A 70,834-nucleotide genomic window follows, 5' to 3' on the forward strand; every position below is an offset into this window, starting at 1 on the left:
GCAGCTTAATTATTAGGTCAAAGGAGAAAGGAGCAGTAGCTGCGAGAGAGGGAAGGGCCTCACCCTCTGTGGCGTTTGTTATGGCTCTCAACGTGTCATTACCTCCACCAAGGAGGAGGTTGTATTTTTGCCAACGGTTTTTCCGTCTGTTAGTGAGCAGCAGAGCTCAACAAGTAAAGGGACGTTTTTTAATGACATCGTCTGAGAATGTAGGTTAAGGCTTCAAAGAAGAATGATTTGATTTTAGTGGTGAGCTGGACATGGAAGAAAAACAGTTTCTTAGTGGTTCTTCTAGTTATCTGTGCATTTGTTTCCAGGTTTCAATGCAATTGCACATAGATTGTGTACTTTTATAGGACACAACTATCCCCAAGATGTTTCAGGATAAACACGAGTGGAATTCTTTACACCTTTTACCTTGTGAAACTAAAGACATTTATTTAATATATTATTTATAGAGTTCATAGGAATAGTTATGCATATTTATATATGTAGATTCAAACAGTTTTTAAACTGATGCAGATACTAACATGATTATATTTAACACAGCTTCAAATTAATAACCTGCCCGCCTACCTACTGTAGCTATGGATGCATCGTTTGTTTTAATTAAAACAAATAAAATAGCAAGTCAAGTTCCTATACAGTAATTTGGTCTTTAAAAGAGATTCATTATTTACATGTACTCTTATTAAATTTCTGACACAAATGATTTAATTCTACCCTTATATAGTGTCCTTTAACAATCTTGTCTCATTTATTTACGGACTTATTTTAACTACTGCTTCACTTATGCAGTTCATTACAGTTTATCTGTAAGTACTTGTGTTTTTAAATTCTCCTTTACCTCCCGTTTAGATCACCATTTGTACTTTAGTCTCCAGTGATTTCCCTGGAGTTCCATGACTGTCTGCTCTCTTCTTTTCACTTCCTTCTTATTTGCTCACTTCGTCATGGCTGTTTTTTTTTTTGGATGGTTTTAATACATAATATAAGCCATTTGCTGGTGTGTGTGTGTGTGTCTTTCTTTGATTATGTTTTTATCCTGTGAAGCACTTTGAGCTGCATTGCTTTGTATGAAAAGTGTCCCATCAATAAAGTTTGAGTGACTATTCTATGTTGAAAAGTAAAAAGAAAAATAAAGTATTATGTTTTAACTAACTTTTTCTTTTCAATAGAAGGGCAGACAAAGTTCAAATATCTCACCTTACACCGAGTCAAATTGGTTTACATTAATAATAGTTAAATGAAAAGGAAAAGTCATAAAGTAAAAACAGTGCTTTAACTTTGAAATAAAACAAAACATGCACATAAAACTGTAAAATACAATACAGAGAACAAAATAGGAAAAGGCTCGAGTCAAGAGGTTAAAATCCCTGTTTTAACTTTAAAATCAACTAAAAATGCAACTAAAACCCAGCACAGGGTGGAATAAAAAGCAGCTAGTTGAAGGCGAGACTAAAATATCGAGTGAGCCGACATGTCTGATATCTAAGGGTAGTGTGTTCCAAAGTTAAGGGGCGCAAGTAACAAAGGTTACAGCTTCATTTGTTGTGCCTTTTCACTGCGTGTGCAAAAACAATTCACTGACTCTTTCAACAGAGTCAAATATATTATATGTCATCATGTATAACCACACTGGCCCTTAAGTCTGTTGTTATCTTTACATTTAAAGCTTGATTTGGAACATACAAGCTGAAATCCTGCCAGCTACGATATGGTATTTCTGTTGACATAATACTTCACCGTGACCTTTTTAAAATAAGCCTTTGGCAATGACACATTTTTTAGGCAGGAAGTAGATTTTCCGAATGCATCTCGGCAAACAGTAATAGCTTCAGGCTCGTATGTGAGTAACATCACATACGGCAGCACATTCAATAATAAGTGCTAAATCAAGGGAAATGCGAATAGAAAAAAGTTCAGACGCTCTCTAACAAGGACCTTTATCGTTATTTGATTAGTTTTTGCTGCACGTAGAATGTTTCACTATGAATCAGGTTTGTCTGCAGGAATATTTAAAAAGAACAGACATCATGTGAATTTGTATGCCGTTTTATGAAGTATTGGTCAGTTGTGCCTCAGAGTGTATGCATTTCTGTATATAAAAGACTTAAAATCTTTTTACTCCAGCCTTCAACTTGCTCCTTTGATTCCACCCTGTGTTTATTTTAAAGTTAAAACAGGTTTTTAAAATCCTTGACTCCAGCTTTTCCTTTTCATTCCGCCCTGTGTCGTGTTGCGTTCTGTTGTTGTATTTGCATCCCTTTTCTTTTTAAGATTGATTTTCCTTTTATTGGGAAGCACTTTGAGCTGCAGTCCTTGTATGAAAGGTGCTATACAAATACAAAGTATTACTATTATTATTCCCATCTTTTTACTACGCTCCAGTCTGTGCAGCAAAGAGTTTAGTGGTTACAAGTTCTCAGATGCACCCAGCACCAGTGGGAAAATCAAACCAGTTTATGTTTTACAGAGTGGGCTCTACATTTCAAACCGACGCCCTGTTTTTCCTGCACTAAAACACAAAAATATGCATGTATTCCTCCTGTGTAATTTTTGATAGAGGCCTCAAGCCACATTATCTTTCCGTCTCTCTTTTTATTTGCTTATTACTCTTCCCGTTTCCCACCCACCCTCCCTTCAGTTTACCCAATTCCCTCTCGGTTCAGTGGCGGGGCACTGGGTCATGACACTGGCTTGATTTTCACACTGTTCCCTTTACTGCACGCCACATCAAGTTAATCGGGGTTAACAATTGCGGCAGTGCCTTGCTGAGCGGAGCTCCCATCAGCTTAGCGTGGCCTGGCTGGGGCGATACAGATGGGCTAGTAATCTGTGCGGGGAGCAGAGGAGACAGATGAGGGCGGAGGTGCGTTGTGGTTAGTTGGGTGGGTGGGTGAGTCGTGGTCAGAGCACGATTAAAACAGTGACACCAGACTGAGGAGAGTTCCTGAGGAAAATTTGTAGAGGGAAGTTTAACATTTCCTGGAGGCTCAGCAGGGAAAGTCCTTGTTTTTACAGAAAAACTGTGTAAAAATGTTGTAAACAATGACACATTTGACATATTCTCGCTGTTAATGTTCCATTCAACTGTACATATATGCATCCAGATATAAGTACACTTTTAATGATACTTATTGAAAACTCATAGACGAATAAGAGTGCAGAACTCTGTAATGACAGGCAGAAATATGCATTTCCGGATTTAGAAAACTGTATTGTGCCCGTCTGAAAAGGTCCAATCCAATCGACTTATAAAGCACATTTGAAAAACAACAGCAGTTGCACTACGAAGGAGGATTAGGGCCAAACAGAAAAATGAATGTCTTATCTTTCGAGAATAATATAGTCGTAATATTACGAGATGTATCAGCCATTTCCTCCTTTACAAAAGAGACCATTTCCTCCAAGTCTGTGTGATTCCTTATTCGAAACAAACTCAAGTTTCCTGATGCTAATGCTGATGATAATGTGGTGCTGAAGTATTTCCTTATTTACAAAATGCTTCGTGTTTCTCATCTTGTCGCAGGTTGCAGCTGATCGTCTTTGCTTGATTATTAATGATTTTATTCTGGTAATATTACGAGTTTATTCTCGCTATATTACAACTTTCTTAATTTACGACTTTATTCTTGTAATATTGTGACAACTTTATTTTCGTAATATTAGGACGACTTTACTCAATAATAAATTTGTCGTGATATTATACCTTTATTCTCATAATGCTACAACTTTATTCTCATAAAATTACGACTTTATTCTCTCGGAATTTGCGACTTTATTATGATAATATTAAGACTTTATTCTGATAATATTATGACTTTGTTCTCTCGTAACGATTTTATTTATTCTCGTAATTTACAACTTGTTTATTACGAGTTTATTCTCGAACGATTAAATATCTTTTCCTTTTCAGTTTGGCCCTAACACTCCATTGTACTGTACAGTATATTAGAAAAATGAAAATAAATAATAAACAGATGACGAGACGAGTAGACACGACATCTTGCTCGGAAAGCGCAGAGCAGCAGACTCTGAAAAAAAGAATAAAAAGTGCTACAATCGCCCTGCTTTATAATTACGACTGTGCTGTTGAAGGTCATAACAAGCATCCAGACTCAGTGTGTGATATTTTAAGATCAAAGGAGGAGGAAGATTCTAAAAGGAAACCTTTAGTGCTGAAGATGGCTGAAGCGTGACCCATCTGCCAAAACACGACTCCGTGCAATAGCAGCTGGCTCGCATGCACATCACAGCCCGGGGTGCTGTAGCTATGGGGGAACGCAGACTTAATTATTTAGTCAGTCAGAAGAAGCATTACACAGCAAAAACACTGTGCTTTCCTCACCAATGAAGTAGAAAAATAATTCCTATGCATATCACACAATCAGTAAGTTGCAGCAACCGAATAAAATGCAGCTTTTCGGCTGAACTTTTTAAACTATAAACTGTCCAATGTTTTTTTTTTTACCCAGTACTTTTTCCAGCACTCTGCACCTGCTATTATGTCCTTGCTTTCGAGATGTGACACCTCTTTGGAGTGACACATGTATTATTAACACGGGGTTCAAGTGCAATCCATGCAGGGACACTCGCAGACTTTCACAGGTTCCTGTCAGTGCCACCATTTTGATATGAGCGGGGTTGTTTTTTTCTTTTGCACAAACATTAAGAAATTCGTGACACCGGTGCACGACTGAATATTTCATCGACGAGGCAATAGTTCTAAGTCCTGAGAGCACTTCTTTTCCATTTATTACCCATCTCAAGTCACTTCATGAAAGTCTTACAATGACCGCCGAATGTGTCATTCTCTAACGTCTCATGTAAAGTGCACGAGAAAGGCCAAGAAAAAGATAAAGTGGCGTCTGCACCCATGTGTAAAATCTATTGGTTGGGCTAAGCCGCAGTGTCCCATAAGCCTGTGTCACATCATCCCGGCTCAATCCCAGCGTTAGAGCCCGGGGAATGAAATGGAGGGAAAAACAAACAAACAAAAAAAAAAAAGGTCCCACTGAACTCCACCTGCCCTCTTTGCCCCAAGTTCACCAAAAGTTCAACTCTAATGGGCGATATTTGCGATATATGCCTCATATAATTTAGCCCTGTAATTGGCGAAAAGACGACGGAGAGGAGGAGGAGGAGGAGGAGGGGGGAGCTTTTCAAACTTATCCCAACAACTACTGTTGATATGACACAAGGCGTCCTCTACATATCTGACCGCGTTACGCAGGGGGGTCACTGTTCGGTCAGACTGCCGCTGCAGGCCGACTGTGTTTGGGTTGTGTTTATGTCGGGTGAAGGGTTCAGCGAGAGAAAAAAAGAAAGAGAAGGAAAGCAAAAAAGCCCAAAAATATCTCTGTTACTGGCCCTGTGTCGTAACATTTCTGAGTTTGCCCCAACCAATGCCAAAACGGGTTCAACTAGAGTTCACGGCGAAGGCTCCGCCCCCCCCGACACCAGGCCAGCAGGGATACAGCGACGATGTGTTGTCATAAGATGTTGTGTTGTTAGGTTTGATCATTGAGGTCATGGCGGCCCACAGTAAAGACTCATACGGCGTGTTTGTTGTAAACTGTAGCTTCAGAAATGTCCCGCGTTGTATTTCTAATTAAGTTATTGTTTATTTGAACTGAATTTCTTGTATTTAATATATAAAATTATGAATTTGGTCATGAAAATTCACACTCAAGCACACCACTAAAATTGTGATCATTAATCGTGGAGTAAAATCTACTGTATCGTGTAATTTTAAACCACAAATATTCATTTTTTCGTTATTGTTATTTATCATTCATTTAAATTATTAAATGATTTATGAAAACACTAATTATCTTTTTAAACTGTTATTATTCATTAAATTTAATACATTTTATTAGCGTAGTTAACATAGTTTTATGTATTTTATAAAATATATTTCTTATAAAATCTATTCAACCGCAAAACAAATGTGATGGATTGTTGAATAGTTTATTTAATAATAATGTTAATGTTTTGCATTCATTTTATTAAAATTAATAAAATAAAAAACTGTAAAAATCATGCTAAAATATGAGTGTAGTGTATAATAGTTATCGTTGATAATCTTCACAATTTTGTACATAAAAGTTAAATTATCAAATAATTACAGGTCAGCAATGTAAATTAAATATTAAGTACATATAATAAACTTCATGACAAATATTTACTGTTTTACTGAATGTTTCTTTTCAACTAAATGTATTATTGTATTGTAAATTAGGATTTAAATCATTTCAGCAATTTTAACAATTTAAATAAAATTGATGATCAAATATTTTAAAAATGGAAGAGAGATGGAGGTTTGATAGTAGCCTACCAAAAAAACTACATGGAAACATTAATCATACTGTAATTGTACACACCTATATTATTATAATGTATTTTTGTCCTGCTCTTATATTTAGTGTACACAAACAGAAAACACAAGCCAGATAAATATGGTGTCATTTTTTTTCGTGTGTAAAATGTAAGTTAATGTACAAAGTTAGGTGCCCAAAACAATACAAAATAATAAATACAGTAAATACAAAGAAAATACATAAAGCAATACTCACATTTTTTGGGTTTCTGTGAATATAAAACATCTAAACATCTAACGCCTTTAGGGGGAAACAATTCTTAGACTAATGGATTTATCTTACAAAAAACTACTTTACATAACATAGTTAAAAATATGTTTCCCCTCTTTTTAGCCTAACCAGTTTTTTTTTTTTAATAACAGTGCATAGTTTTCTTGGTATAGTGGATCCACATCAGTCTCATCAATAATGGGAAACACGTTCTTTCAAGCACAGACTAAGAGCACCTACCAGTGGTGCAAACAGGTACTACATCACCAACATGAAAAAAACCCATTGAACGAAATCATTTAAATACCCACTTTCACATGTATAAATTTAGATAAATAAATGTAGTCTTCTTTTTCTTTTGGCTGCTCCCAAATGTAGTATGTTTCTGAATTGATTTACCAATATTGATGAATCGATACTGACACAATCTGTGTTTATGGACAACGTGAATTAAAACAGCATTTTCCTTACAATGTCAGAGCATGCAGGGAAAAACGCACATTAAATAAATCTACTGTATTAGTGTTAGTAATTAGATTGATAAAGGCTTATTACTGCTTCAATTAAAGAGGTCACTCTATAATTACGTTATATGAATAAATAAGAAAATCAAACTGTGTTTTTTGTGAAAAGGCATCTGTGGTCAAGGAGACAGCTCTAAAACATGACACGGGTGTGAAGGAAGTGGATTGAAATGACATTTCGTCAAAGTTTAATGTTGAATTACTGCGTTACTTCGAAGAAATGACATTATTGCATAAGATGAGGTGATAATTATCAAGTCACGATTTAGTAATCAAGTCACCCGGACCACAAGGTCAGCGACATCAACCATTTAGGGGCATTTGAATGAATTTAACCTAGCAGCTGGCTTGTTCAGCACAACATTAATTAAAGGAAAGAACTCTCTGCTGGAACGTGCACATGTGGTGCCATTGTCATTCTATATTTCCATGGGAAATATATAAATATAAATATATACACATATATGTATATATATATATACACACACACACCATCAACAGTACTTTCATCTATCTGCCTCTGCACCCAAAGGTTCGACACGTCCATGATTTACAGTAGAAATCCAAAGGTGGTGAGATGTGCTGACGGGTGTGTGTGCAGAGAAAGAAGAAAATGCTGAATGAGATGCAGAACGACAACATATTATAATGGTTTTCACTTTTGTGGCGCACATTATTTTATACTATATGCTGTGTTTTACATTTATAAAATGTGTAATTATGTAAAAAAAAAAAACACACATCCATTCTAAAATGATTTGTGCTGTTTGCAAATAGCTACCTTTCGTATCAGCTTTTCCGACGAGATTAAGCAGAGCTGTGACGGCTGTCGGCTTGCTCCTTAGCAGCGGGTTCAACCAGACGCTCGTACGAGATTACCAGCATTACCTGCATTCAAATTATAAGATCAGTGTTAATACAAACTGTGATAAAAATTACTTAAAAGGGCTTTTCTTGCTTTTCGGATTTCCTACTGTTGTCTTTACTCAATTCCTAATATACATTTTCTGCTAATTAAATCATCGACTGTATTTTTTCTTCAGATGAAACATTTCAATTCATTTAGTAAGTCAAATAATTCTTTAATTACTATTCAGCCAGTCTTAGCCCGTTTGTATATGTAATGCAATCAGGCTTGGGGAGTAATGGAATACATGGAACAGCGTTATATAATTAGGAACTGAAAAAAACATAATCAGATATCACATTTCGTAAAAAATGGGATTATTAGTAGGACTACAATTAAAATACCTAATAATGTATGTATGTAACAATGTAACAATGTAATACATAACAATGTAAACTTGTCATGCAAGGAAGCAGATTTTATTTTTGCTTTGTAAAGTGTGCTAGGGTGTTAAAGTCATGCGTAAGCACATTTTTCATTGGACGGGACGTCTTTAGGCTACTGTCTGAACTTGTTTAAAAGGATAAGCACATTTGACTTAAACAGAGGGCCCATTTTTGTTTCCACCACTTCATTTTCTAAGGTCACATTGTTCCGTTGTACACGCTGAGGTAAAAGTGATCTTATTGATATTGCTTTTCTCTTGTCTTTATTTGCATTTGTATTGGGGTAATCCAAAAGTAATGGAAAGTAATCAAGTTACATTACTTTAAAATTGTGGCACTCGCATTAGGTTACCAACTACATTTTTGAACAGGTTACTAGTAACTGTATCAGAATACATATTTAAATAAAGTAACCCTCCCAACCCTGAATTCAATGCATCACAAAAGAGATAGAAAGTCAGAAAAAATAGGCCAAAGAATATTTATATCATCCGTTCCTAAGCAAATCTTAAAACCCTATGAAACAAAAAAATCAAAGAATATTAGAACTCAAAGTGGTTGCTGCTGTTAACCCTAAACCCAATCAAGCAATGTACTGTTAAAAAAGGACAGGAAATGGAATAATGGAACATACAAAATACACATTTTGAATAAAATAAGGATGAAGAACAGCAGTTTAATCCAGGACGGTGATGGGAATGGTTGTGTTTAAAGCCAGATGTATTCTTGTGTTATACTGAGAACATTAAGAACTTTGTATAAAATACTGTTAATATGTAAATATCTGGTGATGGGATAAGGAAGTGTATATATTGAGTTGTGTGTAATAGGAATATGGTAGGTACATATAAGTTTATAATTTTGCCTACTCCTTTTCCAACATGTGATGAGATGTAAATGTAAATGTGTTGTCATGAAATAAGCTGTCTAGCTAGATAGATAGATAGATAGCTTATTTAGCTAGCGGGTTAGGGTTAGCTATCGAGAATATACCAAACACAAACAAAGACAGAGTTCCTGGTGGACCCCATTAGGTGGAAGGGAAAGAACAGGAATATGGATATTTAAATATTTTGTGAACGTCTCAATAATTTCCACCTACTGTTATCAGTGCCAGCAGTGCCATCATCACCCCCAACATGATGTACATGTGCTCGGTGAGGCCACCAGCCCACAGTGGGCCCAGGATGGTAGCGAGACCTCCCACTGAGCGACGCACTCCTTGACTGAAACCTGCAAAAAAAAAAAAAAGATGCAATACCCACCAGAGCTCAAACTAAAAGTGTACAGACAGTTACTGGGTACAGAGCGTTTCATAGTTACACGCTGAAATGCGCATCAAATTGTCAAAGATATTTCTACTAAATGTCGCTCATTCTCACCTTGTGTTTTCTCAGAGGTGACTTTGGAGAAAAGAGAAACCTGAGCCACAGCTACAAATGGCAATCCCAAAACCTGAAGAAACACTCCGATGATGAACTCAGTCAGCTGCCATGGAAAATCACCTACAGGAAACACAATGAAAAAGAAGACACCCAAGTATGAGTATTAGTATGATAAATGTGTGCACAGCCATTAACATGACTGTGAAATACTTCAGAGTACATGTATCCAGATTTGCAGGTATTGACTATTGAATAGTGCTTTATTCATCATTCACCAGAAAATCTGTTATCATTTACTGCAAGTACAGATATGGATGTGCAAGAAATACATGATGAGGTGCAAGATAAGCGCTGACTGACCTAGAGGCTTCGCCAGGAAGATGAGGCACCAGACACCAGAGATGTTGCAGATGGTCCAACCAATGACCAGGACTACCCGTTCTGGGACACGTCGACTCAGCCAACGGACAAAGAAAAAGCCAGCAATCACCTCGACGCCACAGAGACAGTACATGACACTGTTCTCCAGCTCGCCATAGCCAAAGTACTTCTGGGTTAATGGAGTCACCATGGTCTGGAGGAGGGAATGATGAATGTGCAGTTGACACATATGAATGTATTAAAAGTTGTGGTGTGTGTGTGTGTGTGTGTGTATGTGTGTGTCTTAAATATACCTCCAGTGCTGTCTGATTGAAGAGGGTGATGAACTGAGCGGCCAGCAGCACAACCACCTCTTCTTTTAGGAATTCTACAAAGGTAACGAGACAAAGGAAAAGACTGAAAAAAGAAGCAGAGACCCACAGCCAGAGAGAGATAACAGGGAGCTGAGAGACACTGATTCTCATCTGTTAATTACTCAATTAAAACATTAGCACTGATGTCATCTGAGCAGTCCTTAAACTAGAACGTTAAGCTTCTGAAAGACGGAGGCAAGAAGATGAATATTAAGTGAAAACAAAACCGGGCCTTAAATTGCAAGCTTAAGGCATACCGCATTCAGTGGGAGTAGATAACAAATAAATGGTCCTTATATGCATGAAAGGAATTGTTCATAATATTAAAATTTTATATCAAAAGGTACTGTTTTTGAGACTGGGAAAAAAATCGATGCTTCTTAAGTTCCCTAAAGTGGCCAAACAACAATCTTGCACAGATATTGTTCACTGTAACTTACCTCGGGATAGACTGCAACTCTCTGTGGGGTTGGAGGACTCCTGGGTCCCTGACAACACTGGAGAGAGAGGTGGGGAGATGTGATCCAGTGTGGAATTGGACGCCGTAGCGATGCAGTTTGTCTGGTGTTTGGAAGTCCCCACTGAGCCGTAGGACCCACCCAGCTCCTGGGACCTCATTAACGGCTCGTCCTCATCGTTCTCATCTTCCTCATCTTGCAAAGGCCCATGCTCTTTCTCTTCTACCTCACACGTCCTTGCTGGACTTGCCTGCCCCATCCCTCTCTCCAGAGGTGGTAGGTCCCAGTACATGAAGACCACCACCAGCTGAAGGAGAGTCCACAGCAGGCACATGAACAACTGCAGAGGGCGATAAAGGGCCGTTAGCCTTTATGTGGGGGAGCAAATAAGACTGCCAAAAAGGTCTTATTGGGAATTAATATTTTGTACTTACACCAGGCGCAGTAAATTTATTGACAACAAATGGACCCAGATTGAAATCACACAACCTCAAGAAGATGTTAAATGCTGGACCTGTGAAAATTACAAAGTAATGCTGTAATACCTCCTACACAATACTTGTCGGGTGTAAATAAATCTCAAATCAATTATCCATACTGTTCGATTTATCATTCGATTAGGTGTCTCATGTGTAATGGCCCATGGTCTTTAATTTAACATTTGTGCCACAAGTATTAACCAAGATAACTAGCGATCTCGGTCCACTCCAATCTGGAAAACAGCAGAGACCTTGTGATACGAATCATTGTAAAATCAAATGACGAGCAGAGGAGCACTGACCAATCAGAAGGCCAGCTTGTCGACACGCCATAACAGCTGCAAATACTGTAGCACGGTCTTGTGGAGCAGTACTTCTAGTCAGGAAGCCAAAGATAGATGAGCCAGCACCTGTGCCAATGCCTGAGGGGGATTCATATATTTCAATATTAAATAAGTGCTCTGATGACACATTCAGTTAGAAACACCGAAGACTGTGATATAATCCAAGTGGGCCCTTATCTGCATAAAAGTGAAAGTGACTTCCAACTTAAACACACAAAATCTGATGTTCATGTACAACTACAGTGTGGGTTTTTTTTTATGAACATGTTGTAATTCAGCATTTATCAGTTATTGTTTCAAAACACAAGATTCATACTTTTTTTGACCTTTTAAATAGACCATTTTGTCTTTTCAGTGATTTCAGTGGCATCCAGTCTGCACTCACCTGCTACTAATCTGCTTGACAGTAAGAGCCACTTGGAGTAGCCCATGAAGTACATGAAATTACCTACAGAGTAAAAGGTGGAAACATTCGGTTATTGGTCAAACGGACAACATTCAAATATGCTAATTGAAGGTTTTTATAAACTGGAAATTAAAAGTGTGTGCTTTCCTCTGAACTCTAAAAAGCACTTGGATGGTTAAAATTGAGACTCACCGACTATCTCAAAAATGTTGGAAAACAAGATGATCTTCTTTGTAGTTTGTGTCCTGTCAGACCAGTGGCCAAACAGAGGCCCAGACAGGAGGCCACTCAAGCTGAACGCTGACAGCGCCAATCCCAGGAAGTAAGGCGCAGCATCTAAAGTTTGCAGGTACTTCCATATTGTGGGCAATATTACAGCTGGAGAGAAAGAACAGAACCAACATACCAACATGAAAGATGACACAAAGATGAACCATTGTGTGTTGGGACATAAATGAAATTCAGACCACATGTCAAGGTTAATGTGATAAACAAATGATATTCAACACAGAAAAACTAACTTCATGATTCAGCTCTGTTGGCCTTTCTTTGGTGGAAGTCAATAACATATAATAATATGAAGAACATTTGGAAAGCCTGTTCCAACATGATGGCAAATATTGCCACCAATGTGCTGCACCTTGAGACTGTTTCACTTTCATCTCATCCCAAAGCATTTTGATAAAAGTAAAGGTTTAGACACTGCAGCTATTCCACCATTTAAAACCTCCTAATTATTTTTCCTCTAATACTTTGCACCTCTGTCCAATCAAGCTGCTTTGTTTGTTAGTGGCCTTGTTCTCATTGTCTAGAGGGTATTGTCCTTATTATTATTATTATTAATCACAGGGTTTAGTAACAGCTTGTTTTTGTTTGAGTGTTTTTAAGTGATGAGTATAGGGTAACCTGCAGGCATGATTGACATTCAATGTTGTGGTTTCATTTTGCTGTAGTTACTGATACATACATAAAAGCCTTCTCACATCTTGGCGAGCAAGGCTTTTATATTTTCATTTCATTGTGCACCATCCATTCATCGTCTACTGCTTCATGTGGGTCGCAGGAGTGCTGGTGCAAATCCCAACTGGACCTGGACGGGTCGCCAGGCAATCACAGGGCCAACATACAGAGTCAAACAACCATTCACTCACACATTCACACCTACGGGCAATTTAGAGTGTCCAATTAATCTCTGCATGTTGGAGGAAATTGGAGAACCTGGAGAAAGCAACAGTGCTAGCCAGATCTACTCATTTCAGGGTTATTCACTGGAAAGTTCAATTAAAGTTCAATAAAAAGTGTAAATATTGAAGTGTTCTACTGACTGTGGTGTATATTCAACATTTTGCCTTGAACTTTACATGAAGGTTGTCTTTCTAAGATAACTTTTTAGTGTCTTCCTTCGAATAGATTGTTCTTGGTCAACTTTGTATAGTCGTGATATCGGTATAATAATGGACCTTGAAAGAAAACCTAAAGGTTAGGTGACAACATTAGATAGTTTAACTTTGACTAGAGTGGTAGTGTTCTTCAGTGCTTCCAGTCTTATCCTCGTGTGGACAATGGATAGTGCTGAACCATTATATTCTGAAATTCAATTTCAGGGTCAGAAGACACACAAAATAGCATGCCAGGGAGGAAATAATGCAAGTTCTTGTCATCTGAGGGAATGTCATCGCTTCATTACCATGACAGAGACATCTGTATGTGGAAGGAACAAAACCACTTGTCATGGTAAACCCTGTACAACTGGAAATAATCTTGTAAAACAGTAAAATGCCATATTATTCTGTGTGTGTACATATTGTTTATCCAATCTTTGTCATGTTGCCATTGAAGAAAATGATATTGCAATATACCATATATAGTTGTATGTTGTCATAAAGGACAGTATGAAGGGTTGTTGTCCCAACAAAACAAGGATTGTCTTAATCTATAGGAAGCATACAAAGGTATTTATTTAAATATTGATATATTGCAAGTCATCATAGATAAAGTGTAAAATATTTAGGCATAAAGTTAGCAAACCCCACACAGGAACTGTTAAGAATTAACTGTATGGTTCAGGTGAGACCACTACAGACATATCAATGTGACTGTTTGGGAATGTAGTATGGTCATTTTACTTTTGAACTTACAGTCACACTAATGATATAGCCTGACTGTAAAATGTCACTCATTTGAAATTATGTTTTAATAATGCAATGGAGAGGGAGGGAAACAAAAGTAACAAACAAAACAGGCAAAAATTAGTATTTATGAGGGTATGATGCTCAGTTGTGGTGAAGGATAACTACTTTGTTGGACACCAAATCTGAAGTCTTATTTCTTTTACTCAGCTATTTCTTTCTAACTATTCATTTTGTTATTTGTCAGAAATATAAACACAGGTATAATTTAATGGGATTTTTGTATTCAAACTCTCAAAAGCCAAAGAGCTAGAATGAAAAATGCAAATTGCGATTAGTTTTAGTTTAACTTTTGGGCAAATCTTCTCAACAATAAAACTAAGCCCTTCTTATAAAAGGTAAATTGAGGAAAATAGTGCATATCAATGACAGCAAAGTCTGATCATGCAGTAGAGATGTTAATCGATATCGATCAGATACCGGTCAAAATCCCTGTATCGGATATCAGACAGAAAAAAAATGTAGAATCCAATTTAAAAAGCCTATATATTACATGATTCACTATGCACAGACTGTAAAAATGTCTGGGCTGTTTATTTCTTCTTTTTGGGAGAACAATCTGTTACACAGTTGGAGAATTATGTCTTTGAAACGACTCCGCACAAATGTGTTGTTCACTGCTTCATAGTTCATAAATGGTCCAAAATGACTGTATCGGAATAATATCGGTATCGCTTTTTTGATATCAGTATGGGACACAAAAAAGCGGTCGTTTTTTCTTCCATAATCAACTTGCCACCTAAAGTTAGTCCTCATGTTCACGCTACTTGACATGTATCACTGCTCTATTATTAAAAATACACATTACACGTATGGTGAAATAAGACAAAACGTTAAGGGGTACAAGTAACAATATAACAGATGCAGGTTCACACGTCTTACCATATTCCACGCCACTAAGAAGAAACATGAGCCCAATGGTGGCGTAAGTCAGCCTCTTTTTCCGTCGATAGTCCATTATTCGGCCGTTTGTTTAATGTTGGTTTGAATTCACTCACAACCTTCAACATCGTCTCTCCACACTCTCAAACACCGCAGCTGACCTAATGCCGAGTGCGGCGCTTCCAATTAAAGAGGCGGCACAGCGAGGACACATCAGCAGCTCTGCCAGCATATGGCAGCGAAAAGAAAAAAACCTGTTTAACAGGGATTCATGTTATTCTACATGTTCTGATAATGACAGTACACAGCGCAGAAGTCTTTCAGCCCGTGAAGCAGAGAACACTCCTCTCTCTGAGAGCGTGAACAACATAAACACACCTACAGACACACCGGATCCGTTTATTCGCCCCGGGAGGATCCGACCTGTGCACGCACTCTGATTACATCACTTCCGCTGGGATTCCACTCCCAACCGTGGATATAAACATTTGACTACTGTAAGTGTAGCCATAAAGGCACCAACTCGGCGAGTATGATTGGTCGCTTTACTAATTTGACTTTCACAGCTGAATTAATGGAAAACAAATGTTTTAAATAGAAGTGATAGTAGTAATAATATTAATAATAAACCCCATGGCATGCCTGTTTTTATTTATCTTTTGCATTAAGAGTATTATCTGTATAGCTGCACTTTAATACTTATGAAGGACGATAAATGACATAATAATAATTAAAAGAAAGAAAGAAAGAATACGTGAATAAATAAATACATGAATGAATGAATAAAGAAATAAAAGAATAAATGAATGAATGAATGAATGAATGAATAAAATAATAAATAATATTTTGTAATATTGTCATATTGTGACATAAAATATCATATAGTGGTGTCTATATATTCTATTGTGGTGCTTTTGTATTTCATCTATAACAGTTTTCTCTATTGAATATTTTAATAGTTTGTTGTCGAGTGCCTAATATCATGCTGCTGCTACAAAAAATGCCGATAAAGTAGGCTGTTGCTGTCAGCCAGTTGATTCTCAGTGAAATTCAACAATTTGGTCATGTCAGTACAAACTAATACAGAAATCTAGACCAACATACCTAACATACAGGGCCTTCTGTATTACCTCGGTTGTACCTTGTTTTCATATAAACTACCATTTTTCGTACTGCTTTTCTATCACATTAAACCAATTTGGCCATTCTCATCTGACTTCTGGCATCAACAAGGCTTTTTTAGCCCAGGTTGCTGTTGCTCACTCCATTCCATTCTCTGTTATGGTTGTCTGTGAAAATCCAAGTAGATCTCTAACCCTTTCTAAAATAGTCAGTAAACCTTGGTCATGTCTACATGACTAAATACATTACACTGACGTTGTGTGAATAATATACCTAATAAAGCGGTCAGTTGTATAAATTAATATCCATTTTCCCTCCAAACTACTAGCTGATTTGACAAAATGTCCTCATTAGAATATATTTAGGCCTTTCAGGTACACACTATTATAAGAAGCTAGTGTGAGTCATTAACAAAACTGCTTACTAATCCTGTGACATCCATTACCATGGACACTGAGGACACTGTGTTGTACACACAAGCTGACTTCTCCCATAATTCAATTTTCTTACTGTTGGGTCAACACTTTGGTTTCTCTGACACTCAACCAAATATCCATGACAATTGTGGAAAATAAAGTGCTAAATGTGAGTGGGAAGGGGAGTAATTAAATAATGAATATAATAAAATACTTGCCACTGCTTCAAGTCCTGATTTCAAAATTCATTTAGTATAAAACTATTCAGATTAAAAAAATAAAGCCAAACAAAGTATAATCTAGATTATTAATTATTCTTGTAACTTTAAGATGTTCAGGTATTAAGATGATGGAGAACAGTCCTATTACATTATTGATAAGATTTAATGTTTTTTTATTTTTATTTTACTGCTGTATGTATTGCTGTAGTATTTTTTACAAATGATTACAGTATTACATATTTCCATACAGATGTTATAATCCTATGAGCACTGGTCCAGATGGCTGTCATGCCACAGTAATTTAAAATAACACATCTTACTATGATGACAGCTGAATAAAAAAATATGAGCCAATTTGACAGATCACCAAAATCTGTTAAATTTTGTATTAAAAGAAATCTTTATTTACATTTTGCGAGCAGATGGAGGTTGCAGTCCTTTTTCAGTGTCCCAACCTGTGGTCCATTTCCTTTGAGGAAACATTGTATAACTATAAGAAAAAAAGAACACCAACTTTGTTTTCTATAGTCTTCATGTGTTTTGTCAGTGAGCTGCCACTGGTGATGTGCTCCAGACTTATCATGTCCGCAGCCCAGTATGAAGGTCAACTATGGCAGTGGAAGAGTGAGTATAAGTGGAAAAGCAGAGTTGGGTTTTAGAAGGCCAGTTTCTTCATGAGCAGGTAAACCCTAGCGTCCACCTCAAAGCCATGAAGGTTGTTGGCATCTCCCTGTAGCCTCATGAGAAGGCCACCATAAGATACATATGCAGAGCTGAAAAACAGCATGTTCATAGATTAAAGCCAGTAAGAGACACATACACACATACACATACTGTTTTTCAAATATAATCCCAAACTGATTATATGTGTACACACACACACATACTGTATATATATATATATATATATATATATATATATATACACACACACACACACATATATATATATATATATATATATACATACATACATATATATACACATACATACATACATACACATATACATATATATATATACATACATAGTATAATAAAACAATAGTGATAATGGCAGGTAAAACAGCATATAGGGATGCACCGACTGCCATTTTTTGGGCCGATTCCGATTTCTGGTTATTCATGGAGTTTGACCTGCGACCTATTTTAGCAGATTCCGATTTCATTTTCCAAACCACTTTAAAGCACACAGAGAGATTTATTTTCTATCTTTCCTTTAATATAAAATTCAAACATAGAAATACAACCAACTTTTCAGTCATGTAATGTCTGTTAAAAGAAATGGAACAGGTTAACAGATAAATTCTTCAAGACTAACAGTCAGAGCCTAGATGTGTTGCTACTGTAATACTGAATAGCGCCACAAGGTGGTGGCGCCTCCTGCTCCGTGGACATCCCCAAGAAGGAACTCTCAGAAACGAGTTGGTGCTGGTTGTACGGTCTACGTCTTACTGCTCATGTATGATTAGTGAACGTAGAGCCGCGCATACCTGGCTTTGTATGGTCGATGTGAATACTGTAGTATAAAGCTGCCGTGTGGAATTCCCACCTCTCTGCCTCTCGGCTCTCTGAGCTAACTTGCTATCCGGAGCCTCTGCTAACTGCTAACCCGTTAGCCTCTCCACTTGCACCAGCTCACGTTACAACGTGTGCTGCTGTTGCTGCGCGCTGTTGATCATGCAAGTGCTTTTGACCGGGATAAAATCGGCGTATCTCTGTGTGACCCGCCGGTCACCGGCCGATCAATCGGTGCATCCCTAAAAGCATACCATATACAATTATGCTAATGATTATTGTCATCATACTAATAGTATTGTTGGTCACTCACAGTCGTGTTGCTGCTTCTGTTGAGGTCTCATCACCTTCAATCTTGTACACCTTCCCGTACATCACATAATCAAACTGGTCTGCTCTGGAAATTTAAACATATATATAAAAAAGAGAGTTGAAACTCCAATGCACTGTTACACGTGTGATGCACACACAGACACACATAATTTATTCGTTGTTTACTACTTTATCTTCCACATGAGGGTCATGTGGGGAGCTGGAGCCAATCCCAGCTAACATAGAGCAAAAGGCGGACAGGTTGCCAGTCCAATGCAGGGCAAACATGTTCAACCATGGTCAGTTTAGAGTATCCAGTTGACCTCTGCATATTAGTGGACTGCGGGAAGAAACCGGAGTACCCAGAGAAAACCAACAGGCACATGGGGAGAACATGCAAAACCTCAGTCGAACCTGGATTCCAACCAGTGATCTTCTTGCTGTGAAGAAGCAGTGGCTGGCCACTACTACTTCAACGTGTGGACACACACACAAATAATAAATATACATATATATATGTTGTATATATAAATTACAAATGACTCACCTAGACGGCCGGTCATCCTGAGGATTATACTCTCCATCATCTGGAGTTCCATCTTCATATAATGTACTGGCAATGACCAGTCTGAACTTATCACCTTAATGGAATATATACATAAGGCCATACTATGTTTAATCTATGATTGTGAACTTGAAAACATCGAGTTTTTGGTCCATTAAACAAAAAAAAAGAACAAATGAAGTTAATTTTCTTACCAAGCTCAACAGGATAGATCTGAGTGTTCACATCCAAGATGAGGTCCATCTTGAAAGATTCACTTTCACAGTGTAGACGAGACACTAAAACAAACAGTCAACTTTTTTCAATGATTAAGGTGCATGAAGTTTGAGTATCTTCAGAAAAAAAAAAAAAACATGTATACACACCTCTGTCAAACTTCTTTCCATCTGGATCGATGTCTTTAACATCAAAGATGTCCTCAAATAGAATTCCAGCCATCGCTGTTGTGGTCTAAGAACCTAGACAAGAAAAAAGAAAAATGAGTCAATCAGTAGAGAAGCATGGTACTGGACTTTATGCTAATATCCAATATGCCGACATATTGGGAGTGCTTAGGCTGATAACCAATATCATGTATGCAGAGGTAATTTAGTCTGTTCTGTAGAGACCTTAAAATAAAAAGTATGATTTATAGCAATATGATAATAACAGTAAATCAAAAATGGATCATGTACCAAATTATTCAAAGTAAGAACTGAGAGTAGCAACATAGAGGTAAATACACATTTATTAGTGGAGACACAGAGTAATAACCAAAGCTGAAATGTCAGGGAAAAAAACCTGTACAAATGATCGAAACCAAGTATCATCCTAAGACATTATTAGACACAATTAATATACATATAAAACATTTACTTGACTTGTCATTAAGAGCACAACTACAGTTAAACTAACCTAATTGGTATATAAGCTGTCAATAAAGTTGGCAATCATCAGTTGTTGCAGGCCTACACGACATTGAATATTTACACAGATGGTTGCCATTTTTAGCTAGAATTGTATTTCATCTACCATATAATGTGGGAATATCAAGTAAATATATTAGCAACTCACTTACTTCTGTACATTTATCATATCACTCGTATTCCACTGAGAGATACAACCACTTAAAAGCAGTGGCGTAAATAAAATTATGTACGTGTAGTCATGAACAGTCTACTATGTTTAATTATTTATGCTGGTTACACTAGCATTGCATAAATCATACACATTTTGGGCTACCTCTTAGCTTTAGCATTAGCTTAGCTTCGTCCAAAAAGTTCCCCAATCTTACCTCAGAAAAGATTGCGCTTATATATTGTATCGCTCAAACAATAACGTCGCTTTCCCTCGATTAATCGTTGTGACTTTACGCTGGAAATCGCATTTGAAAACGCAATTTCATTCACAACAGCGTGAACCACAACCATGTACCGCTCAAACAATGTGCGCGACCTGTGACATGCAAACTACTTCCGGTTGGAAGTACGACATGGTTTACGTATCAATCACAAAAGTGCTGCTAATGCTGTGTGAAATATAGTTATATGTGTCACACAAAATAGTGAATAAAAAAAAAATACTATAGCTCTTTATCTGGTGTTAATCTGTACCGGAAATACGTCACTGTTATATGTATTTTATAATTTATGAAGAATGTGGGACATTTTATCCAGTAGTCATTATAGCGCAATGATAAAAATTTATAAATACAAGTGGTTCTCTATAGTTTCCCGAAACAAAAAGTGGAAACACTTCAGTGAAGCATGCCCGGCGTCGTCATTATTTACGACACTCGCCTCAGCTTTCTGGCATACAATGCATCCCCAAACCATTTGGTTGCTAGGTGTTTTAGCGTCCTGTCTGTGTACGGTTGCTAGTTAATGGCTAGTCGCCTTTTTCAGTGAAGCCCGTAAACCTGGGCGGAAATGGAACGTATCGGTATCAACTGGGGATGAACGCGCTGGAATCACATAAATCAACAATTAAAGGATATGCGATTGGGGTGAGGATTACGATTCTGTCCGATTAATAGCGACTCTGATTAGCTTGTCTGTAATCAGTCGAATTTGGTTGAATTTGGTCGATGCTGTCGCTAGTTGACTGGGAAATATCACGTTCGACTCAAAAGGAGAACGAGGGTAACTTTCGTGTTTACGTTGTAAGTGTTAGGTGTGTGCTATTTGGTGAAGAACATTACTTATTTTCATAAACATTACGTTACGTTTGTTAGTTAAATCCATACTGTATTACTCTCTGATTTTTCAGGTAAGAAAGTAGATTATATATAATGCATGGTAATACGGCACAATTCATAAAGAGGTTGATGTAATTTATACAAACACCATAATAATCACATAATGTAGAGACATAGATTCAAAATCTGTTGGGCCTTATCAAGTGATCGGCACAACCTAGTTCTCCCTTACTAGCTTCCTTTATTCATATGACGCTTTTTGATTTATCTGCTCCATTACTCTTTACTGGAGGTGATGTCCTTTATTTCCACATGACTACTAACCCTGCCATATGTTGTGGTCTCCTCACAGGCTCTACAGAATGCTCACTGGAGGTACAAGTGATATTTCATGAGAACAGAATTGTTTTCTGTCAGTAGGTGTTCAGTAGGTTTTGGGCACTCACATGAGCTCCAGGGATGCAGCCAGGATGGGTGACATCTTGGCAACGGAAGCTGATCTTCTTGGCATGATTAGGGAGGTAAATAAATAAATGAAAGTAATAAAAAAATGTCCATATTCATAAAGCAATGTGCACGGTTGTTCTTCAACAAGCAAACTTGCTGGATACATTATAATATGGAGCGATGAGAGCTATGAAGCATACATTTGGGTGATTTGTAACAAGACGTCCATTATGCACTGGTTAAGGTGGAATAAACAAAGCTTGTGTCCATGTTGTGTCTTTTACAGTACCTTAAATTTGAGGAATTTGAAGAGACCATTCACCGTTTTGACAAGGACTGCAAAAGTAAAGGCAAGCTTGTGTCGAAGCCTCAGGGGAGTACTCTCCGAGACGCAAAGACTCGTGTCATTCAGGTAAACGTCACACTTCTTAGGACATGTTGGTCCCTCTGGTTAGTGAGTTATTTGTCAATGTCACATGTAATGCGGTAGAATGTGCCGGAAGATGAAACTGGCATGTTATGCCACTCTGCTAATTACTTACATGTAGGGGATACAACCTTTATAAATATTATCGTCTAACTTTTAATTGAATTGATCAAATTGATTTTAAATTGTGCTTCTTTTTCATCAATTACATTACATTACATTACACAAGAGCTAGAAGTAAGTAAGTGCTTCAAGTATGCCAAACTATAAAGTGCTACTCATAAGTGCGATGTACAAGTACGTGTCGTCTTAGTCGAGGTAGAGTCGATCATTGTGTCTGTAAATAAAATAATAACAACAAAAACAAACAAAATGTTCTTTGTGTTAGATGACATCTTTCCAGAGTTGTTGTTTGTCCACCTACCTTATCATTTGTTTTTAACTCTTTACTTTTCCAGAAAGACCTACTTAGCTCTTTCGATGACGGAGATCACAAGGTGTTCTTTGAATTGTGGACAGAGAACAATATTTCCTTTGAGGTAAAAGACACAGATTGTGAGGTTCAGAGACTTGAGTTCTACCTTCATGTCCATTTCACCATCTACCCACTGAGGAGGCACCCTGGTAGACATGTATGTAGATCCTACTTGTCTTCTCTCTTGTGCCCTATTGCTTTGTGTGCTATTTTCCACAATGTCCACTAAGCTGTGCTACAGCCTTTTTTTTGTTCCCCAGCAGGGGCTTGTATGTTGTATGGTGACGATGATGCTGTCCCACTGTGCGAGCAGTTTATCTTTTCAATGTGTTGCAGTTGTGTTTATACTCTTATATTGATGATAGCTATGTGGTTATAGTTGCCTTTTACTTAACTGAAATAAACCCATTCATTGTCTCCAGGACCAAGCTGAGTTTGAGAAGAGGATTTCCTATTTCAAGCAGTATCTGGAGACTCGAGGAGCAGCACTGAGTCAGACCGCAGAGTTTCTGCCTTACTATGCCTTGCCTTTCATTCCCAACCCCACCGTCCATCCCTCCTTCAAAGACCTTTTCCAGGTGCTCAGCTGATTATAGATTGTTAAGTAGATGGTTCTTGCCAGCTGGTTGTTATGACATTACGGCTCAGTGCCACCCTCGGTATGAACATAACCCATTTCTTTGTGTGTCATGCATTTATAGGAAACCTGGATACCACATTTGAGGGATAAGCTGGAGCAGTTTCTCTTTGTGACACTGAAGGCAGCTTTCATCCCAAGGTTGCTGAATTTATATGTATCCTTTCTCATGTCAGGCTGGGAAAATCATTAGAGTGTCAGCTTCAGAAAGGGCGAGTTTATCGAGCTTTGTGTCCCTTTAAAGAGTTGACACTCATTTAACTAAGATCTTGGCAGCAATATCTTATTAAATTGCCACTTTTTAACCAAACAGAAATGACACCTGTCACAGAGGTGTCTCACAAAACTGCACAACAGTCAGTAAAAGTCAGACGAGGAACTCAGGGATTTAATATAGGCCTATTGCAGAGTGGCTTTCAGTCCCCCTCATGACTGGGCTGCACTTGTCAAAGCCTCAAATGGTCTGCCTGTGAAGCTGCTCTGGACTACAGCTACTATGTGACAACTATGTGCAGCTTGTTTTCGATCACACATCCAACAATGCTGCCAGCACGACAATTAGGAGCAACTTCAGGTTAAGTGTCTAGCACAGGGACACGTCGGCTGACAATCCAAGCATACTTTTTTAGTATTGTCATAGTGACATCTGTACCCACTACACAGTTGTGTTAAGTGGGTTCAGTTTCAAGTTTTTGATCATTTTTACATTATATTATATAAATAAATGACAGTTTTGTTTGCCCAGGGTGTTTTGTCGAGGGTATTTGATTTATAAAGAGAACCTCCCCACTCTGTAAAACTAACAAATGTTGATCCTTTGCCAACACTTGATTTCACTTCAGACGTAAAGGGATAAGCTAAACCTAAACTATATGTTTCCGTGACGAACTATCCTGTTGTGTAATGTCAAACTCAAACAAGAAGGGCCAACTCAGTCTTTTGTTGAGTGTGTGTAGCTTTGGACAAGATAAGGATAAGGGAACAAATATAAAATGTGTGATTAATGTTCTGTTGAGTTCAAATGTGTATTCTTTAACAGACATCATGCAGAAGGAAGGTGGAAGGAGTACTAAAGGTAAATATCCCTCTCAAAAATGTACTCTTTGTAGTGTATTTAAATGATTTCATCTGGCACTTATATGTAGTTAAAACACACACCAAATGTTTGTGTCTTTTGTTCCTGCGACCCTTTTGCCTATGTGTTTGCCTTGTGACTTTGAAGAGGCCATGCAGCAGTTACAGCTCCAGCTTGTCGAATCAGACCGGCGTGTCACCAGCTACATGCGTAAGTTCAACAAGATGCAGGCTGACTACCACAACTTGATTGGAATCACGGCTGAGCTGGTCGACTCTTTGGAGGCCACCGTCAGCGGAAAATTGGTAGGTCAGCTTGACTGTGAGGCAAACAAACACACACACACACACATTCTAAAACACAAGCCAACACACACACAGAAAGACACACTCACCAGCACTAATGAGCTAATGAATCGTATACACACACACACAAACAGTGGACAAACTCATTTGAAGGCTTTGATTATGCTCTTTGTCCCACATGCACAATTCTGACATGTCTGTGCTGCACATTTTATTCACATCATATGACACAGTTATGCAACACAAATGCCATAAAATGGCAGGTTTGCCTTTCCTTTTCGACTACCCACAAAGCTCAAGAGGCATGCTGCGTGCGTGTTTGCAGATTTCCCCCGAGTACCTGCAGAGCGTGTGTATTCGTCTGTTCAACAACCAGATGAGGCAGAGCGTGGTGCAGAGCACTGACTTCACCAGACCTGGCACTGTGAGTGAGCGCACACAGACACATCTCTTCCCACCTCTTCTCGCTCATACATCGGTAGTGAAACGGCAAACTCAAAGACACGAACTTAAAAAAAAAAAGACTGCATTCTGGTTTATGACACACTCGCTGGAAAAGTTAAAAAACACTTACGACACTGGATGCAGGGAATTGCAACAGTGTCCATTAATCCCGTGACACAGATACTGTGACATTGCAACATGTTGTTTGACTTTAAACAGGAGTGTTTGTTCTGTGCATGTGAAGCAGCAGACTTAAAACATCACTGTTATTACTCTGTCCGGGAATTAAACTAAGACTGGATCCTGGTGTATGACACCCTCGCCGCAAAGTTAAATACGTACGACACAACTCTGGATGCAGGAAATGCCACAGGGTTTTGAGTTCATTAACCACTTTTCAAATGCAACTTTAACTTTAATGATAAGAATTTAAAACAAAAACAAAAAAGATGCTGATGGATGATTTTGCTAGTTGGTATTAAAATGACTGAACAAAATGACTCGCTCAGGCACAATCACACATGCTGTAGTGTACCTTTGTCAAACTCTGCCTTGTGAAATCTGTTTTCTCTTTTTCTGTTTTGAACTGAACAAATTCTTTCTGTGTGTTTGTGTTTCTGCGTGTGTGATGCTTTTGTCCACTAAAGGGATATTACTCTATGAGTCCCTATGACGATGGCTATGTAAGTTTCATATGTTTTCATCTCTACTGTTTTTTTTGTCATCGATCACGTCCCCACCTCTCTCTCCTCTTGCTTGTGCCTCACCGGTGTTTCCTCTCCCTGTCTTTACGTCTGCCTCCCCCTTACTGCCCTACACCTACACATCTTTCGGCCTGCCTCATTTTGTCCCCGTCTAATGTTCGTCTGGCTCCTACTACATAGACTGTCCTAGTTTAAAGGGTTGTGTGCACTTTGTTTGTAGCCTTGGTAAAATCACTGACTACCAATGACAACAGTCTAGCAATTATTATTATTTTTTTTAAGTAAATGGTCTCAGTTTGTTTCCTCCATTGTAGTTTGTTAGCGTTATAAGATTCTGTGACTCTGTGACCCAACAATAGGGTACTTTTTATTGAAAATCACTTCGGTCGAAGAATAGGAAGGATTCAATTACCCTTTTTTTTTAAAAGACACTACACTCTATACGTTTGTGATAGTTCTTAAACCATTAATGGCTGGCATTTGTGCATCCGCGTCATTAAATCCAGTAATTGGTTTTAATGTTGTGGCTTTCTTGTGAATATCTGTGCCCTGTTTTGTAAGAGTGCATTCTGAACCATCAGTAATGCCATTCAAGTTATTTTGTGGTTTCAGTTACTTGTCGTATCTTAATAGCTTGAATAATCGCCAGAATACACAGATGTGTCAGAACAGTAAAACCAGGTACCGGTTTGAATGGGTTATTATTGGTAAATAAGTAAATATTTGATGTCAACTGTAAATAAGAGCAATCATAATCCTTAAATTTGCAAACCTTGATTGCCAAGATCCAGTGGCCTAAAAATAAATATTTGTCTTAGCTGCAGCTGAGAATGGACTCATTATCACATCTACTCTGATAAGCAAACATTCCACTCAGGGATATACAACGTCACATTCAAGCATCATTTGTAATATTAACATAGATGGTGCTGATGTTTTTGTTCTTTTTTTTTTTGTTAGTGGAGTTATCTACCGATACAATAGCATGCATAATAGATGGCATTCAGTTGTACCTGTGGTCATAGAGGAGTAAATAGCTAGAAGACACGCTAAAGAGGTAAACCGTGTAAAGGCAGCTTTTATGTAAATTGTGTATTGTTGGTGTATTCAGGTCAAGCCATTGCTTTGTGAAAATGGCCTCCCGAAATCAGATAGTAGATGCGACATAAGATTATATTGTGGTGTAGATTTCTTTTTTTGTGTGTGTACGTGTAGTGCAATTATTCAATTATTTGGTGCTCTCATTTTCCATAGTAGAAGTATTAAAAAAAGCTACCTTGGATGCTGTACATAATCAGGCCACTCTCTGTCAAATGTTTTTAAGGGAAATACATGCATATCCCTTTGTTCTTTAGCATTCTTTAGGACACCTGGAATGTTTCTTGAGCGGGAAACTTTCCAAAGAATTCAGGTTTTAATGTTCTCCCCCCCTCCTTATTGCCCATTGCACACCAAACAAAAAAATGTGGCCCCAACACCTGATACCTCAAGTGACCTAGGCTGCATTTACACTGCTGGTCTTGATGTCCAATTCTGATATGTTGCCTATATCTGATTTTGTTTTTTTTTGGACGACCTGCTTATATTGTGTTTCAAAATTGACCCATATCCGAGAGTGGGCGTGGCAACTTACCTGAAAATGGTTAGTGAGGCCTAAAATGGAAAAAATGAAAGTGGTCTAGGTATGGAATTTACAAACACTTGCTCCAAATGCGAATACGACATAAAACCTCAGCATGGTTTGGGCCCTCGTCCTCTTTTTTTACAGGTTGGAATAGATAGTGTATGCGTGTTTTTCCATCATTCACCTCCATGCTATTTCAAAAGAAGCACAAGTTGCATTGGCAGGGGAATATATCTTATCTGTCCACTTACATTGTTGACGCAAATGCAAATTTGTAATTCATTCTTTCTTTATGCAAAGAAGGCCTGAATCTGATCTGATGTTATCTGAATCCATGCATTTATCTTTTCTCTGCTTACACTGTAATGGGTCATATCTGATTTGTGCCACATGGGAGGAGAGGATTTGGGTCACTTGCACTATGCAGTGTAAACGCAGCCATAGACCACTCCCCCCCCCCCCCCCCCCCCCAACCACACGACCTTTTGCTGCGGCATAGATTGGATTTGAGGCTTCTCACACACACACAAACCAGCATTTTATACAATACTTTTGATTTCATCTCAGAAGACAGCACACTGGCCTACAGTACATGTGAACTGAGTGGTGACAAAGGCTATTTCACACTAACCCGCCCCTCTGTGGTAGATTTTATTTGTTAAATTATCTTCATGTCACTGACTGCATGTGCGATTTTGCCAAACGGTACTACATTGTATGCCCGGGGATTCAGCATGCCATGAACCACAAGCATGACCAATGCATGTCCGAAAAACACTAGTTACTTAATGAGACGGAAGTTAACTTGGTTGATTTTAGATGGAAAACACAACGGGGTAAGTAGAGCTGCCTTATGAACAATGATACTACAGGCCTAGTTTGTGCAGTCATGTGGGCTAAAAGGTGAATAAATGTAGCTATAACAAAATACTCCTCTCTCGTAGGCCTCCTCAATGCTCCGAGCATCCATCGCACCACAGTGAGTGTTGAATAAAAAAATAAAAAAAAATGTATTTCATTCACAATTTCCATGATAAAATATTACGTGTGATTTCCTTTTTTTTTTTTTCTATTAAATAACTCCAGGAGATCCAAGGAGGTGCCAATGCTCCCCTCACTGGACTATGAGAAGCTGAAAAAAGACCTGGTTGAAGGCTCAGACAGACTCAGGTCCCTGCTGCTTCAGGCGCTTCGCTGGGTGAGTGTCATGAACCTGTTACTAGTCATTTACCATGTGTAATGTAGAGCCACTGCTCCTTGCTTCATTTTTATTATTACAGTCTCTTAGCATTGTACGTCACATTGTGCTTCACTTCTGTCACGGTTTGTTGCTGAATTCACCCAACGTCATTTTTTTGGGGGTGATAAAATCTATGGTATGATATTTATACAAAATGTTTAGGCTATGGTCTGAAATCAGCTTGGTATGGAATTCTTTTATCACAGTTGTTGTCATTCAACCACTTCTTAGTGGTTTGTTTGTCAACCTTCTACTATAATATACTATATTGACACTAGTAGTACAACTATGTTTTGAAAACATCAAAACATGTTCTGTGGGAAACACATATTAAAGTGATTTGTTGTTCCGGAGGAGACAAGTGCTCCATTCATATTCACTTACTATAGTCACACACCACTTCTCTGCTGCTTTGCATGTCCACACTTGACTGATGAGTCTTTTTTCCATGTGTTTTTTTTTTTTAGAGACTGACTCGCTCACTGCCCGGTGAGCAGAGAGACACTGTTCTTCAAGCCTATATCAGCAATGATCTGCTGGAGCGCTACAGCCCTAAACAGGTGGGACCTAAACACTAATTGTAGTGCATTTAACTCTATCAAATCTGTTATTAACTATACTGAACAAAAAGTGCAGTCATATAGATTTTCCATTACCAAATAATCTCTTTGGTGAAGACTTCATACTCCATGCAACCATCTGCGCCAAAGTACAAAATAGCATCTTGTCCATTGGCCTTTAGGGTAAATTATTTCATTAATCATTAATCATTAATCCCAAGGCTCTAATTCCACTTGGATGTGAGCCTGTGAATTGGTGCATTTGCTTTATTTACACAGACTGCAATGTGGGTGAAGGGCAAAAGCAGGAATGGGGACATTGGATCTCCGTTATCACTCATATTCTCTTGGGGTGCTGCCGTGTTACAATGATACTGTATGATTAAACCGTGATATGTATCACTCTAAATATTTCAAGAGGGAATACTGATTTGTTCTTGTAAATGTACCCACATATAGCTGCTGTGTGATCATTTACTATAAATAGGGAGGATAAGCCTTTTGTAATTCTTCACACAAATCTGTAGTTTTACATATTTGCCACAAACTGTTTGGATTTTAATCAGATTAGAGATTTGTTGTGAAATGTTCCCAGCCTCAGGCAGAGTAGTATTCCCGAACAATTTATCCTGTTACTTCAAAAAAAGGTCAGAGTAGGAAACATTATATTCCAATTTCCACCCTTTTTTAGAAGGCTTTTCAAAAGCCGTACAATCACATGTCTTTTCTAAATCACTTCATTGTTTTTGTTGTTGTTTTTTCTTTTGTTTTCTTTTCTTCTCACAATGCTTCACCTAGCTTTTAGTGACGGGGTGCCATGTTGAAGATGAACTCTTTTACACAGGAGTAAATGATCCCCAACTCACATGGTTTCTTTTGTCTGCGTACTTGCCAAGGTGTGCACCAAGCTCCCTGAATATGACACTGGAGTCATTTACTGAAGAGTGCCACAATAACAGTGGTCAGGTGTCAGTGTATTGTTATCAAATCACAACATGAATGTTCTGAGGAGAATAGCATATTGACAGTTGAGAGGTTCATTTTCTTTATCAGCTGTGTGGATGAAGTCTTAGGTAAAATCAGCAGATGTTGAATAAAAAGCAGTTGTATAGAAGTTAAGATCAAGATGAATTGTATTTTTGGGGGCTTTCCCATACCCCAATACTCATGGATTTTTGTGACCACATCAATCTTGGTGTAAATTTACGTCTGAAAGTCGTTTGAATGGAAAATTGAGGGTTTTTTTGTTTTTTTTTAAATGTTTCACATACATGAATGAAAGTTGGTGCACGCGTCAATCATGTCAGGACGGTCCAAAAAGTCAATGACAGCTTCTCCGTAAGTCCTACAGGAAGGCCGCCATCTTGGGTTGAACTGCGATTTTTGGGGCGATTTCCCACCTCTGGTATTCTCTACAAACATCAGACATAATTTAAATCACTCTACATTTTGTGTTTCCACAGGATACTGTTCTTCAGTCGATAAGGTCGGAGAACGAGATTGTCCGGCAATACATGGCTCGTCTCATCAATGCATTTGCTTCCTTTGCGCTGGGTAAGTGCTCAACTGCCATTAAGTTTGGTGAAGCATTGTAATTTCTTGGTTTGATGAGAGTCAGTGTCTTAACTGGATGCATTCAAAGACCTGGAAAGATTCAAGGAAGAGCTGGCTGACCTGGCTCTTATCATCAAAACCACTAATGATTCTCTGTAACAGCATGTCGGTAACTATTGAGTGCATTTTTATTTAGAAACGGTGCTGTAGAGGCAAATATCATTAGAGCTGAGATTTCTACAGAAAATAGTCGACATTTAATTCAAAACTCAGAAGATTTAATGTTTCACTGGATATATCTAGATACATATAAGGACTTCTTGGAAGTACATTCCTTTTCAGTAATAGAAATATCTATTTCACATAACATTGCTGAGTCAGTTTTGAGTTTGTTAAGGAGAAATGATTAACCAAATGTATGTATTTTCTTTGTTAATGTTACTTTTAACTACAATTGTGTGTATTTTTGGTTCTATGTTGTCCACTGGCTATTTAGAATGTGATATAAAATTGATATAAATGTTGTTGTGATTCTTACAGGTCGGGTTTACCTCTCCCAAATCCCCAGTCTTCTAAAACTTCTGACAGATACTCTTAGGAAGGAGGAAAAAGACTCCCTCACCAGAGAGAATGTGCTTGTCGCCCTGCAGAAACTCAGCCTCAGGTAAAATGTGTCCTTAAATCCTTCCCTTTGCACTTTCCTTAGAGGGTAACGAGTCATCACGTTGAGTCTCAGGTAAAGAGATGAATGTAATGTAGTTTATTTAGGCTAGATTTAAACACATGATTGAGATCGTCCTTGAAGCTGGACTGTGGGTAACATAAAAGCACTACCTAGTTCTCTTAGAAAATCTAACATGGTTAGATGAAGATCATAAATATTTCACATTTTTTAATTTATCATCATGTGTTTGTAGGCGGGACCAGCAGACGGCCATGATAGCAGACGATCTGATTGGCTGGCTGGTGGATGAACTGCAAGACTCGGACTGTCTGACAGACTACACCCTGGAATATTTTGCAGCACTTCTAATGAACCTGTGTCTGCGCACAAAAGGTAAAAGCAAAAGATGGAATATTGGCATACCTCAGTCACTCAGTTATCTCATCTAATCTCATCTAGCTCCCCACCAGAATGAGTAAATAAATGAATGTTCCAAATGTGTGCAAAATTAATCTTAAGTGCATTTAAGACCAGTGTGGAAGAAAATCTGAGCATGTCGATAAACTATTGCTGTCTTTTTTTTATTGCCACAAAGACTATCTATCTAATCTCCTTTTGGATTATTTTATTATGGGTTATTTACAGTTTATGAACACTTTGTTTGTATGGGTATACTGGGCTATAGTTGGCACAGCTCGTTACTGACTTCCCTTTATATTCGAAAATGTTTCTCGATTCAAATCTGACCACTTTACAGCGCATAATGTCAACAAAGATACATTCTGTCCTTGTCTATGTTGCCTTTTAGGAAACATCACAGGAAAATAGTGCTTTGCAATCGATTCACATGTGGCTTTACTATTTTTATACACGGAAAGATGAAATGGGAAGGGATAAAGAAAAATATTTTAAGCTCCAGGAATTCATGGTTTGTCCTATATTTAAAAAAAAAAAAAGACAAACCTTTGTCACTGAATAAGCAGGAAAGAGCTGTTAAATTGAAGTGTGTGTGTGTGTGTTTGCACAGGAAAAAGGAAGTGTGCAGAGAACGCCAAACATATACTAAAGGTTCTAACTGACCTCCTTGGACATGAGAACCACGAGGTGAAACACACAGCTGTCACTGTTTGTACACGTACACATGTTACATTCACAATGTGCATAGCAGACTCACACGCAGAGGGTATAAAACACATCATCATCATCATCATCATCATCATCAGATCATACAAATATAATGTAAAACATTGCACCGCTGAGGAACGTTTGCTGCATTTGGCTGCACTAAAATGGGCACAAAAAGTTGCATTTGTTCACGTTTGTTATTCCGTTTCCTTGTGTCTGCGTGTTCACACAAGCCGTGACCCACGTCTGTGTCACTGTGCTTCCCTCAGATTCGGCCATATGTGAACGGAGCCCTGTACAGCATCCTGTGTATTCCCTCCGTCAGGCAGGAAGCCAGAGAGATGGTGAGATTAAGACAAATGCCTTCACCTGCTTTGAGGAAATGGGCACAGTGTGTGCTTTGCGCTGAGTTTAGTCTTCCTTCGTGTCACCGCGCGGCCAGTGTCTGAAGAGGAAACGGCAGGTGTTTCACAGTCATGAGAGTGCCTCAAAGATCTTTTTTTTCATGAACTGACATTTGGAGCTGCAGCAGAGTGTGAATGGGGCTGAACCACCCCGTGTTGCACGTTTTGTGTTACGGAGGAGCCTACAACACGGGTTCAATACATTGTGTCGGCTTAAAATGAGTAAATTTGTCCACAGCTTGGTAGTTTTAGTTGCTGATAGCCATTGCATTCTTTCTTTCTCTTCGTCTCTGCTGTAAACCTGCGTGCTTGCATTTGTCTGACATGTGTTTCCCTCATGTGAGCAGAGCTTAGAGGAAATTCTTCGCTGTTACAGCAAAGAGGAAAACCCAGACCTTAACAGACAGATTGAGTTCATTATTAAACAGCTGAACTCAGGTGAGCTCGGTCACATCAAAAATACACATTTATTATTAATATATAATGTTTATGTGTGTGTGTGTGTGTGTGTGTGTGTGTGTGTAATGAATTTCTACAGAATTGGTAATTGAGCGTTTTGTGCGGCTGCTGTTATTGGAGTGCTTTATATGACAGCCAGAAGAGGAAATACGAACTGTTTTCATTCCTATAATGACCACTATACATGAATTGATTCGTTGTGATTTTGTTCCACACAGCTGAAGAAGAGGCACCAGAATCAGACGATGAAGAGGAAGAGGATGACAATGATGTGAGTCCTCCTCTTAACCTGTTGGACACCAAAGAAGTCCATGCTTTTAACCTCTTTGGTTTATTTAGTTGTTTCTCATATTAATTTAGCAGCACCACGGGAATGGGTTAATAGTAACAAATAAGTAAAAACAGTCAAATTGAGAGAGAGAAAACAGCACCTGAGGGCTAATCATTGCGTGACACCGTGTATGGAGTTGGTGAGAATGTAGATTGTCAAGATAAGCTATATGTGTGTGTAAGTTGAAGTGGGAATGGCTTGACCCTCTCAGGATGTCCCAGTGGTATACTGTAGACAGCACTGTTCTGCGGATGACTCATTGTTTCTGTGGGCTCATGTTGTTGTTGTGAGCAAGTTCATTTCACCCTCTCTGACGTTCAAAACAACTCACGATCTTTAACATGTCGGTGTTATATGGTGGGAGACCTCTCATAGAAATGTGTATTTTAATCACACAAAAATCTCATCCGACTCTCTGCAGTACAGTGTTGTGACTGTTTTGTTTCACTGCAAATGACATACTTTTAAGTGACGTGTCATGATTTTTTGTAACAGGAAGATTTAATGGAAACGGATCTCGACAAAGAAGAAGTTCTGCAACCGCAGCCCAGGGAGCTGTCTGGGGAGAGTCTGCTCACCACTGAGTACCTCGGCGTAAGAGAATATAATATATATGTGTGTATATGCTCTACAGTATATACATAAAGTATGTATGTATGTGTCCAACAGTAACTAACAATAATTGCACGACATTACCTGCTACCTTAGATTTTAGGTCATCGTGCTCCTGGAATTTTATCATTATTATTGTTATTTGATGGGAGAATTCACATTATATCCACCAACACAGATGGACCTCTGTGTTCCATTGTGTCATATCCTAAGACTTGTTTGTCCTCTCCTGAACATCTCCTGGGTGTCACACATCCTTCCCATGACACAGGGCTTGTTTCACGTCAGTAGTTATTATCACAAATATACCTGTGTCGTTACTGTGTTACTTGATTTTGTGTGGTTACAGATTATGACTAACATGGCAAAAGTGAAGAGGACACAGCCGGGTGTTGATGAACCCCTACAAAGGCCAGTCACACCGAGTTCTCATCGCAATGTCAATGCAGTGTAAGTAAAACACACACACACACACACAAATATGGGATGACAGAGCCTGGATAAGCATGACATTGCATATCAGCTTATCTGTCTGTTATAGTGACAGGAAGTGATGCCATTATGCCTCAAAAAACCTACATAACATAACTAGATGAATTGTTTACGTGTCATCATGTGCAGGGATTATCAGGTGGGCAGTCAGGGGGGCAGAGAATACCCTCTCAGTCGACCGAAGAGCGAAGAAGGAAGCCTGCCTCCTTCCCGATACAACTTTCGACCACCTACGCGCTCCGGCAGCTGCCCCAGCACTTCTGACTCTCTGCGTCACACCATCGGTAAGTAGCTTTGTGTGTATATATGTGCACTGTGTACATACTAGTCTTTGAAAGGGTAAAATAATGCTGCAATAAGCCTGTGTGGCTGATTTTTGCTTCTCATGCTAAATACACTACGCAATGAAAACCATCTGTCAGCAGTAATTATTGCAGGACTTAATTTCCCTTCCACCTGTTGCTTTTGATTTAATTTATTTGATGACATGCCCAGTGTCTCCAAGGACCAGGCAAGCAAGCTCTAGAAACTTCCTCACAGAGCAGGGGGAATAAAGAGACTAACCTATTTTGGCTTTCTATAAAACGAATTTTCGCGTGGCATCAAGTTGTTTCTGATGTTTCTGTTAGTGACGATAACAGTTTTGCTGTGTTGCTATTTTGAAGTGTTTTGATTTTTGAGGGCCTGCCAGTTTGTTACCAATCCAAAACCAGCGTGGTGGAGCTCTAATGTTTCCATTGTCTCTGTCGCACACAACAACTCAAACATTCAGACTCAGAGTGTGGCCGGTTGTCCCAGGAGTCGGAGTTGGACGGGCTCTACGAGAGGCAAGCGACAAAAGAGCGCTCCCGGGAGGAACACAACGGACACTCTGCCAGGTAAACGCACAAATTTGATTGGTCATGAATTTCTGATGGTAAATAAACCTTGAACTTTGATTACTTAAGGCGCTGGTGTATGCGTGTGTGTACTCAAATGACTCAATTTGTGACGTTTACATTAGAAGTAGTCTGCTCTGGCAGCCGAGGCATTCATGTGAAACGACAAATTGTTCTGAATATTGTTGTTTGTCACAGGTATTTATTTATTTTCACCTTTATCTCAATGCACCTCCATTACGTTTTAGCGTCTATAGACTGTGCGACTCCTCCTCCATCATGTGAAGCCTCTATCTGTTTGTATTCTTCTTATGTTTTAGGTCTTATCTTAAGATGAACCTCTAACCAACCGGACCGGTCTTTCTTACTTCTAATAACAAGAGTATCACCTTCTGCAGTGCAGTATTGCATTTTTACTAGCACTGCCAACATACGTTGTGGTTGGCGGTGCTATGGTGGTTATGGTTATGGTGCAATTTGATGTAGTCTATCCATCTATTTTCAGACAAAGACAAACAGTTAGTCAGGCAGTTTGCATGGACTCTTAAATCCTCCCATTCTGCACCTGTGTACTTGCAAATTAAAGTCAACAACATAACTCAGCCTAGGGTTCCAGCGTATTTGTGTGTCTGTGTGTGCGGTGAGACCTGGCAAGAGTGTCATTTGACATGGATCGGTGACTCAGCACTGCCAAATTGGTCTGTGAGACTGACATGAGCTCAGACAAGCAGGGCCCCCACAAAGACACCCTTTCAAGGGAACTTCCCCTGGCTACTTGAATCATACCAACAGTACCGAGTCCTAGGAAACCGCTTCACCAATTCCCCACGAACGTAAAACACCTCTACAATACAGCCTGGCTGAGTCTGACCTCAATAGCCTCAATTCACTCCAGTATGGAGACGAGATTTAAGTGTAAAGCGAGTGATTTCAGGCAACCCTCAGCAATTTGGCAGATATAAAATGGACGGATGTTTATTTTTGCCTCATTCACGTACACAAAATAACACATGGGGGTTGACCAGGCTGTTTTCTATTCAGGCTTTAGAAAGTCTAAAGGCTAATAGGGGTGGCGGACAATTTTTGCATCATAACATTCACTTTTAGAGCCTGTTTTAAGGCTATATATTAAGAGTTACTTATTCTGTTGGAGTCAATATGACACATCTCACAGCTGAAATCCATCTTTTTATTTATTTCTCCACTGGATGTAGGTTATCTGGCTCCTGGCAAACAGCCCATGACTGCAGGCAGAAAAGCCATTTAATATTAGTCAACGTGATCCTGTATATCAGATTCACACAGACGTGACTACAAACGACCCTGTCTGTGTTTTTGGTCACACAGGAAGGCTTTTTTTTTTGTCCGTGGACTAAAATATGTGTCACTTGCATTAAAACATGTGACTCTGAAGTGACAAAATCCATTTGAATAGAAGTTTTACCTGGGTTTTAACTGGGGGCCCGCGGGCCAAAACTGGTCCACCAGCATTAATATCTGGCCTGGTAGATATTAGCTAAGAATTCACTGCCTTTTATTCTATAAAAACGAACTGAGTCAAAGAGCAGTTCTAAGACACGAGTAACAGTCTGTACATTGCTTATGTACCTTATCTTGTACACGCGACATTAAAAACACTTTCTCTGACTTTGGGGGTCTCCGTAGAAACCAGTAGAACGGATGCTCTCATGTATCCAGCTCCATGGGCTCTGACCCACTCTGTAAAATGAGATATATAGTGGTCTATAGAAATGTGACTATAGTGTCTGTGTAGCTATTGATCAGGTAAAAAGATCAGCCTCGATCTAAAGGATCCATCTTAAATTGCAATGAATAATATATTAAAAGCGTACATCTTCCTTTCCATCTTTTCTCCTGGCAACAGTGGCGGTCACTCGGACTCCGCGTTTGCATGCCGGCCTAAAATTCCACGTACACCTGACACGGCGGACAGCCAGAGCAGCGCTCGCAAGAGTCAAGACTTGGCGCCTAGGTTTTCCCAGTCAGAGCCACAGCAGAGAAGCCGTCAGGGCTCCGCCGGCTCCACAGCAGGAGGAGTGGGACGCCAAAGTGGAAGTAAGCTTAATGTTAAAGGTTGTTGAATGATCACTGGAACACCGCCTGGTATCCACTGTTGGGGACGTTTGGCTTCATATTGTCAGTTGGAAGATAGCCAGCCGGGATTGTTGGGGGTCCATTGTTTGTTTGGAAAGGCAAGTTGACGAGAGAGACTGCCAGTTGTTATTCAAGATGAAACAACCAGTCTGACCAGACTTGAGAGATATTTCTGGAACTGCTTATTAGTGTCCGTCTCATTTTCCACTGTGGGAATTGAACTTGTCCACCTTCAGTAGGAGTGGGTGGTGCAGTGGATAAAATATGACTCCCGCCCTTTGTACATCTGCTACTGCTTATTGTAGATCTGTATACCCTTGTTGTCTTGAAACCAAAAGTAGATCTATAGGTGGATCCTGCAGTCGAAATCTTGATCGTGTCTTGAGTTACTCAGCATTTTTTAGCTGGAAGTCGGTAACAAAACCTGCCATAGTTTCAAAGCGTTTGTGTCGGTCTTTGTTCACGATATACTTATTTACTCACAGCTGCCTCAGCCAGCCCTCCTTCCTTTTGACAACCTATGCAGGGAGTGTTCATGATTCACACAAATGGATGTGAGACACTACTGTGCGGCACAATACGTATGCTCTTCAGACAGGAGAATGGGCATCTTTTGCTTTGCATGAGCAGATGACTTGATTGTGTGGATCACTGGACTGTGTCAGCTATCTCTTTATTTTTGATCATATATCCTATTCATCAGAATAAAAGCAGGGTGTTTTTTGTTCTTCTCTAGACACTTTCAGTTTCTCCCTTTAGGGGTCGCCACAGCGGATCTTCTGCCTCCCATCTTGCCCTGTCCCCTTGTGTCCTCTCAGCATCTTAAGCCCTTCCACCGCCACTGTCTCCAAGTCATATATAGTGCTGTCCTTCTGTCACACATCAATCAGCCCAGACACTTGTCTCTACTCGGCCTTCACTCTCTTCTTCACCTCTTTTGTCCACTGTCCATTGCTTAGGATGGTTGACCCCCCCCTAGGTATTTAAAATCATCCACTTTCTCTACCTCTCCTCCCTGCATCTTCACCGCATCGTCACTTAAACGAAGATATTGTGTCTGTGCTCTTACTAACCTTTATTCCTCTTCTCTTTTTTTTTAATAACATCATCTCCAAATAAAAAGGGGACTCAATTTCAAGTAAATAGAATAAAACACAGTCTCAGTTTACATTTTAAAAGTTTCTTAAAACAGAGGCTCCCGTCAGACCAAGATGACCGCAAGCCCATATTTATTTGCTGTCAACTTCACTTCATGTTAAACATAGACGTGAAGCTGTCGCAGGGAAAACCATGAGTTGCTCTGGTGCTCTCAGTTGGGCGATAACATCTCCCAATGCTCTCATGCTTCTGAATTGCATTTTCATGAGCGATTACCTCCGGGCTCTTACGCCAGGGTGCTCTTACCAGAAAGCCTGTTATCGGGCCTAATGGTCATTCAAAGCCACCACATCCTCGTCCTGTGTGCATGTTGCTCTTTTGAGGTCTGGCAAGTGTCAAGGATCTATCGATTCCCAAGGAAGTCACAAGCAGACACACATGGCTTGGCAAACAAAATCAAGGCCAGTTTTACTGTCCACTTTTATTGCTGAGCTTCCTGATACAGTAGCTTGTGCTTGTAAACCAACCAGACAAAGTAAATCTGCATGAGAAAGTTTCTTCATTTGCAGAAAAGATTTGTATTTGTAAAAAAAAAAAAAAGAGGGAGAGAGAAAGAGGGAGATCAGCCCTCTGCTGGGATTAGTTTGTCATTGTCAGGAGTACAAACAAGAAATCACCAGGTGTCCCCAAATGGCAGCAAATATTTTCCATTTGTTCAACAGTGCTTATGATCTGATGAAGTACATAAACAAGCTGCTGGAAAGTTTGATGTAAATGCATGAACCCGTGTTTTTTCTGCGCAGGTTATAGAGAGACGGCTCTCTGCACACACTTCCACTGTGTAAACACAGGGTGAGTGGTCTGATAGTTACGCTCGATATAAGATTCCACTTTCACATGAAGGACGCGGCGTTCAAATAATGTTACATTATTTGACCAAACAGAGGCTGAATAATGGCATCGACAATAACAAAAAAAAATCGCCATAAGTTTTAAAGTCGTTCCATCTCGAGCTGAGGTTGAACTGCAGCTATCTTGAAAGTGAGTTATGACTTGTCACAATTAATTATAGCAGTGTAAATATAAACTGTGCTTTAACATTACGACAAAAGAAACACTCAAGAATCCGCCTCAGCGTTGTTGGCACAAGAGGACACAATAGCGCTGTCACTGCATGTTTAATTGAATATTGGTGTTAACAGGTGTGTGTCACTGTTTGTCACTATTTGTATTTGCGGATTATGTAAGTCAGTATTTGTCCCCGCGGCTTGGATTGCTTGACATAATGTTTTTTTTCAGATTGTGCTTTTTTTTCCAGACAGGTAGGGGAACACATTGAGGAGTGTCCAGCAGCTAAATCTTATTTTTACTACACATGCCCGTGTTCTTTTTATTGATACATCTCCGTCTTCTCTTCTCGTTGAAACCAATTTAATTGTCCAAACAACTCATCCCACTTTCCTCCCCTGTCTCCTCCTCCAGGCAGCCAGTCAAAGAGGAGGTGAAGAGGGAGCTGTCACCGCGGAGCAGCGCTATCTCCCCAGTAGCATCAGGCTTCCTGTAACATCATCCCCCCAGGTTGTGATCAGGGTCAGGGCAACAGAGATGGTCGAAAATCAGTAGTGAGAGGCGGGGGAGGGGGGAGGGGAGGAGTGGGAACAATGTGAAGGATTGTGGCCCTGCATTTTCCTCCCCCTTTGGCTGTCGCACAGACTTCCTCCCGTAACATAATATGCGGTTTGGTAATAATCACAACCCCCAGCCGTGAAACATTGTACACCTTGTAGTCTTACAGCTAACCTCTAAATTTCTAAGAAACCGAGGCTGCTGAAGTCGACGCTGTCTTAAAGCGCCACTGTGGAACTTCTGTCACCCCCTTGAGGAATTTAGAGTAATTACCAAAACACTGCTGGTGCCAGTGATCTTGAACCAACCCCCTCCAACTCTGCACTATCCTGTTGCAAGAAGCATTCATCCAGTGAAACTGCTGAACGTCTGGAGGGTTTATAACAGCAGAGTCCACTTGTGAAAGCTTCGGTTGGCGCTTCTTTCTTGCTGTTCTTGATCTTGCCTCTATGAATCAAATCCAACGGGCACAGCACACAAGAAAGTTACTAAGAAACTGAAGCTGGTGGGCAGCTGTAAGAACAAAATGTCTGACCCACTCACTCTCCCGCACTAAAGTCCATGGAGAAATGCAGCGTTTTAAAGAGGGCGGAGGGAGGACTACTGCAGGGGGTGAGCAAAGCAAACAGATTTCAGCTAATGTCAACATGTTTTTAAGACATTATAGACTTAAGGAGTTTGTAAAATTGGCTCAAATCTGTCATGGTTCTAAAGAGAGCTGGTTCTAATCGCATGGGGTCCACCAGGGGACACATACAGCACAGACCCGGTATCAACATCCGTCCTCAGTTATAAATCGTACATGGGATTGTTTACATTAGGCATGAATATATGTCCTGGATCCGTCTTCCTTGATTAGATTGGGCTTCCCTGCCCTTTATTCAAATACACACAGGCGTCACGAGCGTCACCAAGAACAAAACTGTGTTTGTAAAGAGTCTGACTGTACAGACGTCAGGCGTGATTAAAGAAAGAGGATGGGAGGGCGCTTTAGTGAATCAAAACTCTACTCGCGCAATGAAATCATTTTTAACCATAAAGAAAACAGAGTCGCAATAGAAATCGGTGTTAATATCGCGGTGGTGGCTGCACACATGAATGTATGTATGAGCGCTGAAATAGTGTTAAACCAAAACTCGTAACTGCTGTAATCAGACGATGTCGGTCTCAAACCCACCCCGAGGACAGATTACACTTAAACAGGAATGTGGCCACGTGTCCTCAAACCACCTGCAAATGTGGTCTCTGTGATCGCATCACTCATGGTGGATGTTAATACCAGGTCTGTACAACCCATTTTTTTTCTCCACTTGATGACTAAACTTCATTATGATGCTGCTGTGTTTGTTTAATTTGACCAGGGTTTTTTTTTGTCATTTAAAACATTTTTTCATATCTTTTACTCATAGAATTTGACAGAAAAGTGCAGTGTAGAGATTTTATTTTCTTTGAAAATCTCAATCCCAACCTCCACTGTCTGATGATCGAATAACACATCTGTCTCTGGAAATGAATTAAAAACCATGTCTTCATGTCTTGTCTCGATTCTACAACTCAACAATCGTACGAATGTCTGCTATGTACAGAATCATGTACACAAATACTTGCATATAAATACTTAATAGTAAAATTATTGATGTACATTACATTACCATTCTTTCCACGTCCGACAAATCTCTGGGTGTTGTTTCCAGGTGTCCTGATATTTATTTGTTAACGTCTACATTTTTGTTGTAGTGCATTTGAAACTGACTTTGATATGTTGTGCTGTATGTGAGTTTTAAATAAATGTGTGACACATGAACCTGTTTTCTGCTGTGCAATCCTGTGTATGAACTCCCTATATTTATTACATGCAATACAATTATTGAACTTGTTATCTCTATCTGTTGAAACAGGATCCATGCTACATCCCAGCATTACTGGCAGTCATTTTTTTAGGATAAATTGTACTGAGCACGGTCTCCAAATAGATTGAAATCCTACAAGCAAATCTGTTGATTCCTAAGGTGTAGCCTCTTGTCCTGTATGGAAAAAAAACAAAAACACAGCAGTGGAAGAGTGGGATAATGTTCCTTTCTAGAAACATGGAAAACCTGAAATGAACGTTTGTTGTGTTTTTGTACAAAAAAGTTGAGCTCCACGTTCTGCTTGTTATGCATTAAACAAGTCTGTTCCTTGTGAATGCTTTATGTTTCCATATCCTGGGGCGGATGTTAACAATGTTATTGTTAATAACATGATACAAGACCTCTATGAGGGTGCCATCACACTTTCTGTCAGTGAAAGTTTTATGGTGGCTGGCAAATGTCCCCACATTGTTACACACAAATAAAAAAAATCCAACGACTGGAATTTGGAAATGAGTCATCAATGTTTGTGCTCTGCTAGGTGTGAAGCATCAGTGGTTAATAATTACGAATGAAACAAACACTAGTACACCAGTATTTTCTGATTTAATGTCCTGTACATGACCAGCCAGATTTTGAAGATGAACTCAATTATACAGCATATTCTGTACGTCTTCACTTGTAGTCACCTCCACATTTTATGTCACAAGGAACCACGATAAAGGTTATATTACCCACAATGACCTATAGCTACAGGTTTAGGTATAGGAATGACTATCGCACTTGCTGGGCGGCTCTTAGTGGCCCCGCGTTTCACCCTCCGAGAGATGACATGTTCAGCAGTTAATATTGTTGGACGCCGCGAGTGAGAAGCAGCACAATGTGAGGAAACAGGCTGCAAATGAAACACTGACGCACTTGCGGCCAGGTGGCCGCGTAACCCCCGGGCTTGAGCCACGCTGGTAACTGTCCAGCTGTAACTCCGACAGAGAGGAAGCTCTGCTTTTTATCAAAACAGTGGTGTGGATAAAGACCACGGGATGGGGATCAGACTTAGTCCGTGATCACTTCCATTGCCGATCACATTTTAAGGAATACTTCACCGATTTGCATTTAGCTTTGTATTATTAGAATAGGGGTATTATTTTTGAAAACCTCAGTTTCCCCTGAGTTGAGAAATATCTTCATTATTTTCTTTGTTACGTGCCCATCAGTGACACTTGGTCCTGTTAGCATCACTGTTAGCATCACTGTTAGCAATGATGGCGGCATTAGCGCTGCCGTTTCAAGCTTCGGACCAAGTGTCACTGGTGGGCACGTAACATTTCTCGACTCAGGGGAAACTGAGGTTGGGAAGAACAATTTTTCAAAAATATTACCCCTATTCTAGTAATACTAAGATAGCTAAATGCAAATCGTTGAAGTATTTCTTTAAGTTTTAAAAAGCTGTCTCAAGGTAACGTGTAAAGGTATTGTACCTTAACCTTAGAGTGTTATTGGAGGATTATTTGTTCCTTTGGTTACATTTCTTTAATTAATTTCATGGAGAAAATCAAGGTCCATGAAGATACAATATATGGTTCCTTGCCTGTCTGTGGTCACAAAAAAAATCCAAAAAGAAGAAAACAAATAAATGGAAAAGAACATTATTTTAGGAAATTATAGAACATTATAGTGTCGTGTTTCCAAATCCTAGTTCATGTTTTCGATGTATCACACAAGACACATGATTGATTCCGTCAACTCACCATCATTGAGATTTTACCGTAGATGCAGGAGAAAACAGAGCTGCAAGGCCGTACTTTTTGAAGCTTTGGGCGTTGCAGGCCTCTCCGTGTTTCTAATATCTCGCGGTAACGCACAGTAGCACGGTGTTGGATGTCTACGGAATTTACCAAATACTGTTCTTTGCCCAGTAAATGGTTAAAGAAGGTCCCTGTCAAAATCCCAGACTGGGTGAAAACTGTACAAACTGCAGTGGAAACAATGAGAAATGGTTGTGATCCTCTAACAAATAGTGCTGATTATCCATCAACCCATCAGAGTCATGTCTTTAAAGGTAGATGCTTATTTAAAACCTTATTCTTACGTATTTTTTTAAATTAGGTTACAAAATCCCACTTATATGTCATAGTTGAGATCATGAGCAAAGTGTGACCAATGTGGATTTGCACCATGGCCGCATAACTGTGCAGTTAATCTGGTGAGACAGAAGTATTTTCTGAAGTGTCACCAGGATCACTGGCACCATTTTCAGATGTCTTTATCAGGAGACAGCCATGTGAACTGATAAAAAGGTGCCGCCAACCAAACAAGAAATGGGGGTGGGGGTGGGGGTTTCTCTGTCTGCTGAACCTCCTGTTTCCGTGAGCTTTTCCCTTCAGGGCCATGTTTGGTAGTTTTTTGAAAGTGCACCAAACTAAGATAAAGGCCTGACAAAAGGAGACTTGTATAAAAGACGAAAGTGTATTTGGAAGTCGCCGTTTCCATTTTTGACATTCTCAGGAATGTCCTCACAAACAGCCCATTAACCTTCACTGTGAACGCAGCCTTACTTTTTTTTACTCTATGTACGTTTGGTTAATGTTTTGTGAGACCAAATAAATGAGAGCCTGTGGCGAGAATAAAACCGCCATCACTGTCACTCATGTGACAGATGGATCAGTTTAACAGCAAGCCATGCTTTCCATGTGATGTTATCTGCACCAGACAACGGGGACCTGGGGTGTGGACGACACCGGCATTTATGGGAATCAGTGTAACGGTTGATCTTTGACATTAAATAACAGATGACAAAACACTCATGAGTCATTCATTTGCTTGTTCTTGCATACTGGCAACATGGATGCTGTGCAAAGGGCCAATTCCTCACTAGTATATTGCTACGACTGGTCATTTCAACTAGTAATGTAAGCAATACCTTAAGTCGTCAAGAGTCAACACAATGTGTTTGTGCAGAAAAAATGACAATGTGCGTGCTGAACTATGACAATATCTTTTTTATTTTGCAAACAGAAGATAAGCGATCAGATAACACACGCAGACCATGTTCTGTATAAGTGACAACGCTGTTGTATATATGTATATATGTATATGTATATATATATATATATATATATGTATATATATATATATATATATATATATATATATATATATATAAAACTATTTTCTGAAAATGTAAATAAAATGGCTCACTCCAGGCAGTGATATGTTGTCTTTAGTCATTGCTAAGTAGGGTTGTCAGTCCCTCCACGTTTAAATGTGACGGTGGTGGGACAGTGAGGCATAAAAGACAAATACTTCCAGGAGGCTGACAAACTGGGGCTGAGACAGTCTCCCATGCTCTTGCAGTATGGGGGACAAAAAACTAGACCGTCTCCTCCAGTCTCACCTAAGACACTTCATCTGTTTCCCCCCTCACCCCTTCCTTCAATTGCAAATCAACATATTAGTGTTCCGTGTGACTTTTAATTCTCCTGTGTGACAAACTCACAGAAACAAATGTGACGTGTGCTACTCTTTGATGCAGGTTTACAAGTCGTTTCCTGTGTGAAACCATAAAAGCGAGTTTAGAATACAGGCAGGATAAATCATACAGTTTAGCTCACCTTTGTTCTCTCCCACCTTAAAAGCACCTGTGGGTGTTTCCTGCCCAATGCCCTCAGGGGGGCCAGGAAAGAGACCATCACAGCTTATCACAATGAAGTGAAAAAGCCACAGCACTAAAGGTAAGGCAGTAGCAGTGATAACGTAGCCTCTGCTAATAAACGTCATGTTATAGGGTCAAAGGTTTGGGGGAAAGTGGCCTTTGATGAGCGTCACTCGAATAATCCGCAACGGTGTCCTGAAATAGCATCATGTAAATCGTTAACATAATTCCTGAGACTTCAGCTGTGGTTCATTAACACACACCTGAATCAGTTAAACTGATGACGCAAAACAGGAAGGCGTGTCAGCACCGGCAACATCTTGTGCCGCGACCTTCTCCCTGCCACACATTTAAAGACAACTTCTATTTGCACTGGTTACTGATTGAATACAGAATTAGTATTACTATTAATACATCTTTTTTTATGTATTATTATTATTAATACATTTCTGATTTCTTATCCACATAGTCATAGTCACAGGAGTCAACCATTAACTGCCAATCACTCAGAGTTTATTGAAATTGGATGTGCACACTTTCTGTATCGTTTTCTCGATTTGAAAACTTAAAATAGCCAGTGTAAAGTCTCACCTTTTCTCTATTTTTAATCTTGCGTCTTCACTTTGACTGTGTGTTGCCGTCGTTGTGTTATCTGTGCCTCGTCTTATCCTTTGCTTCGTCTTACCTTATCTAACCCTTTGTTTTTGTAAAGCACTTTTGGCACATCTCCGGTTGTTTTTAATGCACTACACAAATAAATACGGCTTGACTTAGTGTGGGACTAAGCCAATGGGGGCCTCTCTGTTTAGAGAGAAGGCAGCTGTTTACCTATAACACAGCTGACAGCCTGATCGCAGCACCTCCTCCTCCTCCTCTTCCTCTTAAAGCCTTTTCAGAGAAGAACGTCCTCAGTTGACGGCTGAGTGGGAAAAAAAGAAGAGTGTATGGGGGGTGAGGATGTGTGGGGGGGGTCCCCTCGAGCCAGTTATTCTCTCCCAGCAGTAAATTCTTTCATAGTGAGTAAGGAGTCAGCCGCCAAGGGCCCCTCATTTATCACAAGGAGGAAGGACAGGCTCATTCATTCCACTCAGTTCACAAGAGAAGAACACACCAAAGGTATTCCTCTCCCTCAGGTGTGTTAAACACAACAAGGGATTAGCGGCGACTTCCTCTGCGTATAGCTGCAGAGGTTTTTACGACCACCTGCCAGCATCCAGCTCGCCTGAGCAATAAGATTGCAACACGAGGTTAAAAGGAATGGAAAGTTCACATGATGGGATGACGGAGGGTAGGGTCAGGTGTGAAAGGGATCGGCCAGATTACATCACAGCAATTTCAAAACTTTACAATTTACTGGCATACAGTGCTCTTTTATGACGGGAAAACTATAGGATTCTATAATGATTAACTCTTCAGTATCTTACACTTGCTCTTTGGACGTTTGCTGGCGTAAATTGAAGCAAGATTGACTTATATATAATATAATATAATATAATATAATATAATATAATATAATATAATATAATATAATATAATATAATATAATATAATATAATATAATATAATATAATATAATATAAAATAATATGATATGATATGATATGATATGATATGATATGATATGATATGATATAATATAAAATAATATAATATAATATAATATAATATAATATAATATAATATAATATAATATGATATGATATAATATAATATAATATAATATAATATAATATAATATAATATACCATATGCAAGATATAAGAAGTGTTGCATACAATGCTTTGCCCATCTCCGTCTACACAAATCCATACAAATGAGAATTCAGAATAACAAAAATGTCTAATTTGTTTATGTGCCAGAGAAGAAACAGGTTTAAAAAACCTTCTTCTTCTTCTTCTTCTTGTCTTATTCTTCCTCAAGTTCACGGTTATGTAGAAGTGTGAGTAACTTGATGATATTTTTATGGGTAACATGTTTGCAAATAGCTGCCTGTTGACTATATATCTATATAAATATCAGTGGGTGCATCACTATGGTACAATATCAGTCAGTGCAAATTTAATGTTGCAGAAACAAAGACGTCAGAGATCCTGTGTTCGCAAAGTTCACTTCTCCTCTGTCTTGTATAAAGTCCCTTAAATTGATACTTAAGCAAAAGTACAAGTATCTGACCACAAAATGTAGAAGGTAGATGTTGATCTCACCTTTTTATAATATTACTGAAGTAAAAGTCTTGACATTTACTGTACTTAAGTATCAACAGTTGTTTTCTACTGAGGAGTGAGGCGTTAGGATTGAGCCATGGTAGCTCAGTGGTAGGGTGAGTTGTCTTTCAACTGGAAGGTTGTGGGTTAAAGGAATACTTCACTGATTTGCATTTAGCTTTGTATTACTAGAATAGGGGTAGTATATTTGAAAAAGTGGGCTTCCCAACCTCAGTTTCCACTGAGTCGCTACAAATATAAATAACAAAGTAAAGTACAGCTACACGAATGTCATACTTAAGTTTACTTTACTGGTTGTCCTTACTGGCCGTTGCCTCTTTTAGACATCAGTGACAAACCTTTCAAGCCAAGGTCAAGATGAGTGACTGCAGTGTCCGTCAACACTTTGCTCATCTGCAGCAATCACAGACCTAGAATCCACAGAGAGGAACAAAAAAAAAATCAAAACGGGAAAAAACACCGCCAGCAGGCAACAGGATGCACATGGGCCTGAGAAGGATGACCGGCTGGATCCAGGAAATGGAGAGAGAAGGAGAGGAAGAAGAGATTGTTGAATTGCAGCTGTGTGTGCAAACTGAAAAATCCCTGTTTTTAAGCCTAGAGACATTTTGTTGTTCTTTCCCCAGATCATAAAGAGGAGGAATAGCACAGTTTGCCACAGCACCGGGTTAAGAGTGTGGCTGTGGTGGTGACAGCTGTGCAATCAGTGTCTCAGTCATCACCAAGTCCTTTTTTCAAGTTAGAGAGCTGAAGAGAAAAAATCTAAATCGATGACTGAAGAGAAAACACAACTCGTGGTTCATGACATGACTTTCTTTTGGCTTCCAATAACTGTAGGCAAAAGTTCTATAACCCTTTCCGAATGATAAAGGATTAATATGTCACTTATGGGCAATTAAACATCCTTGGAATAGAATAGAATAGAATAGAAGCACAGTGACACAGCACACTCACTGACATCAGAAGGTTACTGCACAACTATGCCAATATCAGTGAGACGTGAAACACCAAATCCAAAATTAATCTTCTGTTGTATAAGACCAGTGGTTTCCAGTGCCTCTCACTCTCTGAAAGTGGTTATTTTAAAGGACTGATGTCAAATAAAATGTTACGATTAAGGTTGCAGAAACAGTGAATCTCTTTTGAGTTATAAATGGGGGGGGGGGGGGAGAAACCAAAAGAATGTATTTCGTTTTGGATCTGCAATTTCCCACCTATATTCACATTACATATGTATTTATTTTCAGATTCTACTTTATTTTATTGAAATTATAGACATATAATCTATGAATGGTCCACATGACTTCTACGGTTCCTGGACTACAAACTGAAGGGTGCATTTAATCTCTTTTACGAGCCCATTCAGTTTGACTCTCTTCACTTTCAGTTTGACTCTCTTCACTTTAACAACCTGAGTTTGAACAAAGTGTACTGTAAATATTTTTGTGCTCTACAGTCGAAATAACAGACGACACTGCTGCGTCAATACAATACCACGGTTATTTTTGTAAAACAAAAATAGATAAGGGAGTGCTTTTGTTTTGATGTGTTTTGATCGTTGTTTAGAAATCACACATGTATTGTCACTGTATCCTGTCCCTGCAAACACTGTTTCCTTCATATCTTGGCATGCAGTAGGATTCATGCTTCTGCTGGAAGTGGGAGTTTGACGAGCACGTGTGATTTGACTGCGCATCACATGCAGTGTTACAATGTAACAAAGTACAAATACGAAAGAAATTCACACATCTGTACTTTACTTTATTTTCTTTTACTCCACTACATTTCCTCTAACTATCTTTGTTACTCGTTACTACCAAATTAAATCAGAAGAAGAAGAGTTGGTAATGGTCTGTATTTATATAGAGAGCTTTTCTTGTCTTGATGAGTTGCTTTACACGACAGTTTTTGCCATTCACCCATTCACAGGCTTCAACATGGGATTAAAGGTCGGTTTCACCCATTTTTTCCCCACTTGGTCAAATGAAGAATAAACTTAAAAATCATTATGATGCTGCTGTGTTTACTTCCTTTGACCAAATTTGACCTTTTTTTTCAGATCTTTTACTCATAAAACTTGACAGAATCACAGTAAAGAGCAGTGCAGGGCTTTTATTTTCTTTGAAGGAAGTGATGTTGTCGCCGACTTTTTGTCAAATGTATTTTTTTTTTTTTTTTCAATCCCAACTTCCTCTGTTGTTGTGGGAATGACACATGTATCTCAGAGCCACTGTAATATAAATACAATAACACATTTATCTCTGGAAATGAATGAAAAACTGTATTCTTTTGTGGGGGTGAAGTGGCTCTTTAAGTGTCTTGCTGAAGGGCACATATAGAGTAGCAGAGCCAGGAATTTAACTCACAACCTTCCAGTTGAAAGACACCCGATGACTGAGTTACCATGGCTCAATCCTTACTCCTCACTAACCCTAAAATCAGTGATTTTAGCTTGAGCTGCTGATCTGAACCCCCTTTTAGGTACTTTACACAAGACTGATCACTAACTTGTGTTAAAGTAACTCTGGGGTTTCAAATGTTATCATGTAGGATCAATAACGAGGGATGAAATTAAACATGCACAGTATTGTAACTGTTGGGTTATTGGGCTTTACATTTACATGACATTATATAATTTTTATCTTTGTTATTTACATCGCTATGATTTTACATTATTATTCACATCATCTTACTTACATTTAAAAAAAGAAGCGCAGAGGGAGGAGAATATCAGAGCAGTATTTACAGAGTTTAACTCCGAGCTTAAGCAACCCGCAGGTCATGTTGATTTAGGATTTATATTGAATAAAATGTTTTGGTCAATGAGAAAGATGGAATCCAGCAAAACTGCAAGGAAGCTAAGTGTTAGCTGCTCAAATCTGCTGCTATGTCACTTGTTGATATTTAGCATTTTCCTCTCATTTTACTGTATGTGCCTGATATTATGCATAATGTGTTAATTTACTCTCCTTGCAGTCATAACCATCATTTATTTACTTGTTCATTATCTACTAGATTTTGTTTTACATTTCTATTTCTACATTCTATTTCTCTTCAGTTTATTCTTCATGGTTTTTCACTTTAGGATTTATGGCTTTTTCTTTTTTGTTATGTCCTGAACAATACACATACTGTATTGTGGGTTGTAAAAATCAAAAATGGTTCATTAACAACAGGGCAACAGGGAATAAAATAAAATCATTTAGTAAAAAAAAAAAAAAAGTCCCGTGTCAGTGTGTGGAGCCACTCCTACCATGCATTTAGGAGCCAGACCAGATCCAGATCCAGAGCCGGATGGATCATTAAGTATCACGGAGAGTCTCACACATGCCCTGAACTTGTAAGAATAACTTCAATGCTGTGACATTTCGGTGCTAAACCCAAACAAACACTTTTTGAAAATGAGAAGCCATCTTAAACAGGGTGAGGGCTCCAGCCTCTTTAAGATGGATTATTATGTATGTTAAAGAATCAAGAAGTCCACGGCCAGCATTCGTCTCAAATATAAATAATAATATTAATCATCATGCAACTCAAACATACTCTACAGCCAAATAACAATGCACTATAACTGACAAAGCAAAGCAAAGCCTGTAAACCACGGAATAAGCAGAACAAAATGACCCACGAATGAGTTTCAACAGCAGCTTTTTTGTCCTTCGGGCTGTCTCACGGTTTAGTTCAACCATGGAGAATAAATGCAAAGTGACACTCGTGTCACCTGAACCATTGTCCTCCCTTCGTCCACACTCCTGTCCAAAAGAGACCAGAAGCCACATTCTCACAGGGTAAGACACACACACAAATTTGTCTCTCTATGGTTGTGAGGACATTCAATGCACTGCTCAGTCCTTTTATGTAACTTTAACCATCTCAACTCGTTGAGTTTATTTATTTCATTCACATTCAGAAAGCAATTTAATATAAACACAAAGTTGTCCAAATCTTGAATGAAAAGGAGCAGAAAGAAGAATAATCTTATTTATTCTGTCCCTTTATACCAAGTAATCAATTTGCATAGTATATAACTATACAGAATAAAATATACAGTAGATAAAATACAACAAGTAAATAAAATAGCCATTGTCCAACACAGCTACAACTACATCCCTAACATATACTAACCACTAATAACCAATGCCTAATTCTCTCTCTCTATCTCTCTGGTTGTGTGTACATAGTATTCCTAATGTTGTGGGGACACATTCTGGGGACAAAAATCAAGTTTTAGGTGAAGACATGTTTTAAAATTAGGCTGAGGTTAAGGTTAGGGGTCAAGGTTAGGGTGAGGATTAGGATTAGACGAGTGCTAGTTATGGTTAAGGTTTAAGGAGTAAGTCTCCAGGAAATGAATGCAAGTCAATGCAGTGTCCTCTGGAGACATGTAAACCAGCGTGTGTGTGTGTGTTTGTTAGTGAGGGAGGGAGAGAGAGAGAGAGAGAGAGAGAGAGAGAGAGAGAGAGAGAGAGAGAGTGTTTAAAAGCGGGACACAGGGAGGGAGAGGTCTGTGCTCAGGTCCTCAGGAGCAGCAGCATCACCACCACCACCACCAAGACAACTCCACCGTCTGCTCCAAAGCTGTTTTCATGGAAAGGATTATTATTTTTATCTTTTTGGGCTAAAAAAAAGTCAAAAAGTCAAGCAAAAAAAACAAAACCCGAAACAACACTCTCTTCTGGTTTGCTCCACATTTTTTTAAAAGAAACCTCAAAGTAACAACGCTCACAACGTCCGTGGACAGAAAGTCAGAGAAAATGTAAGTACAATCTTTTCATGACGTTGATTTATGGAGGACACACGACTATAAATGTAGATAATTGTGGTTGTAATTCTGGTTTTACAACATTCCAAGCTTTCATTTTAATATACATTTAATATTCAAGGAGTTGTACGTTTTACGTTATTACTTACTCTTTTTTTTTTTAATCGAAGTGAATTCGCTTTAGCTTGTTTTAGTTTTTACTACGAGAGGAACCGAGTGTTTCAGAGGGAGAGAGGGGGCCTGTACTTCCCCCCTCGGGAGTGTCTCGGGGTCGTGACTGTGACGAGCCCCGGCATGACACGATGGAAATGTGAGCATTTTGAAGTGCAAGTGTTTGACTTCACTTTACCCCTACATTCCAGCTCTTCCTTCAGAAGTGACAGTGGGCAAATAGCAAAGTGATAAGTGCTGCTTTATCTGGCCGTGGTTGTGTGTATGTCTGTGAACGACGTGTTGAACAACTAATTGTCTTCTTGTTTGTGTTATCCCTTATCCACAAGACATGGCTTTAATAATATTTTTTTTAAAACAAAAAAAACCCATAACCATAGGACTTCACCTACAGGGAACGTTTTCTTTCTCTTTTTTTTATTCTTACTTACATTGCTTAATTTCATAAAATTTAGAATGAATGATTTTGAAACTAGTATGCATTTATTGCTGTTATTTTATTTATCCCGGAAGAAACATGAACATTCAATGGTATTTCAAAAAGTTATCAGCCCAACCCAAGAAATGTCACAAGAGAAACGTTGTGCTTGCATAATTTTTCCATATCAGTCACCTTTAACATCAATTCACTTGGTTCCACCGATGATCAAGTGTGACTGTCCCTTGTTGGGAGGTTAACATCCTGAGGGTCCCCACAAACAACAGCATGGGTTATTTCAGTTTGGGGAACGGTGCATGCAGTAACTCATCACAGCCACACATCTGCTCTTGTCACCTCACTGTCCTTTAAGATTATTACTTTGATATAAAACGTAGCAGTTGTGCCCCCAAATAAGTTACCCATTTTGTTTCCATATGAGGCTGATACCTTTTCGAAGTATCCAAGTACATTGCATTGTGTGAATCATCATCAGTTATGTTTTTTTTGTGTGTGTGTGTGTTGTAAGATTTATTTCTGACTGACATCTGTGATCCATGTCTTCCCCCAGGTTCAACAACAGAGATCGGTGGAGGGTGTACAAGAAGGTGAGTGTCATGTTCTTCCTGGCTGTGGTGGCACTGACTGTTGTCCAGAGAGGGAGTATCAACATGGTGGTCCCATTCGAACTCCAGAGACAGGCTCGCATGGACAACTCGGTAGGAGTCGAGCCTGCAGCTGTAATGGAAGAAAAAACGTTCCTGGGGTTAAAAGGTTTTTGGAAGACCAATAAACAACAACCACACCCGAAAGTATTGCCGAGCATACATGAGGCCACATTCACAGCGAACAGCAGTCCCAGAACCTGGGACATAACCAGCTCCAACTGCAGTGCGAACCTCAACCTCTCCAGCCAGGACTGGTTCAAGGGCCTGGAGGACAATTTTAAGCAGTTCTTGCTTTATCGACACTGTCGTTTCTTCCCCATGCTTTTCAACCACCCAGACAGGTGTAGTGGGGAGATATATTTGCTCATGGTAATCAAATCAGTGGCCACCCAACATGACCGCAGGGAAGTCATCCGAAAAACCTGGGGTAAAGAGCGGGTGGTGGATGGCAAGAGGATAAAGACCCTCTTCCTCCTTGGCACGTCGTCTAGTAAGGAAGAGAAAGCGAACCATCAGAAGCTTGTGGAGTTTGAGAACTACATCTATGGGGATATCCTCCAATGGGATTTTTTGGATAGCTTCTTCAACCTCACACTAAAAGAGACTCACTTCCTCAAATGGTTCCACATCTACTGTCCCAGTGTGCGCTACGTCTTCAAGGGGGACGATGATGTGTTTGTCAGCGTGGACAACATCATTGAATACCTTGAAAACACCAACCCTAACAAGGACATGTTTGTGGGGGATGTGATGTTCAAGGCTAAGCCTATTCGCAAAAAAGAAAACAAGTACTACATACCCCCAGCTCTATATAACAAGACACTATACCCCCCATATGCAGGTGGAGGGGGTTTTCTGATGGATGGGAGCCTTGTGAAACGGCTTTACTGGGTTGCCGAGACCCTGGAGCTCTACCCCATCGACGATGTCTTTTTGGGCATGTGTTTGGAGATCCTTCATATCACTCCGATAAAGCATGAGGCCTTTAAGACGTTTGGCCTAGTGAAAAATAAGACCAGTAAATTGAACCGAGAACCTTGTTTCTTTAAGAGCATGATAGTGGTGCACAAGCTGCTCCCATCAGAGCTCATGCGCATGTGGAATCTGGTAAACAGTGACCTGGTTTGCACACATAAAGTGGAGATCCGATAGTTGAACAAGGACACCAGATGAGGACTGAGCTACATTTCTGTGGCCGTCAAGAGGATGCACAGCACAGTGCATGATAGTCGAAAGACAATCTTCCGAGTAAATGCACATACACGTACAATATTTGAATTCCTTTTTCTGGGGGTAACTTTCTCAAAAGTCATAAATGATGTAGTTTTTGAAAGTTTGCATCTCTGTTGGCATATTGAAAAAGAACTCACTGTCAGCATGCAGGCTCCGACAACTCTCCCTACCTCTGTGACTTGGTAAAAGAACTCTTAAATGTTACGATGGGTGACTTTTTCTTCTGAAATAAATCATGATAACATTTCCTGAATATCATATCACCTTTTTTTAACACAGAGGTCCTTGTTTGGACTGAGACTGACTTGATCCGTACTTATACCACTCTTACCATAGGCTACTTCTGTGGAAACCCTTGAAACAATTGTGTCAACTCGCTAACATGTATGTGCTGACTCTCTACGGATTTGAACATGCTGATATACTTGACATGAATTTGGTAGTTTTTGCAAAGACACACTGTGAACTAAACTGTTGCTGGTACGGTACGAGCATATGACATGTTAATTTAATTGCTCCAGATAAAAGGTGGCACATGTGGGGGGTTCTTTGTGTTTAATTTAAGCATATTAATTGTTGAGGGCGTAGTGGGATTTTAGGTGATGTAAATACATGTAAAAATCAAAGTGTACATACACTGTCATTTGTTAATAAAAGTTTTTTTTGACAAAACAGTTGTCTTTGAAAATCTGTGTGTCTGAAACTTCCATTATGACGAATAGGGTTCTTTATAAAAGACTTCTGAACCATAGTGTTGACAGAAAATGTATTGTACTAGAGTGAAACGTTAAGGAACTTTTCTTTATTGATATTATTGTGTATAGAAAATTGTGTTGTATTTATGATCAAAAAGCAGCTGCTGACTTGGTGTCAAATTTCACATTGTTTATGTTAAGTATCCCTGGTGGTTTTTTTGAGCATGACTGTTGAGGCTGCTAGTGTCACTTAACAGTGAAGATTCAAGTTGCATCATAAAACCAAAAACCTTACTGTTGTTTTTTTCCGCAATCTCCACAACCAGGTCAAAGACAAGAAAGCCGCACGGAAACAGAATCTTGTCTGTATTGTGTTTCACGAGGGGCACACTCGCAAATACAGAGGCAAAGCTTAAGAAGGGTAATCTCTTTCAACGGCCCTCTTTGTTGAACACAATGTACAGTGAAACAGAGTGAAATCTCTCAAAAATGAGTCGCGTTATCTCTGCTTTTGTGCACCGGTGTGGTTTTCTGCGACATAACGTGACAGAGAAAGATACACGTCGGTGGGAGGCCGTTCGCAATCCAGAACATGTGAACACCCATTTTGAGTACACAGGTGTAACTAATGACATCGTTAGGTGTTCTGCCCTGGTTGATTAATAACACCTGTGTTTTAACTGCTATCTCACACTCACTGGTTGATTTTGATTACGTACACCTACGGACACCTAGCCCATCTGCTTCAAGGTCTGATGTGTTCTGTGATCTCCCAGCATACCTTGACTGTAACAAGTGGTTATTTGAGGTGCTGTACGTGGCATCAACAAGGCATTCAAAGATAAAAAATAAATCTCCGTAGATCAGCAGTTTTCTGAAATAAACCAGATGGTCTGGCACCAACAACCATTCCACAAGATTTCAATTGTTCTCCTACAGTTCCACACAAACGACATAAAGACTGTAATGCTGCTGATAGAGAAAATGAGTTTTGAACAACCTGACCAGATAGTGTGTAATGTCGGTATCAGCCAACAGTGAGTGTTGCTTAGTGATTTTTGCTTATATTGTAGAGGAACTGATATGAAGGTTCAACCAGTGCTGATAACACATTTATTTAAGCTTCGTCACCGCTCACTTTTTCGTTTAAGTTATTCATCAAAGGCCATACCGTAGCCGATGTGGTAACTTTTCACGCCTTCAATGTGTGCAGAGCGCTGCTGCTCGGCTTTTAACTGGAACCCAGAGGCATGAGCACATTTCTCCTGTACTTCCCACACTTCTCTGGCTCCCTGTGTGTGTTAGAATTGATTTTAAAATTGTTTTAGTTGTAAATAAATGCCTGAACACCATAAGTTCTCTGTCGGGCCCAATGGTCGGCTGACCACGTGACCTTGGTTGTCCTAATTTCCCCCTGAAGTCAAGGTGTTGTGTCAGTGTGCGTTTCTTTCTACATTACCCTCAAAAAATGAAGGTTTTAAAAGACACGTTGAGGGGTAATATAACCTTAATGGCAGGAAGTATTTTATTGGTCATTGTGTTGGATCACAAGTGTATGGGACATGGGATCATTACTCATTTAAAAAAGGCAGTGATAATAAAATACTGCTCACAATCAGGTTTGTCATTGAAGTTTAATATTAATGAGTGAGCTGTGCACACTCAGGCTCGCAGCCAAAGTGACGTAAACAAGGAAGCTGTAGCTTTGTAGCTGAAAGAACTGCCTTGCCAACTACAAACAAATTGTTTCCACCGTTTGGTCTGCCTGTTTATTGACACTAATTAGAGGAAGCTTTTGATGTCAGAATGGCCAGTAGATTTGAAAGAGACAGTTTCACGTCAGCCTTTGATTTTCCACAACAATTAAAACTATTTTAAAGTCTTAAATTTAGCCCTTATCTAGATGTTGAGCTGTATACGTGACTAAGATGTCGCCACAGCAAGGATTACACGTGCACCCCTTCGCAGAACTGAGAGAGTCCACAACACCGCTAGTGATTACAACTCGGCTAAATCTACGTACAAGCAGCAATGCAGGACGCATGAAACAGTAGGCAGTGTTGTAACAAACAAGGTAGACATTTACCTAGATATCAACTTAACTTCTTTCTACCACAAATGCCAAATTCACATACTTTTAAGGACCCATGGGGACCCTGATAGTGGAAAACAGGTCAGAGAAACGTGATACAATATCTGTGCAAATAGACACCACAACCTTGACAAATATCAATTGGGAGGATCATTTTAGATTGGTTTAAACTCAATTATTATGCCCTTTTTAGACCAGCCAATAAACATATAAGAAAGGTATCAGTGTCTGCCCTCTTATCTTTCCAATGCTAATATTTGACTCTAACAAATAGAGCGAATCAGTTGTTGACCTCCAATCACAACTCACTAAATCCTCTCATATTATGCTTAAAAATATGGATTTTCAAAGAGCTATTATTAATTATAAGGTTACTGGTGGCACGTCTTGGCTCGGTAAGATATCAAAGACCTCATGTTTGACCCCGTCTATAAACCTGTGTATAATTCAGATTACATATTGTAACATCAATATATTCATATGCAATGCATTTTAAAAAGGAAAAAGAAAATAGACGTCAGAAAAGACAGCTGCCATAGTGTCACAAGAAAAGCTAGCATGACCTCTGTTACTGCTCATGGCAGAGAGCAACAGATCCCTAAATAGAGGCTTTTAGTGGTGCCATCATCAGCACCTCCTGTCCATGCAACATCAGGAACAAAGGTTTCCGTTGAGTTGGAGTCCTTGAGATAACAGCGTACAGGCGTCAGCTAACCGTGTCACTGACAAGAGACACCTACTCCCTCTCAGCAAAAGCTCACATTTACCAGTAGGACACCGGGAAGCTTTAAAATAAACTTTTCTGATATCAAGCCATGAAGTTTTCATTAGCCTCTCAGCGATGCAAATTTTTTTTGCAATCATGAACAAAGAAATTGAAAGGTTAAAGAATGGTTGAAACTTCACAAGGTGCGTTCTGTTCTACTATACAGATGGACATGTAAAATAAAATAGTTGGGATACTGAAAGATAGAACCGCCAAGGAATCCTGCATTCATCAAAAGACTGATATAAGTGAGCAGTTCCACACTGACAAGATCAAAAGATAGTTAAGCCTGCCATCTAGTGGACAACTCGCAGCGTTTTGATTCCTTCCATGGCATAAGATTTAGTCCCCATTTTATTTTTAGGCTTATAGACATCTGTCACCTGCGTTTCATGACCGTCTGATACAATTAAATAGTCACAAATTGGACCCTACAAATGTATTTTTTTAGCTGTAACCTGAGTGGAAACTGCAAATATTCTGATCAAAGGCAGGAATGATGAACATTAACCTATGGCATCATGTTTGAACTCTATTCACTTCTTCACATTAATAAACGCAATGAGAGCTGGTATATAAAAATCACCACCTACACAGTTTTATTCAATCACATGAAAAGCTTTCATTCTCAGATGGGAAAAAAAATTAGTCAATGCACTACAAATATCTCATGTCACTATTTTATGTTACATAGATGTAGCCATTCGTCCTTTGATAGACACAGTCCGTGCCCCGCCAACGTGATATGAACATAAGCCATATTCTTATCATCAAACTATCAAAATATTCTTTGCACATTACAGTAAAACTTGGCAACTCAACAGAACTAAATGATAATAAAAACAAAAAAACATAAAGGATACAGGTGTATTGTTTTTTACAAAAGGTAAAATTAAATCATACAAACTGTTTAAATTTACACAATGTATCTGACAAAGACGCACATTTTTTTTCCCACTGCAAACTTGTTGCCAGGCCCCGTTCCGTTTTACTCCTTAAGAAAAAGTAAGCTACCAAGGGCAAAAGGGTGCAGGTTTGCATTTGAGACAGTCTGTACTCACACGTAGTACTTAAGTTGAAAAGGTCAAAAGTACCATTCTGGCACACAAGCGTGGGGGAAGGTTGAAGGATCTAAATAAAGGGCTAAAATGCCCATTAACAGTTAAATATTTATCAACGACGCTTTCCGGAATGTCCAAAAGCTCTGAATTGGTGAAACCAGAGTCCATTGAAAATGTAGAACAGAAGAATGATTTAGTCATCAAACTTGATTTTCTTCCCCTGGGGTTTGGCTCCAAATCCGCCTCCACCTCTTCCGCCTAAAATGAAAGCGACAAGTTAAACAGCCAGAAGAACAAAGCATGCATACAATGATAACTTAGCTCTGGTAAAATGAAGATTTGTAGGACTATGCTGTTATTCCTTTTGTTACATGTTCTAAAAATCGTTTTACAGAAAACTTAACATCTTAGTGCCATGCAACAGTTTTATCAATTTCAATGTAAAATTTGAAAATTCCAAAATGAATCTCCCTTTACCTCCAAAGCCACGTCCACCTCCGCGACCACCACCACCACGGCCGCCAAATCCGCCACGACCTCTTCCTCCTCCTCCGCGACCACCACCAAATCCTCCAAATCCACCACCGCGGCCTCCTCTTCCACCTCCGCGGCCGCCAAATCCACCACCGCCTCTGCCTCCACGGAAACCGCCTTCACCCTTAGGCTTGGCGTAGTCCAGGGTCACTTTGCTACCATCGATCTCACCTTCCTCCATTGCCTCCTTGGCTGCTTTGCAGTCATCCTCGTTGTCAAAGTCCACAAAGCCAAAGCTGTGGAGCAAAACAGTAACCGGTGAGATGATGTTTGAAACACTCAACCTACAGCAATTGGTTTATAAGCTTCTTTTTTTCACCCCAGACATGGACTCCAAACGCACAACAAATGAAGTGAGGCATTCACAACAGTAGGTGGATTGCTTGAGGATTCAGGTGTGGCACTTGAGCATGCAGGAAGCAAGACACTTGCCCATTCATTCACAGTGGATACTGTGTTCTCACATGAGCTCACTTGGACATTAAATGCAGATCAGGAGAGTATGTTTGAAAGCAGCTATTACGTACTACACTGCTTTGGTTCCACATCGAACATGAGCAACTTCCACTGAGGAAGCTGCCTATTTAACTGAGAGTCTATGCTACTTCTCATGCAAATCCATACAGTCATTTGTGGACAGAGCAGTGCTCACCAGAAGAGTGAGCTGCCCGAAAAAGAATATTCAAATTTTCAGACTTACCCTTTAGATGAGCCGGTGTCCCTGTCTGTGACTATCCTGGCTCCCACAGCACCCTCAAATGAGTCTTTAAGAGTCTGGTCTGATGTGTCCTCAGAAAGACCCTTAACAAACAGGGTTTTTGTTGGACCTAAACAGAAGAGGTCATTAAAAATCTATAAATTACTTTATTACACAAGTTGAGGTCACTTGCAGACCAGATCAGCACTTGACTATCTTTGAATCATCACAAAATTTAAGGAAATTATGTTCGTCTCTGACCAAGTCAAGATGGAATACAATATTCAAAATAGAAAATATTTTTGGGTCCAGTTTAATGACCTACCAGAGTTTCCTCTTCCTCCATCTCTGTTTCCACTGTTCTGGCTGAACTCCAGTCGGATTGTGCGGCCTTCAATTTCTGTGTTGTTGAGGTTGTCCAAAGCATCCTTAGCATCATCTGTGGTCTCAAACTCTACAAATGCAAAACTAAACACAGAAGTATATATTGGAATAGAGTGGGCATCTTTTATTACCACTAAACATACCAACAGTGAATATTAATGTAAAACACACTTCTAGTTGTTGCACAGCAGACATATGCAACACCCATAGGAGGCTTGGGTGAGCTTATTCTGACTGTGCACTGACTCTGCTTCTCGTGCGAATCCATGCAGAATCATGGGTAAGATTAAGAGGAGCTCATGAGAAGGTGCAACAGTCGATGACAAAGATGGAGGCAAAACACCGTTTTAACACCTACCCTTTGGGTCTGCCATCCCTCTGTGGAACCCTTATGGACACAGCCTTCTCAAATGTGGATTGCAGGGCTTCCTCTGTGGCACTGAAGGACAGATTATTCACGACCAGCGTTTTACTGGCTGCTCCCATTGCTCCTGCCGAGAAGGGGGGATATTTAGAACTACCATTCTATACTTTAGAATTGACATTACAAAATAATTGTGCACCACATTCAGGTTTCAACACTAGATAAAAATGGTCCATCCTTGCACAATCATGCATAGTCTTTTAATGTTTAAAAGAAAACAACCAGCCATTTGTTAACCAACACAGATGGAGTTCTAAACTACATCAAACCTAAGTTCTCAGTAGCAAAACCTCCTTTACTGTCCGAAGAGCTTACCTCCCACCTTGGCACCCTTCTGACTCTTATCACCAACATAATCAACCATGATGGACCGCCCTTGTACATCTGCTCCCTGTGCCTCCTCCAGCATCTTATCGGCTTCTGCCTCCGATTTGAATTCAATGTAAGCAATGCTGTTGAAGAAGGAAAGATCAGTCACGTATGAAAAATACTGAATTTATCAGGTTTGAATATTAGGAAGAAGAAAAAAAATCCATCAAGGTCAGCTTGCAGTGGTACCACCTGAACTAATTAAGTAAATGTTGCATTCTTACCCTCTGTTTGAGCCGTTCTGGCCTTGCGGCAACCGGACATCAACTGCATCTTCAAAGACTTCCTTTAGGTCATCAACCGTGGCAGAGAAGGGAAGGTTTTTCACAAAGAGTGTCCTGGCGTCCCTCTCTGTAGGACAAATAATAACTTTCAATCACCTGGGAAACTTTACAACTTTAAAAAAGGAGATATACTCTTTATTTTTTTACATTTAAATAAAAAGTTGTACAAAATAAACAACTGCAGTCAATCACCTTTCTTGCCCTCCTGTGAGGTCTCTTTGCTGCGGGCCCTATCCATCTTCAACTCCTGGCCCATGACCTTTTTGCCATTGAGCTCCAGTGCCTTCTGCATGTCCTCCTCAGTTGAAAACTCCACATAGCCAAATTTTCTGTTGAGGTAAAGAATGGAGGTCCAATTACACATTTGTAGGAAAGGACATGAGTCGTTTCATGTACACGCTTCATTTTAAAACTTATTTTGAACCAACGGCCAACTAATAAAATAACTATAATAGCCCATTAGTGTACATGAGGTTTGAACGGTGTTCATGTTTGCCTACATTGAATGACATGAGTGGGTATTTTCCCCTTTTGTTTGTGTTAATAATAGTACTAGTGTTCAATCTGAATAAATGCTCATCATTGCTAGTCAGATACAAAAATGCCTTTCAATTAAAATCTCCTTAGTTATCCGAATAAAATATCTTCAAAATAACCATCCCACACAGACATTAGAAGCAAGAATGTCACAGCGATTGAGGATAGAACCAGCAGACAAAAAACACACTGGTACCGAAGACATAGCACTGCATTCACTTTACCTCCGTACATACCACACATGAGTACTTAACAACTTCATGCATGCCAAGAAATGGAGGGTGTATAAACATGAAAGTTGAGAAACTGACTTCTGTTGGACCAGTAGGGCTAGGTTAATGAGCATATTTATCTGTCCCAGTTTGACTAAATCTATGCTCCGTGTATTCATTCTGAATAAACAGAAATAATAAAAAATTCCAAACTCGTCAGTTGCAGTTCTGATTGTTTCTTTTCTAAGTATCACTTACTTGGTTCCTCCTAACCGGACATCAGCAACCTCTAGGTCGTTCTTGGTGAAGAATTTCCTCAGGGCTGATTTGATTTCATCAAAATCTTTGTTGAAGTTCAAGTTCCCAACAAATAGACAGAACCCTAAAAAACAGGAGTAGGTTAAGTACCAATCTGCTTATTTGTAGAACCTTGAATACTACAATTGTTAAGATTCAGAATAAAAAGGTGACATCACACATCAGTATTAAGTCCCTTGTTTGTCATCATAAAGTGCAAAAATTTGGATTGGAAGGTCAGTGTGTTTATTCTTACCTTCACCTTCTGCCTTTGCCTTTTTGGCAGGTGGTGTATCCTTTTTGCCATCTGCCTTCCTCTTTCCAGGTGTCACAGGGGCATCTGCAATGACAAAAACAAGTTTGAGACATGTCTGAAGTAGTGCTGGGCAGTATGAGCAAAAATGATCACAGTTTCAGAGTATACAACAGTATTTTAATGCATGAGTGCATCCTCTGGTGAAAGAGGGGAGTGTGCGCTCATGAGAGAGGAAGTGAGAGTTGAGTGGTTTTTTTTTGTTTTTTACTTAAATATGATAAATTCATATAAAAAATGTAAATGTTGGTTTTCAGGACAAATGGGTATACCACCCAGCACTGACTCATACAAACTCATTCATTTATTGTAGGCAAGTAATAGCTTATGGCCAAAATCAGTTTTCCTTCTCACCCTCTTCTTCCTCATCATCCTCCTCCTCCTCATCATCTTCGTCGTCATCATCCTCCTCAGACTCCTCCTTGGCCTTGACCATGCCGGCTTTTTTTGCCTTAGTGGCTGCTGGAGCGGGGGCGGTGTCCATCTCCTCTTCAGAATCTGAAAAAGGGCCATATAGTCAAACTTTCTGAGGGACACTACAACAAAAATTGACCCTTTGACAACCTGCATCAGACACAAATGAGTGACATCAAACGTTGTCAGTATTAAGTCCCTTGTTGATCATCACATAGCAACAACTTTAAATCCTGGCAACTTCATGTTTACATAAGCGTTAAAAATAAGATGTTGGCCCTAACCATCTTCATCCTCTTCCTCATCATCAGAAGCCTCCTTTGCGGGCTTAGCCTTTGCGGCTGGCTTTGCAGCTGGTTTGGCTGGAGTAGCCTTCTTGGGGGGTGGGGCCTCCTCTTCAGATTCATCATCTTCCTCCTCAGAGGACTCCTTTGCAGGTTTAGCCTTCACTGGGGGTTTAGCAGCAGCCTTGGCTCCTTTTTTGGGTGGTGGGGCCTCTTCTTCCGATTCATCATCTAGACAATTTATAAAACGAAATTGTGAATGAAAAGCTTTTCGGATACGAACCATCCCCTTGAGGTAAAATCTCCTTAGATTCCACACAACCATTAGAACCAATGTCACAGCGATTGAGGATAGAACCAGTAGACAAAAAACACACTGGTACCGAAGACATGGCGCTGCATTCACTTTTCCTCCGCACATACCACACATGAGTACTTAACAACTTCATGTATGTCAAGAAATGGAGGGTGCATCATCATATACTTTATGATATAGAAAGATAGAGAAATTTACTTAATGCAAACTTCTGTTAGACCAGAAAAAGGCTAGGTTTGTAATGAGCAAAATAATCTGTGTACGGTTATACCATCATCGTCATCTGATTCCTCTGCCTTTGCAGGGGGTGCCTTGGCTGGTGTTGCTTTTGCAGGAGTCTTCTTTGGTGGTGGGGCCTCCTCTTCAGACTCCTCCTCTGTACAAGTGAAATTCACAAGACTTAATACATGCACAATTGTTACAGTGGTGGGTGGTATTTGGAGAGTATATTTAACCCACACCATAAGTCAATGCATGAATACAATGCTACATTTTAGCTAATTCGGGGGTCCGAACTTCAAAGTTCACCATCACTTGAGGCTTTGTTTACTAAGCAAACAAACAGTGGTGTTCTTTCTTGTGTACAGGGGCAACCACAGGACTTGGAAAGGGGGAGGGGTGAGCAGAGGGGTTTCTCCATTTGGTAAGTAGTCCCATCTTTAAATACCACTTAGCATGACCGTTACATTCAGTTAAATTAGCCAAGTCAAATTTCATTACTTACCAGAGTCATCATCTTCACTTTCTGCTTTTTTGACAACAGTGCCATTTTTAGCAGCTGCTTTAGCTGGTGTGGCTTTCTTCACCGCTTTAGGAGGAGGGGCCTAAAGAAAGACATGCATTAGTTGATGACTTGCCATCTTACATTGAATGTACAGAATTACCAAATTCTTGAAGTGAAAAAAAAGCACCTCTTCCTCCTCACTGCTGCCCTCTTCGCTGGATTCCTCATCCACTTCTTTGGGTGGTGGGGGGGCCTTTTTCTTCTGGGCCGCTTGCTTGTTTGCTGCCTGCAAAAAAAATAAAAATAGTGAATTACTAAAGCAATTAATTGTTAAATGTGGGAAAGCACATCATTAACTTCAGTGCCGTCAGAAAATCTAATCCAGACATGCTGCTTCACCACGTTTGCCGACATGGGGGTAGGGTCTATACCATGTGCCAATTATAAGAAAACACAACTTCCATTTCAATAATAATTTTAAAAGATAATATATGACTAGCATATTTAAATGCATTTCACATGAACCGCATTCAGGTGAAGATGCATCTATATGAATGGCGGTGTCGTTTCCGATGTTTGCCTCGTGTGTCACTCGGAGCAGGCGCACAACCCACGTGGAGCGCAGGAGGTGGGGAAGCTAACGTGTTAGCTACATTGCCGTTAAATGTGGAACTTTTCATACGCACGTCGCGTGACGACGACTTAAAAACACAGCGTCTGGAGCGAATTATTAAACGGCAGGTGCACACGGAAACGTCGTGAATAGTTATCAGTTCTCCAACAAAGGGGACGGACAACGGTTTCGGTTCTGCATGTACGTCGCAAACCACCATGCTAACATCTTACCAGCTACACCGTGTTTATCAATGTGCTAGAAAAAAATCTGGTTTCCCGGGCGTTATTTGTCACCTGTCGGCGTTTGTTTTATTCACATTACGCCGAGCATCTCAAAGCTCCATTATTTAATCGAGAGCGCGCATGAATGCCATTTTGTTTGGCGTTAGCAGGCCAGACAACCATCTTTAGAAGCAAACATGGCCGCTCTCGGCAGCAAAGAAATAATCCCCCTCCACGCTGCATCCACAATACATATACTTACTGTAACGATGTCGTTATTTAATACAAAGCAAAACACGTAAACTACAACGTGCGATTTTACACCGTTGGCAGTTTTTTTCCTCCCCATATATGCAGTAACTTTTTTGTGGAGGCCTCGCGGCTTAATTTTGACGACGACTGTACACCTTCGTCACCAAATACACGCAATTTTTTCCCCCAAAAAAACCCACATAATTATATCTTGTCTTACCTTTGCTAACTTCACCATGGTGCTGTTGTGTGTTTCGGGGAAACACGCTGGATTGTACGATAGTAGACAAGTAAGGAAATGGCTAACGCATACACGTGTTTCAACCAACACGATGGAACATAGGACAGGAAAGACAGACGGGGTGAAGACGCGCTTCTAACTCTCCTACTCTGCGCGTTCGCGCGGACCCGCCCACATGACTGTGTCGCCCAATCACAGGTTAGAACATTTGCAGCGTGACCGCGCCTCGCCTTCGCACACAGGGGGCGTCAACAGACGAGCACATGAACCGACGCTTAAACACACATTAGGTGATTTAAATCATTGTTTCATTCTGTTGCATTTTACGACATTAAATTCCCTTTAACTATTCAATTTTAACCTTAAATATTTAGAGTTATATGTGCTGTTTGGCTCGTTCAGGGCATATAGTAGGGTCTTTATGTCCCATCATGCAGCTGTTTGTATGAACCACGTGGTATGGGCCAGTTGCCATCAACGATCCACCACATGTGTACCCTGGACCACGTGCTGCTGGTACATGTACATTTAAAACAGTTGTTACCGTTAATTTCAATTGTCTGGATCTTTTAATGAATTGCTTCCAATAGACTGCTGCATATATATATATTTGTATATATTTGTATATATTTGAGAAAAACACACTTAAATCTCTGGTGATAACTGCATTCATTGCCTAATATTTTTTTGATTATCAATCAAACATTTTTTATAAAAATATAACATAATCCGATTTCAGGAGAAAATAATCAAAAGGTTAATCAATAATGGAAATGATCATTAACTGCAGCCCTACTCCAATTTACTAAGTTACTAAGTTGTGCACATGACACACATGTGGCAAAAGTGTGAAATAGAAAGGAATGGGTCCTCCTCAACAATGTGTTTGAATTGTATTAATTTGTTGTATTAACAGCAGGGATGTGACGCAACTGTCAAATGTGTATACTTACTTTTATTTTAGAGTCAGTTTTAAAAACAGGAGCCTACTTCTATAAGCTTCAATGCAGGACTTTTGTCTTGTAGTATCTGCACTGTTACTAAAGCAAGATTGTATAATCTGCCATTGATGAAAATAAAGGCTAAACCACACAGATATTAAAGTCTAAATATCAGTGTGGTTGGTCTATCTGTCTGTCTGTCTGTCTGTCTGGGTAAAAAGCAAGCTATTGCAGTCACTCAGTTAATTCCCAGGGGAAATGAGCAGCATATTTGAGTAATTAACCCTCAACACCACACAGAGGCAGCATTGCATTTTACATCCCTCACTTATTTCACAAAGCTCTGGGCTTAGACATTCACTCCATGTCTCTCTTTCATTGTATACTGGAGTCTCACAGCGACACACTGTGTCTAAGCCAATAAGCAGTTTATTGTCTGGATGTTGTTAATATTAGTTAAGGGTTGCTTACTGTGCATTATTGCTCACTGTTGCATGCTGGGTCATTTAAATCTGTCCAACCTGCGTCCAAAAATGCTTCTGAGCACTTTATGCATCCAGTGCATTCAATTTAGTAATGTTACAATATAAGTATTTCAGATGTGGCTGAAGATGTTCACTTTCATCTTTTTGAACGGTGTTTAAATGTTATCTATCTTTGTATGTAATAAACTTGATACAAATGTAACTAATATAAACCTTCACAGGTACAAACATGGAGCAGTGGGGCTGATTTTTTGTGTGCTGTGGATAAAATTTCAGTTGCTCATCGTCAGTAAACACTCATTGGTCATTTCATTAGGTACACTTGTTCCGCTTCAATTGTTAACCTAGTATCTAAGGAGGGTAAAAATGTGATTTAAGGGACTTTAAGTGTTATGGTGCTAGACTGGCTGATTCTGAGTATTTCAGACACTGCCGATTAACCATCGTGTTTACAGAGAATGGACAGTTCTCTCTTGTCTTAATGCCAAAGGTCAGACTAATTAATAAAGACAACAATAATTCAAATGACTACTCATTACAGCCAGGGTATGCTGGGGTGGAAATCCTGCATGCCTTTGTGTGATAAAGTGGACAATATGTGCTTCTTGCATGAGCTTTAAAGATGCTTTTGGCCATGTTTAACAGGTGTTTTTGTTTGTTTAGTTTTTTTTAATAATAGCCCATGTTGCTGTCATGCTTTTCAAATATTTCTGTGATCTAATGTGGCCTCTATTGTTTCAGTCACAGCAAGTACTCGTTAGTACTTGTTTTCTTGTTTTCCATCATGTGTGTGAGTAAAATGTTTTTTCAGGTCTTGTTTAGTTCACCGCTAAACAAGGAATAAGCATGCTAATTACAGAAATTAACCCCTTTTTTACTGTAAAATGTTGTGGATAAAGTGGCACTGTACTTTTCACTGCTATATCACTTCAACAAAACCTGAAAACACGGTGTATCCAAAGTAATAGATTCATCTCTTCTGGTTCTAGGGAAAACGCACATCTTGAACACGTCTCCCTTTGAGCTTCTGGCCCTATGATTCCTTACTACATAAGGTGACAGCTCAATTCTATAAAAAGGTCACAATCAAATGTACAGGTATAATGTGGTGTCTCACTTTCATTTGCATTATTCATCTTTGAATATACCTCTGTTTTCAGATTTGTCTTGAAACTTTATATAATTCATAAAGCTCCAACTCTCTGAGGTTCAGGTCAAATATAGAAAACTACAAATGAACTTCCAAACCTGAACATATATGAGATTCATAATAATAAACCCTGAGTATACAGTAGATGGTCCTGTTCAAAATGGAATCTCTTAATTTGGAACTGTGAACTGAATTTAAGGCAAAGCTTTTGCCAACAATGCGTTTTTTTTTCACCATAAAGGACATGCTGCGTGAGTGCAATTTACCAGAGTCACAGAAACATAAAACTCCAAGAAGTTGCATGTAAGTGCACATGGAAAGTTCTTTTTATCATTTTTGAGAACATTTTACAACTATTGGAGACAAAAGAAAAAAGTTACAAACAGAATTGACCTGCAGTTTGCGTTCATTTTCAAAATGTTACATAAATAAAACTCATATTTATAAATATCTCTTTTTTATAAACATATAAATAGTTTTTTAAAACATAAATACATTTATGCAGGGGAAGATGAAGTACGTGAATGTACAACAGCAGCAACAATATACAGCTTTGCAGTTTGTAGTTTTTACACCGTTGCCTGCAATCTTGTCATATGCATCTGCGTTTGGACCATTCTGTGTGGTATACAT

The 70,834-nt window shown here is 39.3% G+C and overlaps 6 protein-coding genes and 3 non-coding genes across 13 annotated transcripts in view; 2 read left to right on the top strand and 7 right to left on the bottom strand.

The window, feature by feature from the left end:
- Positions 1 to 7,278: 7,278 nt before the first annotated feature.
- Positions 7,279 to 15,700, bottom strand: mfsd8l1 (major facilitator superfamily domain containing 8-like 1). 2 transcript variants are annotated; one of them, XM_058638579.1, is made up of 12 exons: positions 15,288 to 15,700; positions 12,409 to 12,594; positions 12,196 to 12,258; positions 11,769 to 11,888; positions 11,422 to 11,501; positions 10,970 to 11,327; positions 10,470 to 10,543; positions 10,156 to 10,369; positions 9,793 to 9,915; positions 9,513 to 9,643; positions 7,899 to 8,005; positions 7,279 to 7,699 (listed from the first exon to the last, which is right to left on the bottom strand). In XM_058638579.1, exons 1-11 carry the CDS (start codon positions 15,361 to 15,363, stop codon positions 7,925 to 7,927), a joined length of 1,506 nt encoding a protein of 501 aa, XP_058494562.1. In that variant the 5' UTR covers positions 15,364 to 15,700; the 3' UTR covers positions 7,279 to 7,699; positions 7,899 to 7,924. The 2 variants fall into 2 exon arrangements, with proteins under 2 accessions (XP_058494562.1, XP_058494563.1); XM_058638580.1 differs by having other exon boundaries at positions 7,279 to 7,733.
- A 1,722-nt stretch (positions 15,701 to 17,422) lies between these two features.
- polr2h (RNA polymerase II, I and III subunit H) lies at positions 17,423 to 20,895 on the bottom strand. Its single transcript, XM_058638313.1, has 6 exons — positions 20,715 to 20,895; positions 19,807 to 19,899; positions 19,636 to 19,719; positions 19,424 to 19,517; positions 18,878 to 18,961; positions 17,423 to 17,819 (listed from the first exon to the last, which is right to left on the bottom strand). The coding sequence occupies exons 2-6, from the start codon at positions 19,877 to 19,879 to the stop codon at positions 17,702 to 17,704; spliced, it is 453 nt and encodes a 150-aa protein (XP_058494296.1). The 5' UTR covers positions 19,880 to 19,899; positions 20,715 to 20,895; the 3' UTR covers positions 17,423 to 17,701.
- Positions 20,896 to 21,256: 361 nt separating this feature from the next.
- LOC131465538 (lisH domain-containing protein ARMC9) lies at positions 21,257 to 42,717 on the top strand. Of its 4 annotated transcripts, none has more exons than XM_058638309.1 (26): positions 21,259 to 21,425; positions 21,970 to 22,138; positions 22,351 to 22,476; positions 22,950 to 23,123; positions 23,389 to 23,544; positions 23,668 to 23,760; positions 24,654 to 24,678; positions 24,826 to 24,983; positions 25,309 to 25,407; positions 26,075 to 26,110; positions 28,700 to 28,734; positions 28,842 to 28,953; positions 29,463 to 29,555; positions 31,019 to 31,109; positions 31,650 to 31,773; positions 32,027 to 32,166; positions 32,801 to 32,877; positions 33,168 to 33,242; positions 33,650 to 33,740; positions 33,980 to 34,032; positions 34,588 to 34,686; positions 35,054 to 35,154; positions 35,326 to 35,480; positions 35,969 to 36,074; positions 37,960 to 38,150; positions 40,770 to 42,717. In XM_058638309.1, exons 2-26 carry the CDS (start codon positions 22,064 to 22,066, stop codon positions 40,790 to 40,792), a joined length of 2,508 nt encoding a protein of 835 aa, XP_058494292.1. In that variant the 5' UTR covers positions 21,259 to 21,425; positions 21,970 to 22,063; the 3' UTR covers positions 40,793 to 42,717. The 4 variants fall into 4 exon arrangements, with proteins under 4 accessions (XP_058494295.1, XP_058494292.1, XP_058494293.1 ...); XM_058638310.1 differs by having other exon boundaries at positions 22,038 to 22,138; XM_058638312.1 differs by lacking the exon at positions 37,960 to 38,150 and having other exon boundaries at positions 21,257 to 21,425.
- A 10,420-nt stretch (positions 42,718 to 53,137) lies between these two features.
- Positions 53,138 to 56,564, top strand: b3gnt7 (UDP-GlcNAc:betaGal beta-1,3-N-acetylglucosaminyltransferase 7). Its single transcript, XM_058639442.1, has 2 exons — positions 53,138 to 53,396; positions 54,563 to 56,564. Coding segments are annotated over exons 1-2 (1,251 nt in total). The 5' UTR covers positions 53,138 to 53,394; the 3' UTR covers positions 55,812 to 56,564.
- Positions 56,565 to 60,021: 3,457 nt separating this feature from the next.
- ncl (nucleolin) lies at positions 60,022 to 67,763 on the bottom strand. Its single transcript, XM_058638848.1, has 16 exons — positions 67,605 to 67,763; positions 66,483 to 66,581; positions 66,296 to 66,395; positions 65,843 to 65,947; positions 65,256 to 65,486; positions 64,912 to 65,055; positions 64,501 to 64,584; positions 64,206 to 64,329; positions 63,391 to 63,527; positions 63,139 to 63,265; positions 62,861 to 62,997; positions 62,480 to 62,612; positions 62,063 to 62,205; positions 61,741 to 61,867; positions 60,984 to 61,276; positions 60,022 to 60,764 (listed from the first exon to the last, which is right to left on the bottom strand). Exons 1-16 carry the CDS (start codon positions 67,620 to 67,622, stop codon positions 60,700 to 60,702), a joined length of 2,067 nt encoding a protein of 688 aa, XP_058494831.1. The 5' UTR covers positions 67,623 to 67,763; the 3' UTR covers positions 60,022 to 60,699.
- LOC131466273 (small nucleolar RNA SNORA75) lies at positions 62,297 to 62,430 on the bottom strand. Its single transcript, XR_009241404.1, has one exon. It is a non-coding gene; the product is annotated as a small nucleolar RNA SNORA75 (small nucleolar RNA).
- LOC131466283 (small nucleolar RNA SNORA57) lies at positions 63,880 to 64,016 on the bottom strand. The gene has a single exon (XR_009241414.1). It is a non-coding gene; the product is annotated as a small nucleolar RNA SNORA57 (small nucleolar RNA).
- LOC131466282 (small nucleolar RNA SNORA57) lies at positions 65,587 to 65,723 on the bottom strand. The gene has a single exon (XR_009241413.1). It is a non-coding gene; the product is annotated as a small nucleolar RNA SNORA57 (small nucleolar RNA).
- A 2,802-nt stretch (positions 67,764 to 70,565) lies between the features above and the next one.
- Positions 70,566 to 70,834, bottom strand: part of nppc (natriuretic peptide C) — a 2,853-nt gene continuing 2,584 nt past the window's right edge. Inside the window, exon 3 of the mRNA XM_058638859.1 lies at positions 70,566 to 70,834. This exon is cut by the window's right edge and continues 215 nt beyond it. The gene's annotated coding sequence lies outside the window, so the exon portion shown is untranslated.

The sequence above is a fragment of the Solea solea genome, chromosome 9 (genome assembly GCF_958295425.1).
Source record: "Solea solea chromosome 9, fSolSol10.1, whole genome shotgun sequence".
Lineage (NCBI taxonomy): Eukaryota > Metazoa > Chordata > Actinopteri > Pleuronectiformes > Soleidae > Solea > Solea solea.

Bases quoted from the DNA above. Each gene is read 5' to 3' on its own strand.
- LOC131465538 (XM_058638309.1), top strand. From the start codon at position 22,064: ATGAGCTCCAGGGATGCAGCCAGGATGGGTGACATCTTGGCAACGGAA. The intron at 23,761-24,653 runs GTATCCTTTCTC...GACATCATGCAG, and splicing joins CAAGGTTGCTGAATTTATAT to AAGGAAGGTGGAAGGAGTAC. The intron at 26,111-28,699 runs GTAAGTTTCATA...CCTCTCTCGTAG, and splicing joins GTCCCTATGACGATGGCTAT to GCCTCCTCAATGCTCCGAGC.
- mfsd8l1 (XM_058638579.1), bottom strand. From the start codon at position 15,363: ATGGACTATCGACGGAAAAAGAGGCTGACTTACGCCACCATTGGGCTC. The intron at 11,502-11,768 runs GTCAGTGCTCCT...TAATTTTCACAG, and splicing joins ACAAGCTGGCCTTCTGATTG to GTCCAGCATTTAACATCTTC. The intron at 8,006-9,512 runs GTAGGTGGAAAT...ATTTGAATGCAG, and splicing joins CACTGCTGGCACTGATAACA to GTAATGCTGGTAATCTCGTA.
- ncl (XM_058638848.1), bottom strand. The intron at 62,613-62,860 runs GTAAGCTCTTCG...CCTTCTCGGCAG, and splicing joins GAAGGGTGCCAAGGTGGGAG to GAGCAATGGGAGCAGCCAGT. The intron at 62,206-62,479 runs GTAGGTGTTAAA...TTCTGTGTTTAG, and splicing joins AGGGATGGCAGACCCAAAGG to TTTTGCATTTGTAGAGTTTG.
- polr2h (XM_058638313.1), bottom strand. From the start codon at position 19,879: ATGGCTGGAATTCTATTTGAGGACATCTTTGATGTTAAAGACATCGAT. The intron at 19,518-19,635 runs GTAAGAAAATTA...TATTCCATTAAG, and splicing joins GATCTATCCTGTTGAGCTTG to GTGATAAGTTCAGACTGGTC. The intron at 17,820-18,877 runs GTGAGTGACCAA...GCTGTTTTTCAG, and splicing joins ACAGAAGCAGCAACACGACT to CTCTGCATATGTATCTTATG.